The following is a 72,089-nucleotide window of genomic DNA, read 5'->3' on the forward strand; positions in this document are numbered from 1 at the left end:
CCCCTGGAACCACCTCAAGCACTCATGGGGGTCCCCATGTTGAGAACCAGTGCCTACAGGACACAGAGTGGACTTCTGACTTGCTTAGCCTAAAGAAGATAGCAGGCATGGTGACATCTTTTGGACCACAGCAACCAGATTGTTGCCCTTGGGGATATATTGTGTTTGGTTGCAGTTGCACGCAGAAACTGTACATTACATCACAAGGCCATGGCTGAGGTAGAATGTAGAATCACAATGCAATAATTTGTACCTGGTTGGTATATCCCTGGAGAAATTCGGCAGAGGAGACGGCTCAGGCCCATGTTTTCACTGTCAGATTCCACTACTTGGACAACAAAGAGTGCATTCTGAGATGAGAGATGGTCACACACAGCAACTCCAAGGTGCTATATTTGGACACCAGAGCCTCTCTGCACAAGGAGAGGATTGTTTGTTTTTTCTTTCTCTCCTGATTGAATATAATTGGTATACCGACCTGGAAATATATTTAGTTTTTTATTCTGTTTACTAAAGAGCTGGGGGGATGGGGAGACCCCTGTTTCAGTCTAGCAATGATTGCTATATACAGTATGATTGCTATATAGATAGTTATTTGAACAAAAACAATATCACAGCACCTTTAATGTACATGTAAATCCAATGATTATTAACTCCTTGAATGCTGAGAACGAGAGAACGAGATAAACTTACCTTTGCACAGGTAGCCATGCCCGAGAGAACAAGATTTGATTAATTGGCGTTAATCCAGCGTTTAAAACAAAAAATAATTGCTAACCACCGATAGCGTCCACATAAAAACGGCCAAAATCCCCTCATGTAAGCACGCACGCACACCGTCTTTATTGGCATTATGGCTCAAAACGAGATGAAATAGGCATGATCGGCGCGTAATAAATCATGAATCCATTAATTAGCCTCCCGCTAATGAAAAGTACAGTACAGTACAGTACAGTACAGTACAGTACAGTACAGTACAGTACAGTACAGTACAGTACAGTACAGTACAGTACAGTACATGATGTAAGCCTGCAGTTCCCTTGAACAGTCTGTCAATGCAAACAAGCTCTAGGTGTTTCCTAAATAACACGCACAGGTGGAAGAGGCATCACAGGCGGGCCAGAAACAGACTCCTCGTGCATTGCAAGCACACCTGTAACCTTGACACATGACACGCCACTATGCTGCATAGCTGATTTTCACTTCATAGAGAGCCACAAAACAGATGTACTGTTTTTATATTAATGAAGAATTACCCAGAGTTAAAAATCCAACACATGGACGGTAGAAACGGTACAAAATCTCTCCTTATGCTTCCTTCATGTAGCCTAGATGATTATGTTCATAGTTCCTTACGCAGATTTACCATAACTATGTGGATTTTATTTTTCCTTGCTTCACAAACCGACCTAGCTATGGTGAGCTCTGCTAGGTGAGTTTTGTAACCTTTATACGGCCCATGGGACATATAATATGATACAATTGGTTGTTTACTTCTATCAGTAGATAGAAGGTTTGATTTAGTTAGTTTCCAGACTGTGTTTCAAGGAAAGAAAGGTCAGTGACCTCAGTCATTGGCCTGCAGGCTGGAGGGATTCCCCGCTGCCTGAAACACTGATTCACAAACTGTGGGTCCGGACCAAAGCTTGTATCACTGGGGAATGAGATACAGTAGCAGTAGCCAATCTATTGTGTACAGAAGCATTAGAATGGCAAGACAATGACTACAGTACAGTAGTACAGTAAATGGACTTATAATGCCCTGTGTGCATAAGTATCTTTTTAGCTGTGTATAATTATTTAACCACTGATTTAGAATGCATTAATTGTTTATCTTAGTCCTTTTAATTATTTCAACTTTTTCTTTTTCCCTTGATGTAGTACGTTACAAATACAATGTATTAGTACATGAGCCCAAATGGAATACAATTAACACTCATTAACACTTAGGGTGACCAGATCCAAACTGTTCATTTGAGGGACAGAAGTATCGCTTGTGTGGGACAAGTGGGACGGGGGGACCCCGTCCCCCCATCCCACTTGTCCCACACAAGCGATACTGGACCGGGTTAGCAACTTACTACTTGAGTTGCTATTAAATGCCTTGATGTCATATTCGACCATATAGGCCTATTGGCTATCATTTATAAACTCCTCTGGTGTCTCACATTTTGTTTTAAAATCATGCTTTATTTTTATGCTATTTTAACAGGCTTAAAAACACATCTTGACATCTTGCAGGAAGAGACAATGAGAGAGCTTTACAATAGAAGGCCAACAATTAGGGAACTAACTTGTAGGGCATTTGAACACTGATGCAATTGCCTGTCAGTCACAATGTGGGACAGGGTGTCAATTTGTGGGACGCCTGAAAATTCTTGGAAATGAGGGACTGTCCCACGCAAAGATCTGATCACCCTATTAACACTACATGCATGCGCAGAGGTACTGTACCACTGTCTGTCTGAGCTGATAACAGCGGGAATGCAGCTGTATAGTTAGGAACTACACAACAAGACCTCTGAGGATTCACGCTACACAGCTCTGCTCAAGCGCATGCTGATATTTCATCAATTTCCCCATGTTTCTGTGACAAGGCACAAAATTGGATTTCAAAGTGAGCGTGCATGTCCTCAGAGCTCTAACCCAGAATGTAACAGTGGCGGAAAAAATGCCTGCGGTTGTTGTGCCGGTGGGACTCCAGCAGTCTGGAAGAGGCTTGCTGCGAGAGGTAAACCTGATTTGCGTGCGTGCGTGCGTGCGTGCGTGTGTGCGTGCGTGCGTGCCTGCGGTTGTTGTGCCGGTGGGACTCCAGCAGTCTGGAAGAGGCTTGCTGCGAGAGGTAAACCTGATTTAAAAAAATAAAAATAAAAAAAAGCAGCTGACTGCCGTGACCCACTTTTCTGCTCCTCATGTACATAGACGGTCACTCGTCTCCAAATGCCTGCGGTTGTTGTGCCGGTGGGACTCCAGCAGTCTGGAAGAGGCTTGCTGCGAGAGGTAAACCTGATTTAAAAAAATACAAATAAAAAAAAGCAGCTCACTGCCATGACCCACTTTTCTGCTCCTCACGTACATAGACGGTCACTCGTCTCCAAATGCCTGCGGTTGTTGTGCCGGTGGGACTCCAGCAGTCTGGAAGAGGCTTGCTGCGAGAGGTAAACCTGATTTAAAAAAAAATAAAAATAAAAAAGCAGCTGACTGCCATGACCCACTTTTCTGCTCCTCACGTACATAGACGGTCACTCGTCTCCGGAATTTGTGATACGCACGCAATGAGCTGAACAGACGTGGAACAGAAGCTGGGACTTTCTTTACAGCAGATGTTTTTGTCTGTGTGATGTCGTGCAATGTGGCCCAGTGTAATTAACCGGCATCCTCCACCCCGAATCCCCTCTCGGAGATACGCCGTGCCAACCACTGAGGTGGAGTTATGTAGTTATTCATAGAAAAACAGCTCATGTTCCCCTCCGTGTTCATTCACAGGCGACACACAGTACACAGAGTAAACAAAGAAAGTGAAAAGCTAACCCTGTTGTTTTGAATCAGCTACATCCTGTACCATGCAATCCTCTGACGCTGGCCTTTTGTTGTGCAGGGTTTGTGCTAACTGCTGGGTGTGGCAGTATTACTGTACTGTAATTCGACAGAGCTGTCAGGTTGAAATGCAGCAGCTTCCACATTTTACGAAAGTCCACACAAAGAGGATAGTAGAACAGCTCAAGAGACATGGTTTGAAACCAGAGGTCTGAATGAGAGTAATGAATCTGGATTGTATGTAAACTACAGGTTGGAAACATTAAAGTGTGCATCACAGCAAACTGTTTTTACCCTTTATAATGCAATAACAGTTCAATTTCTTTCAGCAGACAACAGGGGTCTGAGGTTGAACAGGCTAAAATCATATTCATAGCTTTGAACAAAATCGGGTCATTTCACAATCCCCAAAAGATAGAATCCACTCTCAGCATGACATTGATATATATGGCCCTGCAGGCTGCAAACAGCCTGGCAGAACAGAACACCATTGATATGTGAGAGCATGGTTTGCAAAGTTTGGCATTATAAAAGAACATTGGCCATTTGTGGCTTTACTTGGCTGGCACATCTCCACATAATATGTGTATGGGAAATATCTGCTGAGTGCAGTGTCCGATGTCGAGTCCGTCGGACCCACACTTGTCCAGAACCGCCACAAAAGGCATCTGCCCAGGCCTGTTCTGACATCACAATACTCCATATTTGGCCATGCCTGACACAGAACTCCATAAAGGGACACAGACAGATAAGTGGAACAGGTACTCTGACACGGGTACAACGGTAATGCATAGTCAGGTGGGGCATGGATCTCCAACTTCCATCTTTACTAACTCAGTGCTACAGCCGGGGACCGGTCTAGTAAATAATAAAATCACACCCGTGTGAAGTGAGGGGCACTCTTATCATCGTACATCATCATGACGTAAAATAGACACTGCCTATTTGCTCAGACACTATAGGACGTAAAATTCTCCATTCATTGTCAATGGGAATTTAATGTTTGTGGGCGGGAACCCCTCTTGGTGTTTTATATTTTAGCTATTGAAAAATAGCAGATCTACAAGCTCATAGCGCGGCACTGAGTGCTGCGCTACGAGCTTGTAGATCTGCTATTTTTGAAAAATCGTTAATGTGCCTCAAATCTTTGAATATACTTTCAGAGCGAACGTTTTTAACTCAAATCTTTGCTTCTGGGGGGATCCCTGGAACAACATATTTTCAGATGGGTGTCGGCAGCCTATAACATATCATTTTTGGGGTCCTTTACATGAAATATTGATATGAAAACATAATGATTTCCTGATTTAGAAGACTTTTTTTTTATTTCGAAGTCGGGCCTAAATGGGTTAAGACAAAGTTTGTGGACGTTAACTAAAAGCTGGATGCTAGCTAGCGCCCCTCAAAAACTATATAGACCACTCTCAGTATTCACTCTTCTGGTTTCAGGTTTTGTGAGTCTCCGAACAAGTCTCCCAACAGATTTGACTCTGCATATAAATACTGTACCTCTACAACTACCTTCTTGAATCCAAACTTCAAATGGCTCTCCAGAGATTGCAACAACAGCAGCAGCAGCAGCGTACCCTTGAGGCTATTTTCACTCAAGTATTCACAAATAAAGACCAATTTTCCTTTCTCTGTTGGCTCACAACGTTGCATGTCTGTCTTCTGGCTTCAACGCAGTGTTGTTTTCTTGTAATGAAACAAAGTGTGGTCAGAGCAGCAAGTAGATATAAGGGGGAGGCATGACATAGCTGGCAGGCAGAGTTCAGCAGCCAACATGGAGAAGCTGCGGTGTCACTGGGGGGTAGTTACTGTAGGTAGGAGGCGGGCAGGTTTACAGCAGGTCAGGACGGGAGCTGGATGCCCAGGGCACTTACAACTGGTACCCTGCCCTGCTCATCAGCAACTGCTGTACAGTACATTTGATTTTGCCCCAGGTTGCACACGATGGGTCCATAGTATTTTTGCCTAAATGTTGTTGTTCAGTGATATTCTATAACCTTGAGGTATGAAACCTATCGTAGACGTAAGGTTGGCTCCATGCATTGTTTCCATTTTATTTTTCCCTCAGTTACTGATACACCTACATAATGGCCACTGCCAAATAATTAGATTGCACATTTGTAGACGGTCTAATAATGTTGTGATCCGATCTTTAGGTGTTCAGTGGTGAAGCTAAATACAGGCTGGCTGCTTGTGTGCATGTCTTAATGTAGTGATGGTCTTCTAAATAGAAACGTTGTGTTGGCCCAATTCTAGAATGAAGAGGCTATTACGTCAAAGATGTGTGGTTATCTTAAAAGACATAAACCCATGGCCAATTGGAATCTTATATTCTCTGTGGCCGTGGTCTAATAAATTAACATTCAGTATAACAAAATATTGGGTTATACATTTCACCACTTTAGGAGGAGAACTGTGAGCGGTGAAGAACATTTCCTAATATTCTATTGCTGCTAAGCATCATTTAATGGCGGGATACCACATATTAGCATAATATTCAAGTTGGTTGTTTTGCCTATGATTTGGGCAAGAAATGTTTTCTTGCGAAATACAAGGCTGATCCTTTGAGCCAGACAAAGGCAAGTATAAACATTGTATAAAGTTCTCTGTGTCCAGATATATTCAATGGCAAAAACAAATGCTTGGTTAAGTCAGGCACTCAGTCTGATATTCATTTCATCCTTTACCAATGGCTTTTTCATGTGCTGTAAACGTTTTTGTCTATTTTACTGCTTCTGTTACTTGGAATTATCTCAACATCAGTATTTGCCTGAGGTCCAGCAAAGGCTTCTGGAAATGTGACTGTGATGTCAAGGCATAGAAACTTGATGGGGATTAGTATAGTAAATGAAGGGTTTCAAATATCATAGAGCAATAAATGAAAGGAATGTGGCCACAGTTGTTACTTAAGAATTCCAATAGATCCATCTTTGGTCCAGTTATGTTAATCATATTTTGTGGTATAAAAAAGCCATTTGCTCTACCATGAGGGAATACTATTAGGATAGATTAAAGACCATTGCATAAACACACCTGATAAATGGTGTACATCATATAAAACCAAAACACAGTGTCAGCTAAAATCTGATTAGCATTTTTGGATTAAAAAAAAAATGCTGTGGCTCTGCAAGAGACTGTGTGTGTGTGTGTGTGCGTGTGCGTGCGTGCGTGTGCGTGCGTGTGCGCGTGCGTGGCCAATCTCGCAAACCGCTGCACTTATCATTCAGTGTCAAATGTCTTGTGCACACTGCCAGTACATACAATAAGTACTACTCTATGTCTTTCACATATGTTACTTTTTGAAATACTAGACTGTTGCCCGGCTGTAGAGAACAGAGTCTGTAACGATGGAAGTTGGAGATTCATGCTGCCCACCCGGCTATGCAATACCCGTTGTACCCGTGTCAGAGTACCCGTTCCACCCATCTGTGTGTGTCCCTTTTATGCCCATATATGGATATTTCTGTATCTGTCTCTCTGCGTCCCTTTATTGCTATATATGGAGTTCTGTGTCAGGCATGCCCAAATATGGAGTGTTGTGATGTCAGAACAGGCCAGCTCCATATATGGAGCCTGGCCTTTTGTGGCGGTTCTTGACAACCGTGGGTCCGACTGACTAGACACCGGGCACTGCACTCCCTGTGGGTGTGTGGAACGAGTGTGTCGAATTTGAAGTCGGTGGGGCGAACGGTTCTCATTAGGTGCATTACAGCCGTACACGCGTACAGACAGACAGAGACATTTAAATAACTTAATTTTCTTCATGGAAGTCAGTGGGGCTATTGGCCTGAAACCTTAGCCAACATTGTCATACGTCATAGATATGTCATAGAGTAGACGACGGACGTCAAAGGTGACTGACATCTGACCTGCCACAGATCAAAAACTAAAACGAGAGCCAGTTATACCATGGCATTGGTACATATCTTCATTACGTCACTCTCAAAATCAATACCACGGCATACGCATCGAAGCGCCGGACAAACCACATTATACTTGCGCGCTCTGCTTGCGCAAGTAATAAACTGGGGAGTGCATTGATTCGTGACAGGAGCACTAGCACCATCTCGATTGCATTTGTGAAAGGGCCCACACTCTCCTTCGTGCATCGGAACCCCACAATCTTTCTCTATGCCACTGGTGTTACCGGCTTATACAGTATTATTATAATTTTTTTGGCCAGCACTCAGATGGCGTTATTAGCTTTTCCATGTTTTGAAGTCAAGTCTGATGCACAGTAAAATCCTGAGTGGTTATTTAAGGTCAAAATAGAGAGCTTAACGGTATTCAAGTATACAAATAGAAGTATCTAAATGTAACAGAACTAAGCGGAACTACAATTTCCAGTTGGGCATGGTATTCTTAATTCTGTTGGGAAATGTGTCTTGGTATCGATGCACACTGAGAGATGGGTCTAAACAAAGAAAGAAAACAGAACAGGAATAAGTAGTGGGGTACATACTGTACTCCTCCCACACCACAGACTTTTAGATTTTTGGTGCACCAAACCTCCAACCTCAAATATCTATGTTGTCGGTTGCCATGCTGCTGTCCATTTACATTTAGCTGTCTCCACTGGCAACCAGCAGAAAAATGTGGCAAAGGAAGAGTTTCATACATTGCCAACAGGCATAAAGAGAATCTAGTAGTAATTATCTACACTATATGCTATAAATATCCCACTGGCCTCTGTGGATCTATATGTGTAAAGCGTAGCCTGCAGTGTTTAGTGATTGACTCTGACTGCATTGGAACATGGCACTGACTGAAGCAAAAACCACTCCGGATGGCTGGGGGTAGTAAGTGAATTAAAATGCTCACCACAAGTTGGCTGGCCGTGTGTATGCGCTTGCTTGCGCGGCTGCGTGCGTATGTGCATGCGCGCGTACTTATACGTGCGTATGTGCGTGCATATGTACTTATACGTGTGTGTGTGTGTGTGTGTGTGTGTGTGTGTGTGTGTGTGTGTGTGTGTGTGTGTGTGTGTGTGTGTGTGTGTGTGTGTGTGTGTGTGTGTGTGTGTGTGTGTGTGTGTGTGTGTGTGTGTGTGTGTGTGTGTGTGCGCGTGCGTGCGTAGTTTCTGGCAAGTGTAAATACTCCTACAGAGAGGTTTATGTCATCTATTTGTTCTCAGATTCACAGTGATACAACTTTGCATCAGTCATACCAGGGATGTCCCACATTTCACCATGAAAATGCTCCACCCACCATCATCACCAGTGATGGAGTGAGCCAACTACTCATCCGATTCATCCCCACAGCGACCAGGCAGAGGACTGCGTGTCCCAACAACCACGACCTCAAGACAATCAAAACAGTAAGACCGTTCCTCAAGAGCCACAATTAGATTTGTAGTGTTTCGCTCCAGACTTGGTCTTGGGCAATAGTCTCTCTCTCTCTCTCTCTCTCTCTCTCTACTCCTCCAGTCCAGACAACACCCTGCTATGAGTTCATTAAGGGCCTAGCCACACTACACCCATTCATCTCAATCACCAGGGTATGCAGGAAACCATAGCCCCGTTTCCACTGTGGACCGCCAGCCATACCCGAGGAGGCAGACCCACACAATGAACCCAGCACGGATGGCTTGCATTGTTTCATTGCTTTCCTTCTGAACATGCTCAGATTTTTGTCCGAGCCCTTTTTGAGCAGTGCCTCTGCTCCATTACACAGCTATGTGAGTCCCTACGTATGTATGCGTGTCCCTGTGTCTGTCCGAGCACGGAAAGCTGCAACACAATAACTCTGTAATTTCTCCGTTTCGGACATGGGAAGGCTCGCCGAAACAGGGCAGGCCCCCTGGGTGTGTTTCCTGGGGGTCTGGATGTTCCGGGGGCCCCCGGGGACCCCCACGCGGTAACTCTGTAATGTCTCGACCGTTTCGGACGTGGGAAGGCTCGCCGGAACGGGGCTGGAACGGGGCCGCCCCCCTGGGCGCGTTCCTGGGGGTCTGGATGTTCCGGGGACCCCCACACGGTAGCTCTGTCATTTGTGTGTCATTTCTCAAAGACTTTTTCCAAATATAATCAAAGTACAGTACATAGCACAGTACAGTACAATACAGTACAGAGCACAGTACAGTAACTATAACAATATATGTATAGTTGCACCGCTCAGTTCACACAGGTGTGATTTTTTGCAGTTGTTTTGTCCTGTGCCTTTTGGTAAAATTAAGGAAGCATATACAGGTATAAAAACATGGGGGGGAAAAAGCTGTGCATGGGATTAGATGGAACATGAGAGGGCTTTATAAATAAATGGAGAAAATGGGAAGGTTAACGTGCACAGTGTAGTCAAAACAAGCTAAATGTAGGTCACTTGGCATTAGGCTGTTTAATGTGTTTATCTCACAAGAACATAGTGAGTACAGGACTGGAGTTGAGAGACAGGGAGAGATGGACCTTACAGTTTTCTTCCCTTGTGTTTCTGCTGCATGTGCACGCACGTGTGTGCAACTATGCATGCATGTCTGTGTGAGAATGTGTGTGTGGCTGTATGTGTGCTCATATCTGTCTGTGTAGTAGGGCCACTGGTTGTCAAAGCCCAGCAGGGGTCTTTGGGGGGAGGGGGTTCCAGGGGGTCCCTAGCAAAATGTGGAAGAGTTTAACCACTTAAAGCCCTATTTTTAGCCGATCTACAAGCTTGTGAGCTTTCAGCTCAGCTATTTGCATTCCTGGCACAAAGTATTTTCAAACTGGGGTCCAATTCAGGAATTTGGACATTTGGGTCCAATTCTCGACATGAAAATGTTTGCGAACCCACTGTAGTAGGCCTACAGTATGTTCAAAGACCAGAGGCACTTTCTGTCTATTCTGTCTGCACCAGCTAGGGGGGGGGGGTGCCTCATTTATAGCCGCCAGTTCGTAGAATTCCCACCCGCGTTGACTCTGCCCACAGAGCACAAAGGATGGATGGATCCTCTCCATAAATAACCAACAGAGCTTAGCCAAAAACCGCTATGTTTTTCTCTCTTCGCTTTGTTTCCAAGCTCTGAACGGCCCCTCTCCAAACGTAGCTGTCCAAACGCTCTGGCTCTGTCACCCATGCAGATGATTCTCTGGTATATATTTAAATAAGGGCTGCCAAAAACAAAAGAACGGAACTCTGTGAAGAAGAGACGAGCTGCTCTGTGGGACTAATGTGGTGTCAAAACATGTTGACATCTACTGTATGCCATTGTGTATTTAAGAAAAAAAGAAAAGAAATGAGTCTCATTATCTCACACAGCCCCTGATCAAATAATTTTAAGACCAAAACACACACGTACGCATGCGCACACGCACGCACGCACGCACGCACGCACGCACGCACGCACGCACGCACGCACGCACGCACGCACACAGTGGTGGAAACTAACAAGTACTCAAGTACTGTACTTAAGTACAATTTGGGGTATTTTCACTTATTTCCAATTTCCAATACTTTTACTTCTACTCCACTACATCTCAGAGGCAATTTTTTTACTTTTTACTCAACTACAAGTATTGTAAAGTTTAGTTACTGATTACTTTGCAGATTATAATTATTGTTACTGCTATTTTCTATTTTTTATACATAATGTGATAACTTGGGTGTGACGGGAGTGACATTCTGCATAATGAGTACTTAAACTTGTCCACCTGACCAGGGTATAGAAAAAAAGAGAATGATCCGGGCACACAATGTTAAAAAAAGGAACGCCTTTATTAAATTAAAAATACCAGGGTATTTCTAGTTTCTACATTGTGATATTGATACTTTTACGTTAAAAAAAGTAAAAATATGTAGCACTTTTTCCACCACTGCACTCACTCACACTCACACACGCATACGCACGCACGCTCACACACACACACACACACACACACACACACACACACACACACACACACACACACACACACACACACACACACACACACACACACACACACACACACACCACCCCCTCATCGTCTCCAGATCAGCTTAAAGTGTCTCATTTCACCCACAGTGTTGCTCTGACAATGACACTGGCTCAATGCACATGGGGATTAGTGGCCTCATTAGACTGTGTACTCTCTCGCTCTCACTCTTTCTCTCTTACATGCACGCACGCACGCACGCATGCACACAGTACACACGCACGCATGCACACACGCACGCACGCATGCACACACGCATGCACACACACACACACACACAAACAAGCACACACAAACAAGCATGCACACACACCTTCCAATCAGACACAGGGATGGAGGGGGTGAGGACACAGTCTGTCACCTCGCCAACCAAAGAGCTTATCAGAGTAGGGGCCAGGCAGGCTGTCAACTGCATAGGGACCTTCCATCAGCAGACGTGTCACATCAGACATAGCTGTTTTCCCGAATATTTGACGATGGGATTCACAGATTGCATCAGACATCACCTGTGAATTACAACCGTGCTCGATATCCTCAATCGCAAGAAGGATTCTTTGATGAAATGACTCGTGATAGGATTTGAGTGATATCTATCTAGTGTTAAACAGACTCAATGCTATTCATTATGAAGATTGAATGGTATATACTGACTCTGTGTTTGATGGAATGAATGATTGGGGCGAGACGTAGGCCTTCTGTATTACAATTTACAATTTAGGCTTTTAGCAGATGCTCTTAATCCAGAGCCATTTACAATAAGCAAGAACTACACAAGGTAATACATCAAATGCATAGATCTCTAGGTAAGTAAACTAAGAACCTATCATCCGTACGATCTACGTACACTGAAACTATCAATACTATATAGAATGCTATAGAATGCCCAATCAATAATGACCTGGCATCTGTCTACATAACATTCTACCTTTGCATAAGCCTGCAAGGTCGTTGAGGCTAGGGCATGTATAATGTTAAATACATTCTGAGGGTGTACGATTATGGGTCGATTTGTATACTCTCAGAGGTAAAAATGTATAAATGAACAATAAAATAATTATCTGTTCTCGCTCCGTATATAAAGCTCGACCTTATGCGGGTCTCTATGTCGCCTGAATTTTAAAACTCTATACTTGACGCTGAAGTATTATCCTGCAGAATCTGGTGACAGAATGATGAACAGTTGGCTCTGCACCACAAAGCAAGACCAATCCAGAAGTGAGTAACCCACAAGGGAAGGTGTGCAGTTGCAATGTACAATGAATGAACAAGGGGGAGGGAGGGAGTGGGGGGTAAATACAGGGTGAACATTGAATGCTACCTTTAAAACAGAATGGCCCTGGTATCCAGTTAGCATAATTTACATTCAGCGTGAATGTTTACGTGTGCTGTGCAGCACAATCAAACTCTAATGTAGACTTTTATTGCCTTGTTTTGGGAGGCCATGTATCATTTATACCACCGCCAAGTTGAAGGCCAAATAAAGGAAAGCCTTTAGCCCAGGACAAGGCACCATTCAATGCATTGAATTACAGCCGTGATAATCCAACCCTAAATGAAAATCCTTCGCATTAGTGAGTTTGGCCTTAGTTTGTCAAACTAAGGCCACAGAGCCCCACAGACATCCCTATTTTTCTCTGATCTGACACTAATTTGGTAAATGATGCAGAAGGCAATCCATTTCATTGATCGAGGATATTTTCCTTGAGAGAACGGTGACAAAGAAAATTAAGCATACCACATTAGGCTCAATGAGTGGAGTTTTCAATGGCGGTACTTCGAAATGCAATGAATTGAAAATTCTAATGGAAATTTAGGATCATTATTCCAAAAGCAATAAAGAAAATATACCATTAATGAATGCACAAAGTGTCTCCGACTCCGTTTACCTCAACATCCTGATTTATCCAGAATTCCTTGACTACCAACACTGATCCTCTGCTATGCAATGAGATAAGAAAAGAAAAATGGCTGCGACTAGGAGCCTGCAGTTTATAGAGCAACGGTGAGAGTAAGAAATACCCCGATTTTAAAAAGCGAAGAAAAAGTAAACAACTCTGAGGCTGAGAGAGGATCAGACTGGTCCCAGTTGTGTAATTACAAACCACATGTTGTCTGTTCTGCTCTGTCTCAGCACATAGACTAGACGTGTACATATGCTGTATACCGCACGTCTGGCCTCTCTATATTCTACAAAAACTCTCTCTGACGCCATCGTTGCTTAAGGCACGTCTATTCACAGCTTGACACAACTCATAGGCATCCTAGATTGCCACCGAAACATAGTGACCCCGATTGTGTGCTGGACTCATAACTTCTCACTTGTCTGACCTTGTCTGTGTGTGTGCGTGCGTGCGTGCGTGCGTGCGTGCGTGCGTGCGTGCGTGCGTGCGTGCGTGCGTGCGTGCGTGCGTGCGTGCGTGCGTGCGTGCGTGCGTTTCATTCTTCCACTGCCAAGCCACAAGGCCACGGAAGGTCACTGGGCACAAAGACAGAAACATTGCAGAGGAATAGGGGGCTAGCCTGTCTAAAAAGCCCCAGCCATGGAGGAAGGCAGCGATGGGGTGGGTTGGTGTGTGTGGAGGGGGTGGGGGTTAGGGTGGGGGGGGGGGGGGGGTCGGTGAGCCATAAATCTGCCTGAGTGTTTGCTAGAGTGTGAGGGACACTCATTCACAGGGGCCAGGAGTCGCTGAGGGGCCATGTCTAGCCTCATGGCCTTGCACAGAGGAGCTGTTGTGATGCTCCTCTCTGTCAGGACTGGTCAGTCCTATGAGAGTATAAATATGGGCCCTCATGGGTCCATTGCACAGTTAAGCTAACACTAATGTTTGCTGTGTGTATGGCTTGGGACCCCCTGTGTGTATTGCTTGGGATCCCCAATTCGAGCCTGGATTCACAGACCCCTGTGAGTGTCTCCTTATGGAAGACGTATGGCCTGTCTGCACTCTTGTTAAGAAACGGTTCAGATCTGTAGGGGCGCTTTTATGTAACCCGAATATCACACACACCTGGCAGAGATGAAACATGAAAGGCAGGCTACTCATTTTTCACTCGGACCATTACCAGTTATTTTCGTGCTGAAATGTGTGGGCTAATAGCGAGAGGGAGAGTCCCCCATCTGCAGACTGTCTAAACATTCTGCCACCTTATCCTTTGTTGTGCAGTGAATAGCAAGAGTGGCCGATCTACAAGCTCACAACGCGGCACATTGCGATTGTGAGCTTGTGATGATCAGCTATTTAAAAAAAATCACACCCGTGTGAACTGAGTGGTGCAACTGTTCACACACTACGTCACACACTAACCATAGCAACCATGCTCATCTGTACGTGGCCCCACGTACAGGTACACACATACACAGACACATACAGACAAAGCTGGTTGTTGGAGTGGTTTTGCACCACTCAAAAATGACAGGTATTTTGAAAATCTTTCAACGTGTTTTTCCACCACCTATGGCTATGGCATGCCGTGGGTGCGTGGGTGGCAGCGGTGGCCGAACGGATTGCGGAGTGGTCTTGATACCGGAAGGTCGCCAGTTCGAATCAGCGGTCTGACACGTTAAAAATGACCACCGCTGAAGTGCCCTTGAGCAAGGCATTGAACCACTACCATGAAATGTTCTATGAGCAGGGCCTGGCTGGAAACAAGTTCTTGAGCTTAGCCCATGCAGATACCCTGGGTAAATATAGTAACTTTGCGTTGCTTTGCCGAAAATAGGGACACCAGGTTGAAAGTTGGTACTACAGTTGATGTGAGACCACAGACATGGCCATGCTGACCGTTGTCATGGTGACATGGCATTCAGAAGGCTGTGAGCCTAAATGGCCAACACAAATCTTTCATTCACCGCTATTGTTTGACTTCTCCACAGACATTTCAAATAGAGGATTTGGGCCGTTACTGAAACCACTATAGACTACTTTGTAATGCAGGACCTTCAAGAAAGAGGCGCGCAAAGATTTCTCACAGTGAGTCACCCAAGACCAGGATAGTTGTGTTACAGTAATGCAACAGTAGATATAGTATGCACCAATACTGGACAGATTTGCATGTTGTGTCATCCACAGAGATCACTGGCTCGATCCAGACAAATATTGTGTGTAGAGATAAACAGGCTGTTTTGGCCTGTTTTACATTGTTCTCGTCTCAGTGCCGATAACAAAAGCAGGAGGAAAATGAGGTGCGTTTGTCATAGGAAACAGGTGCACATGTAGACAAAAACACGTGCCATGCACGACAAGAATACTCGTGTAACCCAGTTAGTTGCGGACCAAAGAATGGGCTCCAGCTGGGCATGGTGTGCATTACACAAATGACTGTTTTGAGTGAGGCATTCATCTAAGGATATGACTGTTTCACTGGGGACAATGGGCAGTTAGGGTCTCTCTGATTGTGATAAATGAGCTTACACAAATTAGTGGAGCATATGGAAATGCATGGGAGCTGGGATAATTAGAGGTATTTTTCCCCGGTATTTGGAGTCGGCTTGTGAAGTTGTGATAGTGAAGGCAGCGACAAAACAACCACAACACAACTGTACACAACTGTAAGAGTTATGTTACACTGCAAAATCCATGTGTACACTCTCTGAGTTAAATGACAATACATGGAATATGCTGAGATCACCATGCCATGACTTTTTTGTAAAATGCAGATCTTCACCACGGCATCTTGTGCTTTGTCTGTACTAAATATAGCTACTATCAGCATATAAGCATTTTTGTGACTTCACTGTAAAGACCTTCCTGTCAGTTAGTTTCACAACTCATAGATGCTACAAAGGGGTGTAATTTCTCACCTTACAATTACATATACAGTACTGTATTGCACAACATCTTTACATCCGCATTGTCTGCACTCAAGAAGACAGGGTGAGTTTCCTTCTGTCTTTATAAAACACAGCTTCTAGCTATCTAAAGATATCATAGTAAGGTTCACAACTGTACTACAGGTTGACTTCATGCTTAAAATAGAGGATAATTCTGCCACTACTGAAACCACTAGACTACTTTGGAAGGTTAAGTGTTCAAAGAGTGTTGTTTTTGAAAGGCAGAATTTATTTTGGTAACTACCGGTATTAAACTATGTTACTGACAACAGTAACATAGTTTTGATGTCTGCACAATTTAATATAGCAGCTATTTAACATGAAGACTAATACTAACTAAACTAAACTTAAAGTAGCACGGTCGCAGCACAATTTACTTTACACCTAATTAGGCCTAATAAGGCGTAATTAGAAATAATGTGTTTGTTATTAGACAGAAGTTATACCCTAATTATGTACACAATTATCCCTACATTATGGTCTTATAAGAAATTGCATAAGACCTAACAAAGCCTAATAACATGTTCTTTATTATGCTTTATGTCCGTTTACTAGCAGGGACATTATATCTAATTTAACATCTTCTGTACTGTAAATTGAACACGACCCCAACTTCTATAGATAGATACGTCCATTTTCCCGTGAGGGAAATCCATTCATGTTCCATGATGTTACTACACTGTTAGGCTTCATTAGAAATAATGTTCTTTATTAAATGCTATTTCTACTTACTTGCGCATGTGGTATAATACAGGGTTTGATGATGAGGGCCCAAGTAGGGCCGGGCCTTAATTTTCGGCCTAGATTTCGACGGCTGCCAGGCGCGGCTGCACATATAACTTTGGGGCAGGCTTTTCCCATGTTTGGGGATGATGATGTCACGAGACCTGGGCACAATATATGGGGGCTTTCCCCATGTATGGGGATTTTGAGTGACAAAAATGTATGGGGACTTTGAGTGACAAAAAACGCAAGATTTCATAGTTAACATATGGGCTTAATATCAGGGATCTCCATATATGGGGCTTAATTGTACTATGATGATCCCTGATGATGTCATAGTGATGTCACAAGACCTGTGACGATTGTGAGTGACAGATTAAGGGTGCGTTCGGAAATGCGCACCGGGAGCGCACTCGCCTATTAGTTTGCATTGTACAGTGCGCTCAGTGCGCTATTTCCGAACGCCCTAAGTGACGATTGTGAGTGACGTGACCTTTGGTCGCAATTATCCCAAAACTTTATTAGTAAGGCAAGTGGAAAGTGTCTTGAAATTGAATCATATTGAAGTTTAATCTTTCTATGTGCCAGAGGAGAACAATCCCTGCATTTTAATTGATTATACTTCCATACCACAATCCTAATAAATGAAGTAAATGGGCCATCATGCTTGCTAAATGTGAGTGGGAGATTGCAAACATACGGAAGGAAGTCACCGTGTTTCTACTGGTAGACTATAGTGCTTCCTTTGTAGCCTTTCTAGTCTGAAAAATAAGAATGATTTTATTGTTTTTCATAAATTCAATCAAAACATGTAGTCCTAATCACTAAACCCATAACCTAGAATATATATATGTAAAGAACTAGGCATATAAAAAAGGAAATATTATATATTATTTTTTATATATTACAATCATTGTGGACGGTGTAAATATCTATAAAATCAACTACTGCATGTGGCAATGACATCATATTTAAAGTAGGGGGAGGGGACAACATATTGCTTTGACCAATAAGAACCGCTTCATGCAAATGAGCTAAAAGTCCGTCATAGTAAAGTGTAATGTCTGTCTGTAAGGGAGGGGGGAGTATTACATAGAAGAAGTGGATTTCAGCCGTGCCACAAGGAGGGAGGATTCACACAGTTCCTCCTCGTACCCGTTCTGTTACCGCTTCTCGATGGCTCTTTAACTGCAAACAAAACATTCCAGTTCCGTATTCAGATGTGCGCTCTTTGATTCCACAAGCGGATATTTTACAGTTTCGTCCCCCCCGTGGAATTCAGAGAAGAGGTCGGCCAGGCGCTCAAAATGAAATACAAAGTAAGTAATTTTGCATGCAGTGGCATAACGGAATAAGTTATTCGAGATAATTTTAACGGTTCTTCCCTTGTATTATTGTACTCATCTGGGTCAATCTAATCGCTATATGGTTAGTCCTTCTATGTAAAGTCTTGCATGTGTTATTTAGCCAAGCAATTTTTAGTTCTGTGGTGAACCGTGAATATAATATAGCCGATACAGGCAACCGACACACCGGGTCGGGTCCATGACAAAACTGGGAAGCCCCATTTATTTCAAGAATTAAGTTCAGATTAATCGTAACACCTTCAATTGATATATGTTGTTGAGATGGTGATGTACTCGGGTCGGGTGGGTGCTAGTTCATATAATGCGCAGTCGAACCCAGGTTGAATGAAATGGGTAAATTCAAGGGGGACAAATCTTCGGGGGGGCGGCGGGGGGGTATTCCGAAGAGAGGTCTTCACATATCTTTTCTGTCTTTATTTACCTTCTCTTCAAATCGCACAGTATTTGGGGCCCATAATTCCCCTAAGTGTCCCAGCTGCCAATGACTGATGTTATTGTAGGCTACATTTGTGAGGGAATGAACGCTGCTGCAACTCAAATTACTAGGTAGCAGTTATTCCCGTGCGCCATTACTTATGTCCTTCTCAATGACCCCCTTGCTGCTCCCTTTGAATGTGAGGCTCCTCCAGCTTTGTTTGGACAATATTGTTTTGTTTACATCCTTGTGTGGGCTGACGAACAAACGAGACATTCATTTAAGGTCAATTGACACCTCTGTACGTAAGCAGGGTGAATCACTGCTTCACAGTATGTCAATTCTGCATTGCTATTCTAATCTATACAGCCCTTTGAACCTTGTTGTCAAGATTATGTATATATGGTACAGTGAAAGGGAGGATAAAGAGTTGGGCTGACAGCCTGACACACAACATAGGTCATGACTCATGAGCCATGCCTGGTACATGATGCACAGTGACTGACAGGACAGGGCACCAGGACATCCCACTAGCCTACAGGGAATCTTTCTCACCACACTCTGCACATAGTCCAATTGCTAGTCTTATTTTAGATGCAACTGTTGCTCACTAAGGTCTGTCTTGTGACAGGTTAGCCGTTGAGTAGTAATAACTTGCTGGCTGTGAGGTTTATCAGAGAGAGGAAGCATTTGGATTGGCAAATGGCACCCATGGAAACTTGGCATCTTGTGAACATGTAGGCCTACCATTCAGTACAGTCATGCTCTGCACAGCACTACAGCTCAGAGATATAATGAGAAGATTCACTTCCGACTTTGGACGGATGCCTGAACCCACTGTTCATGAATGGAATTCTTTTGTCTGCTCAACAGTATGTGTGGAATATAGGACAGTTGGCAAGAGATGTCCAGGACAGGTACTCTACACAGCATGGTATTTCTAAACCACCCACTCATACTAAAACAAGCAGTGTTACCCTCTTATTGCCCTTTATAGTGCTGTTCTCTGCAAGTGTAATGTTTCTCTTTACTTCATTAGATGCATGTGTTTCATCCTGTGGCCTGATTTCAGAATATCATTATATGATGATATGATATGATATATTCCCCCAGTTTATTAATTTGTAACTCTGAGAGCGTTAAACATTCAGAGTTAAACATTCCACAGTGTTAGTGTCATTGGTTTGGTTCTGTGTCCAACAATGACCTGAGACCGGCCTCCCAGAGGACTCTGTGATTGTGTGGGTGTGTGCGCCATGTGCCTGCGTCATGTTGACTCATTGCCCTGTTCCGTGTACCATACACATACACAGCAGTGACTGAGATAATGGTGGTGGTGATGGTTTGCATTCAGTTGAGAAGACCAAATAGTTTAGCAACGCTTCTGGGAATAAATGTACAGTAAAAGCAATCTTAGTCTGAGAAGTGTACTAAAGATTGCGTACATTTGTACACACTTACAAATGGATAAATTCACTCTGAGGATTTCATTATATAGCATCACCAACCTGCTCCCCTTCAGAATTATTATATTTCATAACGGAAAGGGTAAATCATGTGTTATTTGTCTGCTAGACTACAATCTGTACAGCATAATACACACACATATAACACTATTATCCAACGGCAACTATGCATTCTTTGTGACATAAACTACTCCACCTCTGTCTCTCCAACTATCTCTTTCTCTGCCTGTTTGATGTTTGAGATATGGAAACCATAGCAAATAGCACAGTCACCAAATTATGCAACACAGAGAGAGAGAGACCAGTGTACTATGTGGTAACAGGGATAGATCTGCCCTGTTTGAAATGCACATTTCATGGCGTGTCAGTATATCCTATCCTCTTTTTTTTTTGGTACTCTTCGACACAGATTCCACCCTTGCTGATCTTAACCCAGTCTAATTCTTGTTAAATATTTACAAAAGGCTTTTTATGCCCCCTTATCAGATCTTGGCATTTGCTCATCGTCCTCCTAGCTGAGGTGAATTATCCACAGCTATATTAAGTGCTGAATTCCTTGCGGAGGGCGGTTATGTTTCCACACAGGCTTAACTAAGTGCAGTGGCTTGTTGGCGGCATCTCACATGTCCTGAGGTACCATGGCGGCACGTCAAAAGTAAAAACCCAGGGGTCAGCCAATCAGCCGGCTTGGGGGAGACACTGTCACCCTTTCCTGTGACATCACAGATGTTTCCCAACAGGCGTGCAGGTGTGAGGGGATTGCTTGTCACTCCATAGGTCATCTAATGCGTATAATCCCCAAATTGAGACCATACACAGACATATTGATTTACACCCGGAAGCAGAGAGGGAGGTCTGAGGCAATTGACCACTTTCAACCTGGTCTGGTGTCCCTGTTTTGGACATGTCATTACAAGCGAACAATTTTCACACACATTTCCGATATAGGCCAAGAGTATAAAATAGTGTTAAGAGCACTGGAGCAAAAGTAGGATATGAGTCTTAGTTTGGTTCCTCCCCCATCTTCATTCTGACAGTACAGAGTACACACACACACACACACACACACACACACACACACACACACTAGGAGTCCTCTTCCTTTTCAGTCATTCTTTTGTAGCTTACGTAACTGTGGCAGAAATAGCTTCAGGACCAGAGTGAAGAGTGATTAGGTGAACCAAAGTTATACAAAGTCCAAGCCTGTGTGTGTATGTTTTTTTTTCCTGGGCCCAGGTTCCAGGCAACAGTCCAAAAAGAGAGTTGAGTTGGAAGCGAGCGAGGCAGACATTGTTCTCTCTCCCAGTCTGTGACCATGGAGGGCAGAGGAGGAGGAGGCTCTCTCGGATACTGAAAGGGAAAGAATATGAAAGGGAATAGGAAGTTAGTGGGTGGGGGGGGGGGGGGTTGTTGGATGCATGGGGGGATGGGAGTTCGGTGGCTGTGGACCTGTGAGAATGAAAAAAGAAAATGTATTCCAGGGCACTGGTTCAAGAGGGGTCCAGGGACACCTAGAGGTCCTTGAAGGGGTTCCAATGGGTCCCCAGCAAAATGAGGATTTTTAGACTAATTTTCAAAACCTTTAACAAATCATCTCTTATGTAAAAAATACAAAAAAATAATAATCAAATGGTGGTCCACGGCCATATCACTTTGGGGGTCCTTGACAAAAATGTATGAGAACCACTCTGCAACTATGCCAAGGGTTGTGCTGAAGTGGCACATAATTGTTTCAAGGTGCGCCTTGTTAATGAGGGTTTGTTTGGGGGGGGGGGTATACTCGTCTCTGTGAGACTGTTTGTGTGTTGTTATGTATGTGTGCACATGCTCGTGTATGTGTACCTTTTGATATGGGGTTCCACTTCCATTGTGTGGAAAGACCACTTCTCCAGATACATTTGTATTCTCCATGAGAAGAACAGGGTTCATTCATGACCAAACTTCAGCCACCAGCTAAACAGTCCCCCCCCCCCCCCCCCCACCCCTGTATTATTTGGCCTCTCTCTCACGGTTGGCCTTATAGCCCACACATGTTTTTTTACTAACTTATTGAAGCACAATTATTTGGATTTAATATTAGACTCGCATTTAATTTATCACGTCCTGCGTTATTCTTTCCTTGCCTTTATTGGTGAAAATAAGAAGACAACATTTTTAGGTCTGCATTATGTGTCTAGATTTGTCTAATTTGGCTTCTCAGTGGTGTGTGTGAGATGAAGCTTCTACCATTTATCCCAAGATTTTCCAGGATTTCCTCTGCCCCCTTGGCCAACCCTAACCCACCCCAGCAATGCGTTTTCCAAATCAAGCATGAAGAGCTTACCCCCATTCTGAATGGATATGGGTACCCCAACCCCCTGCTGTGTCCTCGCACCATGGGCCAAGTCTTACCATTTGAAAATGGCGAGCAAGGCGAAAAAACTATCCTGCCCAACATCAGGAACAATGCTTGTAGTCATTTCCATGTTTAACCTTTGGCGGAAATAATTTTTGACACTCCCCCTTCTCCTGAAGAATGTCAAGTATTTTGCAGTGATCTAGTCTAGTAGACCCCTGTCAACTCCTTTCAGTTATATGGATGGAAAGCCTGCCCTCATGTCAAATAAGAGGAAAATTAACAGCTGGGACCATGGGGGTCTGACACAAACTGGAAGAGTGACCGTACAAATGTAGGCTTCAAAATTACAACTTTGATTATGTGTCTGTAGTGCTTTGATGTGACTTGCGTTTATCACATCCTTCGTTCTGTCCTGTGGTTTGTTTGACTCAGTGAAGTGGCATGTCGGTTTTGATTAAAACATATTTCACTGGCTATGGTGTTGTGACAAATTGTCTCAATTGGGCCTTAGGTTCGATCCTAGCAAGACCTATGTGTCCACAATCCTGGCAGATGACAAAACAATGAGCCCCAAACCAAGTCCTAATTATAGGGTAATTTTGTAATATGAGTGTGCACTGCGTTCTACATTCCCAAAATTCATTGAGTAAACAAATTAGTCACCCTTTCCCCAAAGGCACATATGTTGGGGGGAAGGTGGTGGGATTAGTTGTCTGGCAGTGTTTTTTGTGTCATGTGTGGAGCGTGAAATCGGGGGGACAGTGTGGCAAATGTGCATCTCATTGGTGATGCCTATATGTAAAACCATGAAATGTGGGCCTGTGGAGATACCATAAACATATCTCTCATCACAAGTTCACAACCAATAACCCCTTGAGGGATTATCCAGCACATCCATGGGTCTCAATGGTGCTCTCCAGTACCACTACCCTCACTTGGCATGATCTACACACCCAGTCTTTCAGAAATCCCCCTCCCTCCATCTTCACTCGTTGAGCTCTTTTTGGGGGGCCCCAGAGTATGTGCATACCATCCGTAACGTAGGGTTTACCATTGCATTGTCCTGGCACGACCGGTGTGAGAGACCGTTGCGTAACATGCAAGCCTAAAGCCTGATTTATAGTTGGTTGTGGACTGTAAATAGCCAATCTACAAGCTGCGAGCTTTGTAGCTATTATTTTCTGCATACGACACCGCCGTATGAGGCCCTCCCTATCACAGAATATGATACACACTTGAAAGAGTGTAAGTTCATCTGTAGGCTACATAGAATTGTGCTTCCAAGACCAGAGCAAGGCAGGTCAGGAAGATATTGTGAGAAGGAAGGCAAGGTGGGTCCCAGACTCCCAGTGACCCACTCTAAATTCCTCAAGGTGGTGCAGAGCACAGGAATTGCTGCAGGCTAAGGAGGGCTGGGTGGACATCAAGTTACCTTTTGAATGTGACGGTAAATTAATACCACCTCGAACGAATGGAGAGGGAACTGAGGGCAGTTAAGGGAAGACGAGCGGCTTTATTAAGCAGTTACAGTAACTCATAGTCCCCGTGATTTAGTAGTCAATGGCTGTCTTGTCGTCTTGTGAAGCTACCAGTATGTCCTGCCCATACCGTATTTCATGTGGACTTTTACTGCTGTTGATAAAGGTTGCCTGACTGTTGTATTGCGGTTTCAATGTGCAGTTTGACAAAAGGAATGTGCTGGGTATTTGGATGCGAGTGGAAATGCACCGATGGTAGCATGCTGTGTCTGACTCTGTGGAAAGGTCGGATTTCTAAAAATCTAAATCGTTATCGTTTCCAGGGAAATCGGCATGCTACTCTGACACATGATTTTGGTGAATTCAGTTAATGATGAGAGAGCCTGTTTGATGCTGTCAGACTTGACATCAAATTGGGAAGGTAAGTTATGGGTTGTGCATGCTGTGGGTTGTCACAGCATGCACTGTGGTTAGGCCCAACATGGTATTGCATATTTCCTGTTGAAGATGGTTGCCTTGGGGGGAGCAAGTATGATTAGATGGGGGTTTTTTGGGGGGTTGCGGTGGGGAGATGTGATCCGTCATAGGGGTGTTATTACTCAATGCACTAAGTAGAGCCATTTGTTCTGTTCTAAATGTGGTTGATGATATTACGCTCTATCCAGACATTTTATCATGCTGCAGTGCAAACGTGGTGGAATGAAATTCAAGAACTCTGTACATATTTCAGTGCAATGACTTCTGTTTTCTACAAAATGGATCTTATGACGACATAAGCCAGTCATTGGTCTGAACTGAGTGTTGTTTACTGTTTAGTGATTACAATTCTTCTCTGTTTCATAAGCTGTGAATCAGCTGTCCATAAATGACTGAATCATAGAAAACATAACGGAGGTCCCATGCTCTGAATAAAGATACAGAAGGATGGTGGAAGGAGGATTCTTTCTCTTTATTCAGAGTGCAGGGCTTTGCTATATTGATATCGGTTCGCTACCATTGCTTTCATGTTACTGTAATTCCTTTGACTTTAGTGCGTACACGAGGCATCAGTCAATATGCGACTATGCCGTTGTGCGGTAAGTGATGAAGTTGAATTATGCTAGTTGAAAGTGGAAACACTGAAGTTGTGATATGTTTCTTGGCATTGAGACTATTTCAGAAATAGAGGAGATGAGGTTTTTACCTAACCTGATGTGTAATTATGTTATTACATGGCCACTGGCAGAGGTTATAGAGGCTGTAATCAGTCGGTCAGCCTGCTAGAAAACTGCTCAAATGAAGAAATTGCCATGTAGCTCCGAACTTCTTCCCATGAGCCATTTCTACCCAGAACCCCTTCCTTCACACGGCCCATTTATTTGAACTGGCTCTCACCCGCAGCAGCCTTACACTCAGAGGAACGGCCCGTGAAAGTCATCAGGTCCTCATTATCGTCATTACTATAATTATTTTCTATATTTACCTATGTGAAATGAGGCCAAATGAGTGTGCTGGTTCACCCATTTCATTCACCACCCCAGGGCATGTGTTACAGTGGTATGGCCCTAATTCTTATACCAGCGCTCACTGCTGATGTACTCCATGGAGTTTTATAGGAACAGTATGATGTTCTCACAGTTGGATCCAACCACTTTTTGGGGGTACAGGGGATGGCTGTGTGTGCGGAGGGTGGCTGGTTTGGACCGAACACGTCCACGCCTCTGTCTATGTGCGTCTTGCGTGACCCCTCCCGTTGCCTTGGGGACCCAGAATTCATGCAATGTGGTGTGGTAGTGATTCTGGCTGAGGTGGAGGGGGAATTTAGACCGTTGTATTTGTGAGCTCATTTACCCAAAGCCACCTTCATTAGGCTGATGTGTACTCTAGAATCGGAGCCAAAACCACCCAGAGTGCTCTTACCGAAAACAGAGGCGGGGCCCTTTCAGTGGCAGTGTTACGTAAGGGCTTCTTATTTCTGGAGTGGTCAGCACAGGGTACGCACACCTTCCGCACAAATGAGCAAAGCAGACTGCTATTAGTGCTTAGACGAGACACCAGTGGAAAATGCCCTGTTGATGTAGAAGTGTGTGAGTCATCAACCCCCCCCCAAAAAAAAGAAAGAAAGAGGGGAGAGTGGGGCTACACAGCTGTGTCTGGAACTTTACACGTGCTGCTCCAGGTGTGAACCTAAATAGCTCCGCTTTGTACCGCTTTTCCGCCAATATAATTGCTTTCCAATGGCATTTATCATTTAGGTATTTATCAGTTTCCAGGTGTTAAGACTAGAGAGACTGAGACACATCAACAGGCATTAGGGGGCTCTATGATTATGGCCAAAATTGATGATCCAGTTTAGGTTATTTTACTTAAACTGCTTAACGGTATAACGAGCATGTCACTTACTTTAACGTTGTAGTCATGAGTATCATGATTATTGATAGTGACAATCTTTGGAGGAAAAACATGTTTTTTTAATCATTTTCTTAATGCTGCTGTTGTTCATTGTGTTTATCTGTGCCATGTGTTTGGTCAAATGGTATGTTAAAGGCTCTGTGATTTTATTGTTCCTCAGCCAGATGGATGGAGAGATGGGTTGTACACTGTTTTGGTTATATTAAATGTTGTGTTCTGCCAGGAGATGAGTGCAATGTGTAGCAACTGACCAAATAAGGTGTTTGAATTAAGAGTTTCACAATTTTTGAATTATTCTCGGGGCGGTTGTGTGTGTGTGTGTGTGTGTGTGTGTGTGTGTGTGTGTGTGTGTGTGTGTGTGTGGTGTCATAAACACATGGTGTGTATCCTGTGTCGCCCAGTTCTTTTCAGACCCTTGGTCAAAGTTGAAACACTTTTTTTATGCTAAAGAGTTATCAGCTATGGATCAGTTATGCAAACAAATGTTTAATGAATGCCTTGAACATGCCAGTTCACCGTCGGACCACACACACCTTGACCGCAGTATGTGTTTTTTAATTTTAATGGAGGAATAGACCGTAGACCAGGGCTACTCAACTTTGGATGGCCCAAGGGCCACTCAGCAAAATGCCAGAAGTCCAAGGGCCGCAAGCCCAGGGGTGAAAGTGGCTTTCCTTTCTTACAGGATCTCCCAGAAATTTCATTCTGCGGCGACACCAGGACGCGCCGCGAAGCGGCGCGGCCAAAAAAATTTTGGGGTTTCTAACCCCACAGTACCCCTGAAATGCATAGAAAACTGCTTTTTTTTGGCACAGCCAATAAAAAAATTGGGGGTTCAAACCCCACAGTACCCCTGAAATGCATAGAAAACTGCTTTTTTTTTTTGATGATAGCATCCTTATTTTTAAAATCGGCAAACAGTGACTCACTCGCGTCCAGCCAACATGTTTTAATGAGCTCTCCTTCAGTGAAAGGTCTTTTGCTTCTCGCCACATTCCACGCCACTTTGTATGACGCCTCTGTAATTCTGTCACTCTCTTTACAGCTGACTCTCAGCGTGTTTTGTTGCCCACGTAAGGCTGCAATAAGTGAGCGTATTTTATCCTTTCTTATGTTGGTACCTGGTGGGTATTCGTCACCGAAATCCCCGTGAAGTGTGGTATGGTGACGCTTAATATTGTCACGTTTTGCGACTGCAATTGGCCTCTGACAAAGGAGACACACTGGCTTGTTGTTTATTTCCACGAATGCAAACTCTTCTTCCCACTTCTCCTGAAACACTCTGTGCTCATCTGCTAGTTTTCGTTTCGCCATGTTGCTGCAGCCTGTTTACATGCAGCCTGTTTTGTTTGCGCGCCCTGTGACTTGTTGTGCACTCACTTCCTCGTATGACGGCGCTGCGTGCCGAACGCGAGCCGATCTACAAATTATCAACGCGTTGTGGATACACTACTTGTGGACTTGTAGATCGACATGAATGAAGACAACTCGCCCACTTTTTGTCAGGTAGAGTAGAACAGCTCAATAGCTTACACATGATCGCCCTCTTGTGGTTAGAAACGCTAGAAATATTTTTTCTACATGCAAAAATCTTTGTATTGGCATTATCATGACGGGCCGCACAGATCTGTTGGTCGGGCCGCATGCGGCCCGCGGGCCGCGGGTTGAGTAGCGCTGCCGTAGACTGACAGGAAGTGGGGAGACAGATGGGGGTGACATGCAGTAAACTTTACTGCATGTCAATCCCGACAGCCTTTACTGAGTAAAGGCTGTCGGGATCGGGAGCCGAACCCGCAAAAAGGGAATTTAAGTTACCAGAAGTGTGTTTAACAGTGCGTAAAAGATAACTTCCGGGAAGACGACACTCATCTGTGTAGGTGAAGCATAAGCATAGGGCCCACCCCTCTGCCCACTTACAAATGACAAACACATGTGTTTACAGGTGGATCAGTGACAAGCATCGGAGTCACCCCGTTCGGACTAACCAATGTTTATGCCTGAGATATGACATCTGTTTTAATAGTCAGTTTCACCTGCTCCAATTACAGATGTGCAATGTCCAGGAGCAAACAAAAACAAGCAAAAAAGGGTGCTGGATCTTTTCCCGCCCATGCCTCACATGAAAGGGATTTCCGTGTTTCTGGTCTCCATTATGGCTAACGACCTGTTGGTATTCCCAGCAATGACACACTTAAAAAGACTCTCCAACCAAGGAGCCTCTTCTTTGCCCCAGACAGTCCTGGAAGTCTCTGAACAGTCAAATAATAGACTTTTGTAAATAATAACTTAATTTATAGAGCACCTTTCATGACATACAAATTGAGAATCCTAATATTTAGTTTTTCTGCTTGTAATTTGGTCAATATACTATATGAAAGTCATTGTTTACTTTGGCCACATCAAAATATATGGTGATGTAACTCTAAAAATACCTAGAGTTAAATTGAAACTTTACTTCTGTCTATATTTACAAGACTAGCCCCCTACCCACATAGCCAAACTTTAGACAGAAGGATGTTGATGGTGTGAAAGTGTGTCCACCATTTTGTCTTGTCCAGGAACAAACCACAACACATGAAATGTGTTCATGTCACCCACATGTTTCTTCAAGCTTCACTCAGAATTGATGTCAGACTTCTGGAAATGTCCAGCTACTCCCTTAAAGTAGTAGTTCACTCATCAACCATGCCAATGATTATTTGGTCGGATGTGTCATCACTGCATGTGGTTAATTAACAATTGTAGGCAATGATTGGCTACGAGTTTGTGATATTTCACAAACGAATGAACATGTCCTCGACTCCTTAAGTGAAAATTATCTTGCCACACAGACAGACTATTTCAGAGTAGGCGAGTAATTGTATTCGATGAGCTCCAAGTCAAACAAATCCCTTTTTGAAGCGTTTCTGTTCAACGTGTTTTGATATTAAAATGTAATATGTATGTTGTTCTAGATAGAAGAAGGCTGAAGGAGTATTAATAATAATTGCACAGCTGTGTTGATTTTTGAACAGAGAAATACTGTACTCACTCTGGCAGCAGTTCACACCAGATATTAAAAAAGGTATTCAAAATGATTCTGAATTGATAAATGGAGTGACATTTAGATTCAAGATTTGATCAAATCCTTTTTGAACCCCCAACCCTACTTGTTCCTTTATATTTCCTTTGTCTTTAGAATGCCTTTTTGTTTTGTTTCAGTACAATGAATGACATGTTCTATCTCAGATCTATCATTTTGTTATTTTGTTATTGTATGCTCAGAGAGGCTTGGACCATGTGGTTTTGGGGGATTCAGACACGTGGGCGTTTTTAAGGTGTCTCACTATCATATCATCTTTTATTTTCACAAAACTTCACTGGGCTTATAGCTGACTCAAATAGAGGTGTTTTCTTTTTGTGTGTGCCAGTATGTCATAAGACAGCGGGTTTTGTTGTTTTGGCAGTTGATTATAGTTTCTATAATTAGTGGAGACATGGGAGTAGGCAAAGAACTACGATACAGTATGTCTTTATTTTTTGTTTTGTTTATAGGAGTGGTCTTGAACTACTTTCTTTGAGTGTGTAGCATTTGGAAGTTAATCTTGTCAAGAGTCATGTGATGCAACATGAAACCAAAAAAGAAGTGGCAAAGCATTACAGTTTGAAGCTACTTTAAGTCTGGATAATCAACTTGACTGTGTTTCACTCTTATTTCTCAAGGTTAATTTTACAGTTTTACAGTTAACTGTTGACGGGGCATGAGAATTCATCTTTGCAGTAATCCTCATTTCGTTTCATTTTAGATAATTTCCCAACGAGGTCAACTTATTGTATAAAAGAAGGGTTTCAGGATCCACTCCCATGGGTCAGGTTCATGAACTTCAAGTGTGTTACAGGCCTATAGATGAGCTAGCTGGTACCGACCGAGGTGATTGTGGAGGGTAACTGTGCATTGGGTGTTGCTGTATAATGGTCATGACGGCATGCTGAGACAATGAACAGGGAGAACAGACTCCCAGCAAGAGATAACAATGTTACCGGTGGAGAATGGTTCACATGGGAATGAATTTTCTGAATCAGACTGTGGAGGAAAAGGGAAGGCTGACTGTTCGTGGAGGGTTCAGCTCAACAGCAGCCCCAAAGTAGTCTTCCTGATTCCCACAGTACAGGAGAGAGTCTGCCGATAACATGCGGACTGGAGAGAGATGTGATTGTATTTGGCCATACCCTGTCCTGGGGAGATATTTGTAAAATTGCTCCAAATATCTGTTGTGTGTCTTGGGTATCCAATGTTATCATCTTTGTTTATTTGATATGTGCGACTTTGTCCGGGTACAGGCTTTAGATTACACATACTACAGACTGTTATTAGACCGACAACCTATCTCAAACCCTAACCGCAAGCATGGGAGCAGCGCATGTCCGACCGTTGTTTGTTTGTTTGATGTGTGTAATCTGCGTGTGCATCCCACTTTATCCCAGTGAAGTTCACTGTTTATGAATACAAAAATGTGTCAGATGTGCATAGCTCCTCCAGTTTGATGACTTGTCATGATGATAAAAAAATCCCATTCCACTATTTCAGTGGCAGTGTATTTTATTTTTTGTACTGTATTTACAATGGCCAACAGATGAGTGCTTTTAGCAAGGTAATTGTTGGTAAGTGGCTCTCAGACACAATGGTGACTTCCCTTTGGGCTTTGCTATCTCCAGATCTGTGGCTTTGAGTCATTACACCAAACCATTTACTAGCCTGTTAGGTAACTGTGCCCTGCAGCACCGCATGGCCTGAGAAAATCCTATCATGTTCAAATCACTTTGAAAGACATCTGGTGGGTTGCTGAAGGGGTAATGCAATTTTGAATGCTAATTACAAGTGCACCAAGTAGTTTCTCATTGTATTCACCAGAGCGGCATAATTGGCCGTATTCACATGGCGGCCATTTTTCTCTTACTTCATAGACGGGACGGGGGGGTTGGGGTCGGAAACGGAGTTGGGTTTCCCCATAATATGCCTTAGGTGAGGGTGCTAGTTTTTGATTTGTCATAAACGTTCTTGTATGACTACATGCTCATGCTTATGTTTGTCCGTCTGTTCTCCCTCTGCTCAGAACCTGATGGCCAAGGCACTGTACGACAATGTGCCCGAGTCCCCCGAGGAGCTGGCTTTCCGGAAGGGGGACATCCTGACCGTCATCGAGCAGAACACGGGCGGACTGGAGGGCTGGTGGCTCTGTTCTCTGCACGGGCGCCAGGGAATTGCCCCCGGAAACCGCTTGAAGCTGCTCATCGGGCCGATGTTCGAGGCCCAGTCCCCGGCCGCCTCCTCCGCTGCCGCCGCTGCTGCTCCGTCCCCAGGTCAGAGTGCTGCCTACCAGCAGAAGGCAGGCTCAGCTCAGAGTCTGTACCAGGTGCCCCCATCCTTCCAGAGCCCGCAGCAGCAAGATCAGCAGAGCATTTACCAGGTGCCCCCTAGCCAGGATGTGTACCAAGTACCCCAGAGGAGCAACTTCGCTGCTGATCACGCACCCAGCAAGGTGAGAGATACATTGTACACAGATAGACTAGAGAATAGACAACAACTCAAAGTGATATAGAGTCCAGTGAAGTCAGTGGTTCCCAATCAGTGGGCCCATTTGTTTAATTTGTGTTCATTTCATAAATTAATGCCAAAAATCTAAGAAATTCCATGAATTAAAAAACAAATGTCTAAGTATTGAAAATAGCCGATTTACAAGCACAACACGACGCATCGCATCTGAGCTTGTAGATCTGCTATTCTCCTTACATTTCATTTCTCTTTGACTTTTGGGTCTTGATCTAAAAGGTTTGGGAACCACTGGACTTTAGAGTAGACAGTAAAACACGCAAATTACATTTGTACACTTTCTGAGTTACAAATGGCATAATTAACACTGAGGATTTGTTTGTGTACTGTAGGACAGCTTACAGATGTACTGTATCGATGTTGTCACATTTTGCAGCTTTATTGTTTTCAGTAGTATACTACACTGTTCACCTTACCGCCACCACTGTAGGCAGTGTATGTGACTGGGCTATTTTGTATTCACAGCCTATTTTTTTTACCCACACTGTTGAGGAAGCTTGAAGTACAAGTATTTCACTGCCTGCGATGAGCTGTATTGTATGTGTATTTGACAAGTCTACTCAACACTCTTGAACCTTGAAGATGGAAATGGACAGAGCGGTATGGTAGCGAAGAAGAGAGAGGGAGAAAGACGGTATGGTGAGAGAAATTAAATGCTATAGAGCAGGGGGAGAAAAGGGGAAATGTATCCTGTCCCGGAGGAAATAAATGTATTTCTGACGTAGGTGAAAATGTAGATTATTCGTTTGAAACCCGACCACCAGGCACCAGCACCGACTGCATGGTATATAGACAGATTGTTTTGATGAGGGAGAATTGAAAATTATGCGTGGATGCATGCATGCATTTGTGCATGCATGTGTAGACTAGACGTGATGGGACTTAAACAAAGCATTCTTCTAGTGAATGATGCCATTGCATCAGTCTTGTTGTGAAGATAGAATCACACGGCCAGAGGGATTGTGGGTCTGCAATGTTGAACTGTGGACAGGGTGTGCCTGTGCTGTGGCACTCACCACAGAACAGGGTAGTGTTTTATGCACGGCTCCCATTTGGAGCTGCTGGCAAGCTCTGTGTTGCAGAGCCAGTTTGAGCCACGGTGAACATGGGGAAAACTCATGGAAAAGCAAACAACACAATGCTGTTTTTTTAGCATTTTGGTGGAGTCCAAATGCCTGAATGTAGGTTGCCCTGTACTCAAATGCTATACACGGGTCGCTGGCAAGCCCATTGCAAACCCATGGCTTGGTCAATTACAGTATATGGCTATTTACAGTAGCAGCTTGTCCATCATGTACTATATTTGTAGCTGGAGCTGGACATTATGTCAATGAAGGCATACATCTAAGTCTGTCTGTCACTGAGAATATGGCCTGCAATAGCAGAGAAAAATAAGCACACCATTTTCCAGAGACTTTCCCATCACTTTTCATCGACCGGCAGAGAAATCATTTGGACATATGGTTACTTGGCAGTTGGCACCGGTGGGTTCAAACCTTGGACGCATGAGAAAAATGAATCCAATGCTCTTATTCATTCACCCGATTAACTAGCTGTACTGTAGCACCTCACACCAGACCATATCTGCAAGACACAGGGATGGTAATTATATCCTGGAAAAGCTTTTTATATCCTGGGCCTGGGGTGTTTTTTTTTTCTTCTTACAGAATGGCATTAGTTGTCATAGAAATGAGCTAAGGTGACTGGTTGGTGGGTAAATAGGGAGCAGGCGCCAGGAGCTTAAGGGACTGTGATTCACAGTACAAGAACGGTTGTGATAAGCTAGACAAACCCATGAGCTGGGGGGGAACAGGAGACCTGTCATTCACTTGTACCCCCAAATGCACATGCATGTCGCACGCACACATGCACGCACACACAGGAGAAGGGTTCAACCAACACCTCTCCTTTGCACAAGTTGCACATACATAGGGCTTAACAACGCAGTGGTATTGAAAGCGCTCCGGGTGATAACATGGAAAATTAAATACTGTTCTTATGTAAATTCTTCTTGTGCTTGCAGTCTGTAATCATGTTGTTTGAGAGATTATATTAAATCTAGGATAGTTAGCCAACCCTCCAATCTGTGGTTGTCAAAAGTGGTGCAGATTCCAGTTTCTGGCTATTGGGGGGAACAAGTAAAGTGTGTTTGTGTGTGCGCGCGTGCATGACGGGGCACATGCAATTCGCACATATGTATGTGTCTGTGCATGTTATGACAGCCCACGTTTTATACACATTTATGTGTTTGCGTGCGTGCGTGCGTGCATGCATGCATACATTGCATACATCATGGAGAATGTTCTGATTTGTGACTCAGTAGTTCTCCAATGCACCACATGGATGGATGGTGTGCTTGATGACAGGCTCTGCACATTGACGCATGTTAAATGGTCTGTTCAGGTGTCCTGTGGAGTGGTAATAGCTGGTGCAGCTTAGGGAAAGGAATGGCGTTTCCTCCTTGTCCACATTCATTGCATGCTGCAGACGCATGCTTGTCTCCTAAATAATTATGGAGACTTAAATCTAATTATCCTCTCATATTAGTTATGCCTGATTTATAGTTGTTTGCACATTGTGTTGCATGCTAGAAATGGCCAGTCTACAAACTCACAAGTGCCGCGATGTGACTCGTTTTGAGCTATTTCTGACGTGCAACACTGGCACGCATCCCCTCTCACTGATTTTTACGCTTTATGTCCTCCACTGTGCATTCTTGCATGTACACATCCTCCACTTTGTGCAGTCAGGTTGGCATTCCAACTCTGCCGTGCAAATCCCGGCGACTTGGTTATTTTCTATTCATGTGGCATAGCTATAGGGCTTTGGTTCAGTGAAGGCAAACTGAGGTTAGGCTCTTTCCGCTCCTCCGGCTGTTTGGTTTGATGCAGCAGCCTGAGCCTTGTCCTTGTGTGACCCTTTAGATGAGCGAGCTAAAAGAGAGCCTCACAGCTGGCCCCATTCAGGGCCCCCGAAGCAAGGTCAAAGAGTGCGGCACCCAATGCCTCATGGGGCTCCAGACTCCACAAAGAGTCTCCTGTCATGGAGGCCAGGAGACGCCTTGTACCACCATGATCACCCTGTTGTTAGAAGTCCATTTGTCATCTGAGTGCCCTTGATTTTTTTTCCCCCCCTCACAGCCCCAAAAGGTACATCAGTTTGTCTCACACTCCTCCGCATAGCGGTGCCTCTGGATTTCCCCACCCTCTGAGTCAGGCGATGAGGTCATGGTGCTTAAAGATGGGGCGGGGTCAGGGTTCAAAGGCCTCTGTCAAGCCTCTTATCTACTCCTACCAGACAGCCTTTTTATTTCTCACTTCCTGGCTCCTTCTATGGGCACTTCCTCCATGCGTTTCATACATCCAAGCATTCCTCCTCATTGGCCTGCCCACCGTAAAGATATGTAGGGCAATCACAGAGGGACAAATAAACTCCCACAAGAAACGGCCAGGCGTTTTATTGACTACACTGAGGGTGCGGCGTCTACCTTGATAAGCTTCTGCCTCTGGGAAGTTACCAGGTTAAACTTATGTAATTAATGGCTTGTTTGTTTGGTTCAGGAACCACATTTATTTTCACCCTAATCATGTGCAGAACGATCTCAGCACCAGATAAATTAATTATCCCTTCCTGGAGCAAGCCGACTTCTTCAGACACTTGTCTGCTCTCCATTGTCACAGTTGTGATGAATCACCGGTCTGTGAGATTTGACCACGGGGCCAAGGTCATAAATCCATTGTACTATCAAAAGCATTCTGCTCTGCCATTTGCACACTGGGAGAAACTCCCCGCCTGCCTGCGTGGTTCAGAGCTGCAGCTATGAAGGAATACCAGAGAGGTTGAGGGAGGAGAGAGGGCAGGAAATGCTTTGCTGAAAGGTAACAATTTCCCCTATTAAGATCAATGCGGGCAGGGGTCTCCTAGACATTTTTCATCTCCTGTCTCCAATTTTTGTTACTTTTCAGTTCACAATTCAGATTATCATTTCTCTATAATAAATTGTTTTTAGGGGGGGGAAAGGGGGTGGGTGGGGGGGGGGGGGGGGAAGAAGAAGATAAAAAGAAAAAGAAAAACGATTATTACTATATCAATGATCACATTAAAACAGTCTGGTCCTGGGATTAAAGCGAGAATGAATGATGGATCCTTATTACTGCTAGAATCCGTATGTCCTTCCTCTGTGCCTAAGCCAAAATAGCTGATCTACAAGCTCGCAACACGTAATGCACTGAGTGAGCATGTAGATCTGCTATTTTTGGCATGTGACTTATGTTGGAGCTTAAATTAGCCCCCCCCCCACACACACTCTCTGTTTGGGTTTGGCCACTTGCTTGCATCATGGAGACCGAGGCCTCATAGGATTCGAAACTTAATTACCTGCATTAATTAGTTTGGCACGTTAATAGGCCAGCGCCGCTCCAAGCGGTGGAAAATAATCAATGCGGCTCTGAGGAGCACCCCAGTGAAATGGTTCAGGCATGAGAGAAAATAGCCTGGAACACTGCAAGCTACATCACTCCTACCATGATTCAGCAGTGCAGGTGTTCCTGAAAGAAAAGGTTATTATTGAACAGAACGGAGCACTGAAGAGTGACTGTCTAAGTGTCTATGTGATAGATTGTTTGGATAGTATAGTTTCAGTATAACCGGTACATCCCCCAGCACATACACACAAAAAATTATAAAAGTGACAATAATAATAAACTAAATCGACACAGAGTATAACACAATAAACGACAAAACAAAAACAAACATTCCACTTTAACTGTAGCCTGGGTGTGTCTTGACTGGACCTCCCTGCTGCACTGCTTTAAGTGACCCATGGCCACTTGATGCTAAAACAACAGCTCTGTGCTGACGGAGGCAAATGGCAGAACGGCGATGGAGGAAGGTAACGAGAAACGGGTGATTTGTACTTTGTCAGCACCTGCAGGATGGATGGATATGGAAACGGTGGCGATGGCAGTGCAAGAAGATAGACGAGGTGAATGGATAGATGAATGCAGTCTGCATTCAATAGGGCTCAGTTGACACCTTGCCAGCAATGTCGTTGTTGCTGTGTTCTTTTTGCAACCTGAACTTTGGTGCGATGGGCTTGTTGACTTGTATGTCAGTGGGTCATTCGATGAGACGGAAGCACACTTCATAGTTCCAATGAAAAGGTGTGAAGTGATCATATCCTGTTGATTCTTGCTTAAACACACACACACACACACACACACGTCGCTCTCATCACCATTACCTTTCAGGTCATTGAAAAACTGTGTTCCAATGAATCCAATGTGGTTCTTTTATTTTGTCACAAACTCAACTTAAACACACATGTAATTCTTGTCATTGGTTAAATATAAGAGACTTTCAACCTGCCGTCCCTATTTTGGGCATGTCATTATAGGCGAAAAACATGAACAAAAAACATGAAATATGCAGATACAAGGTTTCTGCCAGAATATATACTTGCATAACATAGGATATAAAGCCTGTGAGGTCACTATTTGTCTTTAAACGATATGCACTCTATACACTGAAAACTCCCTTCTGCCCAAACCTGAGCCCACCGGGATGCTAAGCAAACATTGTTTTGCTGAAAGAGCTATGAATCATTCAACCTGGTATAGTAACAGGAGTCTTAACAATGCTCCTTTCGGACTCCTCATGGCCAAACGTGGGATCTGATCCTTGGTTAGTCACTCCCATCATCCCCTTCTGACTCCTGCGTGATGGAATGCTAAGAGCCTGTCTGTCACCTGAGTGGGAACAAGTGTTTGCTCAGTCCCTCGGCCCTTTATGATGACATCACCGCTTTTTCTCTTTGATCGACCTTCCCCGAGCGTCTGTAAAAGAACCGACCCCAGCGGGCCCGGTAAATATTTACCCAGCGGCAATTATAGGAGCGCCAAGTGGCCCTGACGCACGGCTCTGCTGGGTAAACAGAGGGCAGAGATGTGAAATAAATGAGCAGTGCGTGTCTGGCAGTGGCCTAGAGAGGAGCCACTGATGGCAAGAGGATGACATGTACATGTGGTGTTTCCTTTAAAGAAATCACACCTGTGTGAAGTGAGGGGCGCTCTTATCATTATACACCATCATACATCATCTCATGAACAACTGTGTGTGATTCATACGTTGGCCGATTTGCTCGTCTACATATGACGTAAATCTTCCCTTCATTGTCAATAGCATTTAATGTTTGTGTTGCCACAAATTTACGTCATATTTGAGGCACATATGACCTAATTTCTCCTTTCATTGTCAATTGCAAATATGAGATGTGTGGGGACCAAAGCTGTATATAGATCTCCTTTTGTGCACGCATGAGTGTGTTCCCAGATCTTTTTAATCTGCACAGTAAAAATCCTTAATTAAACACTCAAGATTTTTCATTTTAAGTCCAATGCACAGCCACGGCAGTAGTGCTAGGGTGACCTTTTTCTATCTCTGGGCCTTTTCTTTGTTGCTTTGAAAAAAGGCTTCTTCCATGGCTGGTGTGTCTGGTTACGTGTTCTGTGATCTGTGCGTGCGTGCGTGCGTGCGTGCGTGCGTGCGTGCGTGCGTGCGTGCGTGCGTGCGTGCGTGCGTGCGTGCGTGCCAAACACACGTGAGAAGAGGAGAAAGGAACTACAGTAAACTGGCTGCTTTATTTCAAGCTCCTGGCTTGACGCATTTAAAGCCTATAGTGAATGTATCAACGCTGACCCCAGCGGGCTCAGAGGGATGATGTATGTACAGACAGGAATGCCAACAATGAACACCTCAACTCACCGAGGTGATGTTCCCATTAGCCTTATGAGAACCATATGGACTACCGGCGGTCCGACTCTCCACAATAATAACTCCACTCAGATGAATGGCATTCCTCTCCATGCTAGGACACTCATATCCTCATTTTCCATTCCTCTCACTTACCTCTCTTAACTCTCTCCATAAATCTTTTGCCACCCCCCCCCCCCCCCCCCACCCCCCCTTACCAGCCCACGCCACCCCTCTCTCCCCTGTCTCTACAAAGGCATTAATCTCATTCGGAGCTGGTCAGCCTCGTGCCAGGGTTGCACCTCCTATCATTTGACTCCGAGGAGGTATTAGGATATTAGGTCAGCTATACAGGGACTCAGAAGGGTTAGTGAAACTTAAGTCTCCTGCCTCCCTGCAGTCTCAGTCTCTCTTTCTCCCGCTCTCTCTTTCACCCCCCCCCCCCCCCCCCCCCCCCCCCCCTCCCTCTCTCTCTCTGCCAGGAAGCTCTGCATAATATGTTTCCCATTTTCAAGCCCTGCTTATGAACCCTGCTACTTCCACTGTGGTGTTAGTGGAGTTTGGGGCAGAAGTGGAAGACTGGGGTTGTTGGGGGAGGGGGGGTCACTGGTGTGCTCAGTGAAGAGCATTCCGGACATTCCTCTGTCTGTCTGACGCTGTAAGGAGGTCTACATGGTCCTATGTGTGTTTTTATTCCTTTGGGGAAAGGGGGGTGGGGGGGGGGGGGAGTTGGAAATACTGAGATCATAAGATTAGGTGGGAATGATAAACACTGACGGGACAGAGAGAGGGAAAATGTGACGAGAATAAACAATTCACAGCCGAAGCTGTTGTTCCAACTTAAAAATAAAAATGTACGACGTAGCTGAAGGCTAAGCCATCTAGAGCAGGGTCTGTTCCCTCAAAAAAAAGTAGAACAATACACTATGTATATTATTGTATTACATATGTATAAAGGCAAATGTTGTAAATAATGAATTATTATAAAACAATATGAATTCATGGGCTCTGGTTCGAATGCAATTTAAGCAAGTTAGAAATGTAAGATTGTGACTTGTGATTTGGTTTCCTGTGTCAGCATCACAGTTCATCACAGCTCTGGAGGTACCATATCCATGTAGTTCCTTGTATTTAGTTTAGCATTTCAGCATCAACAAGTTCTCTTATGTCATTCCCTGTATTGGCCTGCTCCTGGCCTCTGATTATCACACGGTTTGGAGGGTATTCCACAAAAAGGCTGAAACATGGCACTGTGACTGCAGGGACAATGTGCAACTGCCTCTGTTGTCAGAACTGATTTAACTGATTTAACTCCGATGTAATTACATACCGTTGCCTGGTCGCTTGAGGACAACGAATGGGAAGCAGCTACACACTGCTGGGTATGCCAGGCAAGAGGCACACAGGTTTTTTCTTTTCTTTTCTTTTTTTTTTAGACTTGAGGAAAATGGTTAGACTTGGTGATGTTGAGCGTTAGACTTGTGAATGTCTTCAGAACTGTCGTGCAGCAGCTGCCATCTTAAACGGCAGTCCTCATCATTATTAAGTCTCTGCTGTCTCTGTGTGTCTCTCTCTCTTGCGCCCTGCTGTGGATGGACAGGTGGTGACCCCAACCAGAGTGGGCCAGTCCTACACCTACAGCCCAGGCCAGCACGACCAACAGGACCTCTATGATGTCCCTCCTATTAGATCGCAGGGGGTAGGTGTTTCATGATTCAGCCTGTCCCACCGACATTTCACTGATCTGTAAACTTGCATACAACACTTTGTCATACAATGTCACTCATCGTATAGTCATCATATAGGGTATTGGTGCCAATTGGGTGCCAATTTTGTACAATTACAGAGAACCATAAACATATTGGGCCCTATTAAGCAAGTGGAATCTAATTACATATAATTTTACAGTTTTTAAGACGTGGGGGCGGGTGCAATGTCATATTACAATTATGGGCCAGGTAAGAAGCGCTTTCGACACCCCGTGGTGTGAGCAAAACGGCCTTGAATTAGTCATGGGAGTGTTTAAGGGAGTTTTGAGGCTTACCCAATGAACATGTCCGTACTATTCTCTTTACGACACCAGCTGATGATGCGCCCTTTTCGGCAAGTGGTATTACATTTCTGCAGACTGGCACCATAGACATGACATGACTTTGTCACATTTGGGTTAATTATTCATATTGCACTGCATGCTGTCACCTTTATGCCTCAAAAGAACAGATCCACAAGCTATCACAGCCATGATGTGCATAGCTTGTAGGCCTATGTCTCTATTTTGTTAAGTAACTTGCCGTGTTCATTGGAAAGTCATTACAGCGGCGCAGCCATATGCTAAGGGAGGGAGATATACGCACATCATCACTTCATTTGTTTCTGTTCTAAGCATGAAAAACAGCTGTAAAAATCTTTATTCTAGTTCATTTGATTCATAAATGAATAACTAAGCCTTTGAAATGGCACCTACCTATACCTTTCAGATCGGAATGGAACTGCGAGTAGATACGCAGCATTGGCTGGCAAATTGGCAATCCATGCGTAATGTTCCCAGAATCGTCTAACCCCCGAACATACAAGTTCGTTTGATATTGTTTAATTCGATAAAAAATAGAACCATATACCATACAGCGAATGAAAGCAAGATTCCTAAGGAATGTGGGGATTTTTACATTTTAAAAAACGGCTGAGAAATGAGAGAACCATGAGTTCTCAAATATTATAAGAATAATATGAAAGACAAACGGGCTGTGAAGAGCTCAGCTCACCATCCCGACAAGGAGGAAATATAGCCTATAGTGCATGCACGTATATGCACTGACTGTTGCACACACGCTCTTTATTTGTTTCTATTGAAAAACACCAGTAAAATAACGTTTATTTTATTTTATTTCATTCGAGTCACGACGAAGGAATGAGTTGAAATGCCCTACGTGCGCCATGCGTATTGCTGCGGCCCCAATGTTATGGTCTTCGCTCGTAGCATTTTATTGAAGAAGAATTGAGTCGGGTGTGATACAGCGTATGAAAGCAAACTTCCCAGTGATTATGGAGATGTTTTAATTTTTAAAAAAGGTTTAGAAATGAGCGATATATGACCCTTAATAATCTCAACGAGAAAGCCAGAAAGCTCGCTGTTGCCATGTCTCATAGAAACAAGTAAATAGGTCTATAAACATACTCCCAAAAGAATCGCATATAACAGGGGTCTACAACCTATTTTAAATGAAGTGCCATGTTTTTATTTTCTAGATAGTGAGTCTGCCATATCAAGATTCCTTTTAATGACACCACATTAAAATTTCCAGCATATTTTGATTGTCCACAAATATAAAGTTCTTCCTTCTTTTTACATATTTTCTTGCACATTGTTATAATGATCATTATAAATATATATCCCCCTGCAGTCAGAGTTCATTGTTTTAATGAATGAATGTGATGCATTGTGAGCTGGTAGATCTGCTATTTTCAAAAAAAAAGTGACAATAAGAATATTTTTGAAAAATGTTATTGAAACATTTAAAAACACAAATCTGTCATGGGGGTCACTGGCTTAGTTGGGCAAATGCATTCATCTGGGGGTCCTTGACATGGGAATGTCGCTGTGTGAGGATCACTGGTTTAAACAACATTAGGAGAAAAGCCCAAATAAGCACTTTAGAAACAAGAAAAGCAACCACAACTACCAATATTTACAAGCAACTTTGCAGAAAAAGAAGCCGCTTATAAAATAAACAGCAAACAGACATGGCAACACTCCAGCAGCACTCCAGAGCCGCTCAAGTGTCAAATCAAACAGTGCTTTTTGCTTTTAAGACGTGGTCAGACCCAGGCGGAATCGGTATGCGCTGAGTGTTTTTAGGTCAAGGGGCTTAATAGCAAATTAGCGCAAAGCGAAAATAATTAACATATGGACACTCCCCCAATGCTAAATTATGCAGGAACGTGGTATTCCATATGAGTGAGCGCTCACCACGGCTTCCATAATACGAAAAGGCGCAGAGCGAGGGCGAAATCTGTATTACCGCATGGGTTTTTCGTCTTGCTTAATAGGGCTCATTGTGTCTTACTTGTTCAGTATACATCCATGTTTCCAGTGTTTTTTATTCTCTCTCCTCTCTCTCTCTCTCTCTCTCTCTCTCTCTCTCTCTCTCTCTCTCTTTTTTTCATTTTCCAGGTGTATGATATTCCACCTGGTAAAATGATGGGATCACCTTACCCTGGTCAACATGGGAGTTCCCGGAGTCAAGGAGTCTATGACATACCCCCGTCCCAAATGGACCCCAGGACACAAGGGGTTTATGACATACCCCCCTCTACAGAAGTAAGAGAACTGTTCCACAAAACGACTAAGGCTGCCACCCAATACCCAAAAAAAATCCCAGTGGTAGGCACATATGTCCGGACAAAAGTTAGCATGTGTTTATTGATACAGTTCTTCTTAACTCATTGGCCACGTTTACATGAGGTCTTTCAACCCCTCTTAATTCCGAATAGAAGTTAAATCCTATTGAATGTTGTCATGTAAACACCTACAAAAACTTAAATCCGAATGAAAATGCTCGATGCGATTTAAAAACCATTCCAATGTCACTGGCCGGATTATTCCGATGTTCAATGCGATTGAAAGAAAATTGGACTCATGTATACACTGCTTCGGATGTAAATTCATTCTGGTCTTTCTGAGCATGCTCATTTCCAAGGCGCTCCAACTCCAAGGCGCTCATATCCAAGGCGTGCCGAGGAGTTTGCACATAGAGCGCGTTATTTCGTGCATTTTGCAGATCCGAAATCCACAAAAAAAAACGTGGAGCAGCAGCAGTGATGATGATCCCCCTGATCTGTGAGTGTTCAAAGATACAACCGTCCCGAGTTGATGATCACTGATAATTTTCAAACATGTTTGATATAGGTTATATAGCCAGCCTATATGTATCTGGATTGCTTAATGCTATACTGTAGGCTACCGTAGGCTACCGAGGGGGGACTCACAGAAAGACGGAGGAGAGAGAGGACGAAATACCGCTGTTCAGTAATCTCTCACACACACACACACACACACACACACACACACACACACAGTCCCAAGAATACGCTATTATCGCTATAATGTCCTTTTGTACTTTTACAGGCTATAACTTGCCTATTCCAAGTTGCAACCAAAACGTCATGAAACATAACGGCTTTGCAGTTTAATTGCATTGATGAGCAGCTGCAATCAATCTAGTATTAAACATCCAATTTATTCTCTGGTAGCCTACTTTGCCCGGAATATATTATGCCATAATGATGCGGCGATGGTGTATCGTGCAGATATATATGCTATGCATAATATGCTATGCATAATATGCTTTATGCGATGTACAAGACCACAGATGGGACACGTTGTCAGCCTGTAGATCAGCGCTTACTTACACAATGTACGTGCATTGTGCAAAGACGAATCACAAATAAACCCAATAGCCTTGTGAGGCGCACAGCGAAAAGTTGATAAATGCGATGCCCCCCCGTTTACTGCTCCGTGTGTGTGGTTGCAACCGTGTGTGTGTGTGTTCAACAGTCTCTCTCTCTCTCTCTCTCTCTCTCTCTCTCTCTCTCTCTCTCTCTCTCTCTCTCTCGCCCTGGCCGTGCTGTAGATAATAAAAACGAGATGATCACCTTCCCAGCGGAGAAGGGGAGCCGCAGATTGTAAACAATCATTCGGATTTCCCATGTAAACTCGCAGGAAAAAAAATTACTTCCGAAGTATTTTATTCGGAATGATCAGCCTGCATGTAACTGCGGCCATTGACTGCCAGATTTGTTTCTTGCTGCGTTTAGCCTCTGCCAGGCTTTTTCGTTATATCTTACCTTTTCAAGACATCTTGTGTTTATCATTTTTTATTATTTATTTTTAAATTTCTCCCCCGGTCAATCAGCGACAGTGTGCTGTGGGCAAAAACATAATTATTCCATTTGGAGCTTGGGTTCTGCGACTCCAGTGTTTTTACACAAGATGGTATGAACCCCCACCCCACACACACAGTGAGTGCCTCTGGGAAAAACTCGTCCAAAGTCATCCATTGAATGAGTTAATTGGCTGTAATAAACGAATAATATGTCCAATGATCATATTTAGGACATTCTTGTGGCTACTCTAAATGAAAGCCTTGCCTGCCAGTAGTGTTCAACCAGAACTCAAGAGAGCCGAGTACGGTTCCCTGCCTCTGAACCGAGAGCAATCCAACAAAGGAAAGTCAAGGACGTAAATGGTCGCTCTCCAACCAAACCTCTAGGATCTAGGATTTCACCAGACTTCCAGACACAGCCAGGCTTCGGGCCATCAGTTTGTTTGTAATAACCTGAAATATGCTGGGACCTGTTATTTGCGTAGTTCCTAATTACAGTCTGGGCATGCCTGTCATGCTGTAAAGAGTGGATTTCAAGACTGATGGAAATCACTTGCAGTCCACCATTTTATTTATCCCACTGGACTTCTGTGCTCTGTGCCATGTACGTCATAACACATATTCAGCATAGTCAAGACCTCACAGTTAGTACATGGTGCTTGTGTGCCATATGCTGACTAACACTGAATTTAAAGGAAGGAATCGGGGGCTTTTGAGGTTTGCAAATATGGTATCTACTTGACACCAGGCAGGCCTTTCACTTCCTCTGTTTTCAAGTGCAACTGACAGTAGCACTTGGCTTTCAAACTGTGGACTGTTGCCCATAAGTGGGTCACAGCAGGGGGCCAGGTGTTTATTTTGGATGGCAAAAATAACTCACTTTTTACTGCAGAGACTTTGTCAGTAAAATATGTGTGGTCTTCACATAACCTTTTTTTAATTATTATTATTTGATGAAGACTATATTTGTGACTGTTTTCATGCAAATGGAAAAAGCGGCACTCCAAAATAAAAGATGCAAGACTGGCTCAGATGCAATTTCTCATGTTTATTTGCGAACGCTGATGCGTTTCGGCAGAGCCTTCTTCAGAGCAGACAGTCTGCTCTGAAGAAGGCTCTGCCGCTTTTTCCATTTAGTTGGTTTATGAGTTATTTTCAAAGCTGAGCACCCACTGCCTCAACCAAGGGCAGTTTCCAGAGGAAGCTCACCTGTTTTTCTTTCTTTATATGTTTTCATGCACTGCATAATATATGTTTTCATGTACTGCATAAACCTAACGTTTCTCGTTCAACAGGTGTACTCGGTGCCGCCCTGTCGAAGCAACCCCGCTCTCCAGGAGGGAAACTACGACTTCCCCCAGCCTCACAAACCAGAGGGCATCTATGACGTCCCCCCGCCTACCCTCGCCAAGACCACCCAGAGCCCCGAGTCAAACTATGACTTCCCCCCAAGCTCAGAACTCTCTGCCCATCATCATCACCACCACCCTGCCGCTAATGACAATGAAGGCATTTACGATGTGCCACCTCCCACCCTTCTCTCAGCCGCGGGATCGCAAAGAGATCTATACGATATCCCCCGGGGCATGCAGCACACGCAACACAGATCGTCCCCTGTGGACAGAGATCGAGGCAAGGGAATGTACGAGATCCCTTCGCAGGACGCCCGGGCGATAGCAGACGCGACGGACGGCGTCAACCGTCTGTCTATCTCCAGCACGGGAAGCACCCGCAGTAGCATGTCGACCTCCTCCTCTTCTACGGGCTCCAGCGCAGAGGGACGGCTGGCCCTGGACCTAGATTCGGCTGTCCAGAGGCTGCACCGGTTGCAGCAGGCGATGGAGGCCTCGGTGGGAGCCCTCCAGACCATGGTCGCGTCCCCCCACTGGAGGACATTTCCCTTCATGGAGCGACATGCCAACGATGTGCGCACAGTGCTGGACAGGGTCCGCGCTGCCCTGGGGGACTTCCTCGTGTTTGGCAGAGGGGCCGCGGCAAATGCCACGGCTCTGTCGGACCCCAGCCTGCACAGTAAGCTCAGAAGGCAGCTGGGGCGGCTCGAGGACTCCCAGCTGATCCTGCTTCAGACGTACCAGGCCCTGGAGAACTGTGGCTGGGCCCTCAACGCCCTGGCCTCCTGTGGGTCCACCAAACACCACGCTAAGAGTGACGATCTGGACCGCTTTGTTATGGTTTCCAGAACCGTGCCCGACGACTCCAAGCAGCTGGCCTCCACTGTGGGCAGTAATGCCGAACTGCTATTCAGAAGGGTACCTATGGATGGGTCCTTCTCCAGGGGAGGCACACCTGACGGTAGCATGATCCACACGCTCACATCCCCTTCCTCAGACAATGACAACTATGGGAGCCAGACCAAGCCCTTCCCTGTGTCTTCCAGCCAAGACAAAGACAATATGAATAACAGTGAAAAGTGTGTTAAAAGCTGGATGGAGGACTACGACTATGTGCATTTGCAGGTATGGAAGAATTACTATTCAATATCGGTCTGAGCCACCTCTGCAAAATCCTTTCCAATCCTAAAATGTCCCTTGATAGCCTGAATTAAACCATTTCATTCATATGCCTGTTCCTGTTCTATAAATACTGGCCTGGTGTTTATCTTTGACTCTGTAAAAATAGTAACCATGGTCCTACAATGGCTTGGCGGAGTAGAGGGGATTATATAATAGGTTGAGCAAGGGTTTGTTTGAGCTTGCTCGCATGGATGCGATACAATGTTGTTTGAGTGCCATTTTAACCTATTTTTATGCCTTCACAGGGCAAAGAAGATTTTGAGCGTCAGCAGAAGGAACTTTTGGAGAAAGAGAACATTATCAAGCAAAGCAAAGTTCAGCTGGGCCAGGAACAAGTAAGGGTTTCTCTTTCCTTTCTCTGATTTAGACTTCTAGGCTATAATATAGATCATAGATTATGGGCTCCATTTTCGTCACCGCTAAAACCCTTATCCCTAAACTTCTTTGCCTTTTTTTTTTTTTTTTTTTTACTATTTTGAAAAACATTTTTGAATAGTTCAACTAGCCGATCTACATGAGCTTGTAGACTGGCCATTTTAACTATTAAGAAAATGTTTTGCAAAATAGTAAAAAAGGCAAAGAAGTTTAGGTATAAGGGGTTTAGCGGTGACGAAAATGGAGCCCTATGTGTCCTAGGATTTGTGCTCTGTATATCATTTTCCATTAGCCAAAGTAAGAAATATGAATGTATACAATTCACAAAATAAATCTGGGTAATGGACTCGGAAGAAACTAAACTCAGAGAATACAGGCTTTGAGGAATCAACTACCTAGCCTTCTCTTCCACAAGCACATAGGGCAGATGGCATCTCATGGCAATACACATAGTGGAATATGGGAATCAGGAGATTAACCTTTTCACATATTTCCTTTTGATGGGCAGAAATGGCATTTGTTTATCCCTTCCACTTATACCATACAGTACTTCATAGACCGGAGTCCCCTACAGAGTCTATACCCCCCCCCCCCCTTTTTTTTCCCCCTTTACACAAAATCTCTTCAGTGAAAATGGCAGATCTACAAGCTCACAATTATGTTTCAAAGCGATGTGTTGTGAGCTTGTAGATGTACTCTTGTGGCCAAATGTCTCCTATTTCACTGAATGTTTGCCTATTATGACGTGCCCAAAATAAGGATTCTGTGGTTCAAGTTTGTTAATCTCAGTCACTGAGACTGACTGGTTGCCCTCCAAGTTATACTTAACTATACATTATGCAGCAGGGTTAAATGGTAAATGGTAAATGGTGCATTTATATAGCGCCTTTATCCAAGGCTAAAGGTTAAAATGAAGTATGTGAACAGAAGTTTAATTCTTTGTCTCTTCACAGATCAACCAGTTCAAACAGCTGGAGCAGGAGGTGACCAAACCAGTGGAGAATGACATCTCACAGTGGATCTCCCACAACAATTCGGCTGAACCCTCTTCCACGCCCTCTGACTCTTCTTCCTCACCGCCGCCCTCCCTGGGAGTCAGTGGGACCCACTTGTGTGCGCGGGACCGTCAGCTGCTGAGCTTCTACTCCGAGCAGTGCGAGCAGCACTTTGTCACGCTCCTCAACGCCGTGGACGCATTCTTCAGCTGCGTTGGCGCTGGGCAGCCTCCTCGCATCTTTGTGGCTCACAGCAAGTTTGTCATTCTCAGTGCGCATAAACTGGTCTTCATCGGTGACACTCTGTCCAGGCAAGCGACTGCTCCCGAGGTAGCCAACCGGGTGATGAACTCCAGCAATGTTCTCTGTGATTTATTAAAGACTGTGGTCGGCGCAACCAAGACGGCCGCCTTGAACTACCCCAACACAGCTGCCGTCCAAGACATGGTGGACCGAGTCACCGATCTCTCACACCATTCACAGCAGTTCAAAGAACAACTACTGCAAATGGCCGGTTTGTGATCTCTGTTCTAGTGACTCACCCATTGGGGCTCGGTTATTTCACCAGGACTCCAGTGTGAACATTTAACTATATATTGCTCTTCATTAATTGTGAGTGTTTTCGATGTTGTAAATAGTTTTGTTCTTTCTGTTCTGTAAATATATGCTCTATTTTTGTGTAGATTGTTTTCTATGATTATGGTCTGAATATATATATATAGATACAGCATTGGCGTCTCTATAGAGTGACTTGGACATATTTTCATAACATTCCTGTTGCATATTAATAAGCACCTTATGAGATGTCCTGTTTTTCATTTTCACCCATAGAATGTTGTTGATGTCCCTACTGCTGGATATGACAGTAGATCAATGTGTAAATCATTTGATGTCAGTCCCAACTACTTGTTTTAGGGGGGGGAGTTCCCACCAAGGACAAAGTAAAGTATTGTTCTTAATGATATGACTGTGTCGTTTGATCTCTCTTATGTGACTGTTACAGTGCACAAGACAGCATTCTCAATCTGAATCTACTATAGAAAATGTGCAACAGGTAACATCAGTGTATCTTTTTTGCTAAAGGTGATTCATGTGTATTACATGCACATTAAATGCAGTGTGTTTTTGCACCAAAGTTGATGCCATTTTGGATGGATGGTACATCCGTACATCCGTACAGGACCACTTCACCACTTTTAAACTTCTTAATCTTCATATATATATATACAAATGTTTTCTACTTGGTCTGTGTCTCAGGAGGGCTGTGGGCAGTTCAGAAACCCGTCCACCAGTGACAATATCGTTGGGCAAGATTTTGCCATATTTCTTTATTTTTTTTAAATTATTGTGATGGCTTCCATTTTTGCATTGCAACTTTTCAGGAATAGAAAGCCTGCAGTTTCTATTAGCTTGGATTCTCCATCAATGATGTCACTGGTGGACGGGTTTCTGAACTGCCTACAGCCCTCCCATGAGAGACAGACCGAGTTGAAAAACAAAATGGTGCTATTTTATCATGACCATTAGTGAGGATAATTATATGAACATAGGGTAGGTTGGAAAGCAATCTGAGAATCCCATCGGCAAATAACGGAAAAACTGCGACCCCCGTTTAGTGGTGAAGTGGTCCTTTTAAGTAAAATTTAACTTGGACCAGAACTAAGACCGAAATCTCTGGAAATTAAGATGAATTACAGAATGAACAGTGGTTACTTTTGCAACTGACCAGACCTGATGTAACTGCCTATTGTGCTATCAAGCTGTGGTGTGTGTGTGCCAACACACAGAAAGCTGCTTTAGATGTCAGAGGAATGGGTACAGTATGTCCTTGGAATTGTCAAGTAGACCCCTGGATGGATGGATGGATGGATGGATACTAGGCACACAAAGTACATTTATCGATATCATTTCAAAATTTTCAATTTCAGGTCAGGTCAGGTCATGCCTGACGATTGTTAGGTGAACCTCATCAGAGAGGGGCAGATTAAAGACGAGGCTAATAGGATTTTTCTGACAGAATGGGGTTTGTGGAAAGGTGCCAAAGTACAACCCTTCACTGGGCCACTGGAACATCTGATATGAAAACAGATCACTTTGTTGTCTCCACCAGGCCGAAGGCATGGGGAGAGAGTATGTTTTGCACTCCGTCCGTGTGTCCGTCCTTCCGTCCTTCCGTCCGTTATCAGCTAATCTCCGGCACCGTTGGCCCGATCCATGCCAAACTGTGCACACACACTCCCTGGATGCCAACGACGAACCTCTGCCCCAAATATTCCTCAACAGCCTGTTATAGTGCCACCATGAGGCCGATTTAGGCAAAACGCATTTCTGTAGATAACTCGTACACATTTTATCCATACATCACACAATTCGGTATACACTATCTCCATAGTCATGTGATCAACACAGATCTGCACAATTTCCCATCTTCCATCCTGATTGGCTAAGATTGGCTTCCAAAGCTCACATGATTGGTCCGTTTCGAACAAAATGCCACAAATCACAAACAGTGTCCAATTTCCATGAAATTATACACACACATTTCCACTAGGCCGAGGACGACATGCCACTATTTTTGTTCCCAAATCAGCCTCACGGTGGCGCTATAACAGGCCAATTCCTGTTTTTACCTATAACTGCATCTATCTGTATACTATACAACTTATGTATGCGCACTCCCTAGAGGCCATGGAAAAACATTTTCCCTGCATCCTTCCACATCTGCCGGTTATAGCGCCACCATGAGGCCCATTTCTGCAAAACACATTATTAGTCACACAGATTTCATCCAAATCTCACACAAATCGATACACATGATCTCTGTAGTCATGTAATCAAGACGAGCCTGTTGGATTTCTCAGATTCTACACTGATTAGCTAAGATTGCCTTCCAAAGTTTTCAGGAGTAGCCCGTTTTGGACAAATAGCTGCACATGTCCTGCTCATCCAGAATTCTATCCTCAGAGATGCTATGAGTGATCTGGCTCTGCATTTCCTCAACAAAATGAAGAAAATTGTTGCAAGAAACAAACAAACAAAAAAACATGTTTATATTACTCCTAAACATTTTGCCAAACATCACACACACTCCTATCCTCCTGGTGGAGACCTATGCCCAGAAGGGCACTTTTTCTAGTTACACATGTTCTCCAGCTCTTGATATGACAACCGCTTCTTAAAAGTTACCCTATTGGCATAAAACAACATTCTGTAGTGTTGTGTAGCAAATTGATAAACCATTTAACCAGTCATTAGTCCTACAACCTATCTCAAACCCTCACCCTAACCCTAACCTCCCACGGGGCAGCACACCTAAACCTAACCTTAACCCTCTCCCAACCCTTAACGCACCCCTCACCAACCTTAATCCGGTCGTTTTAACGCACCCCTCACCAACCTTAATCCGGTCGTCTTAACGCACCCTTCACCAACCTTATGTTTAACCAATGACTAGTCTAAACTAAGTATGCACCCCGACTTGGCAACTTTTATGACAGAAAACAAAGACAGTTGAGGGTTTTCTTTTTTACTAACACAGTAATTTACTGTGTAGAGGAGTTAAAGGAAACAGTTTTTTCCTCACCTTTTGTCTCACGACTCCCTCCTCTCTATAATCTGAATAAAATATAGTCTTTCCCTGTGGAGCAGCCATTCTATAGATAGACAGTACAAAAGACTGATGCCCCATTCCATGGAGAGACATCCACCCCTTCAGCTCCAAATCAAAAAATCTCATTAAAATCCTCTAAAGAACACATGGACTGGCACTTACAAGCAATCTTAACTGCTTTTATTATCCATTGCATTCCACAACTGGTGCTTTCCTGGGAGATGAGAGAGGAAAGGAATCTGCCATGGAATGACTTTTAAAAGGGGTCTCATTTAACCCTGGCTTGTGGGATAGATGGATGCCATAAATCATGAGAAAGATGTCATTCTCAGATTCTGGCTGACAATCTTAGGTTTCCTTCTTGTGGCTCCAGAACAAGTGAGAGAAATGTCTCTGGGCTGGAGTTGATGCTTGAGACCTCGGGAGGGCATGATGAATCAATGAGCTATTTTAGGCTTGGCAACCACAGCCCCTATTGCACCTCTTTTTCAGTCTAGGGTAGATAGTCCTTGACTGGGGGGCAGAAAAGCAGTGGAAACTTATATTTTTCTGTCACAATAAAGGGCAGCTCACCAAACGGGGTCACCATAACCCCATCATAACACTAGTATCCCTACTTTGGGCATGTCATGTCGAACATTTGCGAAAAAAGTTTTGTGAGCTTGTAGATTGGTTATTTTTGGCATACGATGGTGTCACGCTTAAATGGTTATGGTGCTGCAAAGACGTTAAGTTTGAGGCTTGAATTACTTTTTATTTTTTATCTCGCATCCCGCCGGAGCAGTTTTCTCTGAGATGCTGTCTAGTCACAATGGGAAACAATGAGCTGTGGGATGGAAATGTACAGTGATATACAACCGGAGCTATCCAGTGGCTATCAAAAAGTCTGTTGAGCGAATTGAAACAGAAAGGTCATTGCAAAGGCAATGCTGTGCTATGCCTCAAGTGGATGAAAGAAGGAGAACTTGGTTCTCACTGTATATATATATAGTTAGAAGAGCAGTGGAGAGTCAATGTCATTTCCTTGGGTTACCACAATCATTTCCTGCAAAGTATTTGCAGGCTCTAAAATTACAGCTTTCTTGCTCAGGACCTCCTCTCTTAAAAGTGCCCAGCTACAGACAGTAGCTCTTAAAATGTACTAGCGATCTGAGAGAGATGTGACATTATTATTAACATGTCTGAAGCTAAGAGGGTAGTTGGGCTTCAAACTCAATTTACTCTAAGGGTGTTTCTCATTTTCATTATCTGTATATAACATAGAGGTATGCTAGATAGGTTGAGGCCAGACGTATAAAGCACAGTGCGTTTTCTAAATTATTTTGAACACATGAACACTAGCCCCATTCTGGGCGTGTCGTGATAGGCAAACATTCAGTGAAAATAGTACATCTACAAGCTGCCATTGCGTTGCGAGGCAGGGTTATTTTCATGAATCTAAAGTAGCTACAACCCTGTTGCTGGAGATAATGTGGGCATTTTATGCTTCTACAAAACAACAGCAATTTCTGATTTGGCTTTTCTGTTATTTTCCCCTCACAATTGTTGCCATTTCGCTTGTATGCATTAATGTGTTGGTGAGACCCTGAAGAAGACTATACGATCAAAACATTCGTCCAATAAATATTATTTGTAATTTCATGTAGAACTTGAGTGAACAATTCTTCCTCTTTTTCCCCATAGATGTTAGCTGTTACATGTTAGTTATTTAACTTAAACGCCCAATGCATTCTCAATGGCAATAGCACAAACTTTGGCATGCTACTAGTCCGACATACTTAAACCTAGAAACCCCATTCAAACCTACTTAGGTTCATCTTACGGTGGACATGTTTGCCTGAAAAGGAATCTTTGAAATGTTTCATAGTTGTGAACTCCATTCACACTTTTTATAATTCAGCTTACTGAGGAGACACATGATGGAACTTTTTACTTTGAAATGTTTTGTAGTTTCTGAGTGGTTTTCGTCTTTTTTTCAAATCCTCAAAAATGATGAAAAACGGCATGCTATAGTATGCCGTCTGAGGCCATGGGCTGAACTTGAACCCACGACCTGTGGATCACATAGAGAGCAGCTTATCACAGAGTGCCACCATGCTCTCTGAGAATCTCCTCAGCTTTCCATCTCTTTCCAGTTCTCTTCTGGATGTTATTCTCCAAAACATGCTGCAGAGTGAAAGTAGGAGGAACTCAGCTGGATTTGAACTCACAACCTCTGGCTCACATGGACGTCATCTTAACAAGGGTGCCACTGAGCTCTCAGTGATTTGTAGGTTGTAAGTTGTTCTTCAAATGGGGCCTTGGGATCATGTACAGAGCATTTGAATGGTGCTGTGCATCAAAGGTGTCTTTAGTGCTTTTAAGTGTTATCTTGGATGTTAATCAGATAATACAGAGGAGAAACCATGACAGGACACAGACAGCCTCCCCATTGGTGGATGTGATCCTGACAGCCAGCCCAGGTGTGTTCTGGTCCTGTTGATTGAGCTGAGAAGGACCTATAGACCTATAAACCTTCAAGGTTTTTTGAGGATTTGAAAAAAAGACGAAAATCACTCCGAGACCATGGGCTATAGCCCATCGTCTCGGAGTCATTTTCGTCTTTTTTCCAAATCCTCAAAAATGATGGAAAACGGCATGCTATAGTATGCCGTCCGATATGGGCTATAGCCCATCGTCATAAATGATGAAAAACGAGGATTTGAAAAAAAGACGAAAATGACTCCGAGACCATGGGCTATAGCCCATCGTCTCGAAGTCATTTTCGTCTTTTTTTCAAATCCGAGGATTTGAAAAAAAGACGAAGGACCTATAGACCTATAAACCTTCAAGGTTTTTTGAGGATTTGAAAAAAAGACGAAAATCACTCCGAGACCATGGGCTATAGCCCATGGTCTCGGAGTCATTTTCGTCTTTTTTTCAAATCCTCGTTTTTCATCATTTATGACCATGGGCTATAGCCCATATAGGACGGCATACTATAGCATGCCGTTTTCCATCATTTTTGAGGATTTGAAAAAAAGACGAAAATCACTCCGAGACGATGGGCTATAGCCCATGGTCTCGAACGGCATACTATAGCATGCCGTTTTGCATCATTTTTGAGGATTTGAAAAAAAAGACGAAAATGACTCCGAGACCATGGGCTATAGCCCGTGGTCTCGGAGTCATTTTAGTATTTTTTTCAAATCCTCGTTTTTCATCATTTATGACCATGGGCTATAGCCCATATAGGACGGCATACTATAGCATGCCGTTTTCCATCATTTTTGAGGATTTGAAAAAAAGACGAAAATCACTCCGAGACGATGGGCTATAGCCCATGGTCTCGAACGGCATACTATAGCATGCCGTTTTGCATCATTTTTGAGGATTTGAAAAAAAAGACGAAAATGACTCCGAGACCATGGGCTATAGCCCGTGGTCTCGGAGTCATTTTAGTCTTTTTTTCAAATCCTCGTTTTTCATCATTTATGACCATGGGCTATAGCCCATATCGGACGGCATACTATAGCATGCCGTTTTCCATCATTTTTGAGGATTTGAAAAAAAGACAAAAATCACTCCGAGACCATGGGCTATAGCCCATCGTCTCTGAGTCATTTTCGTCTTTTTTTCAAATCCTCGTTTTTCATCATTTATGACCATGGGCTATAGCCCATATAGGACGGCATACTATAGCATGCCGTTTTCCATCATTTTTGAGGATTCGAAAAAAAGACGAAAATCACTCCGAGACCATGGGCTATAGCCCATCGTCTCGGAGTCATTTTCGTCTTTTTTTCAAATCCTTGTTTTTCAGCATTTATGACCATGGGCTATAGCCCATATCGGACGGCATACTATAGCATGCCGTCTGAGGCCATGGGCTGAACTTGAACCCACGACCTGTGGCCCACATAGACAGCAGCTTATCACAGAGTGCCACCATGCTCTCTGAGAATCTCCTCAGCTTTCCAGTTCTCTTCTGGATGTTATTCTCCAAAACATGCTGCAGAGTGAAAGTAGGAGGAACTCAGCTGGATTTGAACTCACAACCTCTGGCCCACATGGACGACGGACGTCATCTTAACAAGGGTGCCACTGAGCTCTCAGTGATTTGTAGGTTGTAAGTTGTTCTTCTTGGTGTCACTTTTCAAATGGGGCCTTGGGATCATGTACAGGGCATTTGAATGGTGCTGTGCATCAAATGTGTCTTTAGTGCTTTTAAGTGTTATCTTGGATGTTAATCAGATAATACAGAGGAGAAACCATGACAGGACACAGACAGCCTCCCCATTGGTGGATGTGATCCTGGCAGCCAGCCCAGGTGTGTTCTGGTCCTGTTGATTGAGCTGAGAAGGACCTATAGACCTATAAACCTTCAAGGTTTTTTGAGGATTTGAAAAAAAGACGAAAATCACTCCGAGACCATGGGCTATAGCCCATCGTCTCGGAGTCATTTTCGTCTTTTTTCCAAATCCTCGTTTTTCATCATTTATGACCATGGGCTATAGCCCATATCGGACGGCATACTATAGCATGCCGTTTTCCATCATTTTTGAGGATTTGAAAAAAAGACGAAAATCACTCCGAGACCATGGGCTATAGCCCATCGTCTCGGAGTCATTTTCGTCTTTTTTTCAAATCCTCGTTTTTCATCATTTATGACCATGGGCTATAGCCCATATCGGACGGCATACTATAGCATGCCGTTTTCCATCATTTTTGAGGATTTGAAAAAAAGACGAAAATCACTCCGAGACGATGGGCTATAGCCCATGGTCTCGAACGGCATACTATAGCATGCCGTTTTGCATCATTTTTGAGGATTTGAAAAAAAGACGAAAATCACTCCGAGACCATGGGCTATAGCCCATCGTCTCGGAGTCATTTTCGTCTTTTTTTCAAATCCTCGTTTTTCATCATTTATGACCATGGGCTATAGCCCATATCGGACGGCATACTATAGCATGCCGTTTTCCATCATTTTTGAGGATTTGAAAAAAAGACGAAAATCACTCCGAGACGATGGGCTATAGCCCATCGTCTCGGAGTCATTTTCGTCTTTTTTTCAAATCCTCGTTTTTCATCATTTATGACCATGGGCTATAGCCCATATCGGACGGCATACTATAGCATGCCGTTTTCCATCATTTTTGAGGATTTGAAAAAAAGACGAAAATCACTCCGAGACCATGGGCCATCGTCTCGGAGTCATTTTCGTCTTTTTTTTAAATCCTCGTTTTTCATCATTTATGACCATGGGCTATAGCCCATATCGGACGGCATACTATAGCATGCCGTCTGAGGCCATGGGCTGAACTTGAACCCATGACCTGTGGCCCACATAGACAGCAGCTTATCACAGAGTGCCACCATGCTCTCTGAGAATCTCCTCAGCTTTCCAGTTCTCTTCTGGATGTTATTCTCCAAAACATGCTGCAGAGTGAAAGTAGGAGGAACTCAGCTGGATTTGAACTCACAACCTCTGGCTCACATGGACATCATCTTAACAAGGGTGCAACTGAGCTCTCAGTGATTTGTAGGTTGTAAGTTGTTCTTCTTGGTGTCACTTTTCAAATGGGGCCTTGGGATCATGTACAGAGCATTTGAATGGAGCTGTGCATCAAAGGTGTCTTTAGTGCTTTTAAGTGTTATCTTGGATGTTAATCAGATAATACAGAGGAGAAACCATGACAGGACACAGACAGCCTCCCCATTGGTGGATGTGATCCTGGCAGCCAGCCCAGGTGTGTTCTGGTCCTGTTGATTGAGCTGAGAAGGACCTATAGACCTATAAACCTTCAAGGTTTTTTGAGGATTTGAAAAAAAGACGAAAATCACTCCAAGCCCATGGTCTCGGAGTCATTTTCGTCTTTTTTTCAAATCAAAACGAGGATTTGAAAAAAAGACGAAAATTACTCAGAGACCATGGGCTATAGCCCATCGTCTCGGAGTCATTTTCGTCTTTTTTTCAAATCCTCGTTTTTCATCATTCATGACCATGGGCTATAGCCCATATCGGACGGCATACTATAGCATGCCGTTTTCCATCATTTTTGAGGATTTGAAAAAAAGACGAAAATCACTCCGAGACCATGGGCTATAGCCCATCGTCTCGGAGTCATTTTCGTATTTTTTTCAAAATCTCGTTTTTCATCATTTATGACCATGGGCTATAGCCCATATCGGACGGCATACTATAGCATGCCGTTTTCCATCATTTTTGAGGATTTGAAAAAAAGACGAAAATCACTCCGAGACCATGGGCTATAGCCCATCGTCTCGGAGTCATTTTCGTCTTTTTTTCAAATCCTCGTTTTTCATCATTTATGACCATGGGCTATAGCCCATATCGGACGGCATACTATAGCATGCCGTTTTCCATCATTTTTGAGGATTTGAAAAAAAGACGAAAATCACTCCGAGACGATGGGCTATAGCCCATGGTCTCGAACGGCATACTATAGCATGCCGTTTTGCATCATTTTTGAGGATTTGAAAAAAAGACGAAAATCACTCCGAGACCATGGGCTATAGCCCATCGTCTAGGAGTCATTTTCGTCTTTTTTTCAAATCCTCGTTTTTCATCATTTATGACCATGGGCTATAGCCCATATCGGACGGCATACTATAGCATGCCGTTTTCCATCATTTTTGAGGATTTGAAAAAAAGACGAAAATCACTCCGAGACCATGGGCTATAGTAGCCTGGTTAATAAACCAGACCGAATCAGCCGTTGGCAAAAAAAAGTTGCCTACCAGCGGATTTCGGTCTGGCGAGGCTCAGTAGCACGCCTCTTTCCTACAATCGAGAACAGGTCGGACCAATCGGGACACGGTATGCAATATGGGCGGGCTTTGGTACAGTGACGTTCAATGCTTGAGACCTTTGACTGACAGTAGCTCTGACCAATTGCGTCAAAGAGAAAATGTTTGAACCCGCCCCCCGGGAAATGAAATCCAAGTGGAGCCAGCCCAGACTGATATACCGCGACAGTGTTGTGTGATATTAGTCTGGCTTATTAGCCAGGCTAGGGCTATAGCCCATCGTCTCGGAGTCATTTTCGTCTTTTTTTCAAATCCTCGTTTTTCATCATTTATGACCATGGGCTATAGCCCATATCGGACGGCATACTATAGCATGCCGTTTTCCATCATTTTTGAGGATTCGAAAAAAAGACGAAAATCACTCCGAGACCATGGGCTATAGCCCATCGTCTCGAACGGCATACTATAGCATGCCGTTTTGCATCATTTTTGAGGATTAAAAAATGACCATGGGCTATAGCCCATATCGGACGGCATACTATAGCATGCCGTTTTCCATCATTTTTGAGGATTTGAAAAAAAGACGAAAATCACTCCGAGACCATGGGCTATAGCCCATCGTCTCGGAGTCATTTTCGTCTTTTTTTCAAATCCTCGTTTTTCATCATTTATGACCATGGGCTATAGCCCATATAGGACGGCATACTATAGCATCCCGTTTTCCATCATTTTTGAGGATTTGAAAAAAAGACGAAAATCACTCCGAGACGATGGGCTATAGCCCATGGTCTCGAACGGCATACTATAGCATGCCGTTTTGCATCATTTTTGAGGATTTGAAAAAAAGTTGAAAATCACTCCGAGACCATGGGCTATAGCCCATCGTCTCGGAGTCATTTTCGTCTTTTTTTCAAATCCTCATTTTTCATCATTTATGACCATGGGCTATAGCCCATATAGGACGGCATACTATAGCATGCCGTTTTGCATCATTTTTGAGGATTTGAAAAAAAGTTGAAAATCACTCCGAGACCATGGGCTATAGCCCATCGTCTCGGAGTCATTTTCGTCTTTTTTTCAAATCCTCATTTTTCATCATTTATGACCATGGGCTATAGCCCATATAGGACGGCATACTATAGCATGCCGTTTTCCATCATTTTTGAGGATTCGAAAAAAAGACGAAAATCACTCCGAGACCATGGGCTATAGCCCATCGTCTCGGAGTCATTTTCGTCTTTTTTTCAAATCCTCGTTTTTCATCATTTATGACCATGGGCTATAGCCCATATCGGACGGTATACTATAGCATGCCGTTTTCCATCATTTTTGAGGATTTGAAAAAAAGACGAAAATCACTCCGAGACCATGGGCTATAGCCCATCGTCTCGGAGTCATTTTCGTCTTTTTTTCAAATCCTCGTTTTTCATCATTTATGACCATGGGCTATAGCCCATATAGGACGGCATACTATAGCATGCCGTTTTCCATCATTTTTGAGGATTTGAAAAAAAGACGAAAATCACTCCGAGACGATGGGCTATAGCCCATGGTCTCGAACGGCATACTATAGCATGCCGTTTTGCATCATTTTTGAGGATTTGAAAAAAAGACGAAAATCACTCCGAGACCATGGGCTATAGCCCATCGTCTCGGAGTCATTTTCGTCTTTTTTTCAAATCCTCATTTTTCATCATTTATGACCATGGGCTATAGCCCATATAGGACGGCATACTATAGCATGCCGTTTTCCATCATTTTTGAGGATTCGAAAAAAAGACGAAAATCACTCCGAGACGATGGGCTATAGCCCATCGTCTCGGAGTCATTTTCGTCTTTTTTTCAAATCCTCGTTTTTCATCATTTATGACCATGGGCTATAGCCCATATCGGACGGTATACTATAGCATGCCGTTTTCCATCATTTTTGAGGATTTGAAAAAAAGACGAAAATCACTCCGAGACCATGGGCTATAGCCCATCGTCTCGGAGTCATTTTCGTCTTTTTTTCAAATCCTCGTTTTTCATCATTTATGACCATGGGCTATAGCCCATATCGGACGGCATACTATAGCATGCCGTTTTCCATCATTTTTGAGGATTTGAAAAAAAGACGAAAATCACTCCGAGACGATGGGCTATAGCCCATGGTCTCGAACGGCATACTATAGCATGCCGTTTTGCATCATTTTTGAGGATTTGAAAAAAAGACGAAAATCACTCCGAGACCATGGGCTATAGCCCATCGTCTCGGAGTCATTTTCGTCTTTTTTTCAAATCCTCGTTTTTCATCATTTATGACCATGGGCTATAGCCCATATCGGACGGCATACTATAGCATGCCGTTTTCCATCATTTTTGAGGATTCGAAAAAAAGACAAAAATCACTCCGAGACCATGGGCTATAGCCCATCGTCTCGGAGTCATTTTCGTCTTTTTTTCAAATCCTCGTTTTTCATCATTTATGACCATGGGCTATAGCCCATATCGGACGGCATACTATAGCATGCCGTCTAAGGCCATGGGCTGAACTTGAACCCACGACCTGTGGCCCACATAGACAGCAGCTTATCACAGAGTGCCACCATGCTCTCTGAGAATCTCCTCAGCTTTCCAGTTCTCTTCTGGATGTTATTCTCCAAAACATGCTGCAGAGTGAAAGTAGGAGGAACTCAGCTGGATTTGAACTCACAACCTCTGGCCCACATGGACTTCATCTTAACAAGGGTGCCACTGAGCTCTCAGTGATTTGTAGGTTGTAAGTTGTTCTTCTTGGTGTCACTTTTCAAATGGGGCCTTGGGATCATGTACAGGGCATTTGAATGGTGCTGTGCATCAAATGTGTCTTTAGTGCTTTTAAGTGTTATCTTGGATGTTAATCAGATAATACAGAGGAGAAACCATGACAGGACACAGACAGCCTCCCCATTGGTGGATGTGATCCTGGCAGCCAGCCCAGGTGTGTTCTGGTCCTGTTGATTGAGCTGAGAAGGTCCTATAGACCTATAAACCTTCAAGATTTTTTGAGGATTTGAAAAAAAGACGAAAATCACTCCGAGACCATGGGCTATAGCCCATGGTCTCGGAGTCATTTTCGTCTTTTTTTCAAATCCTCGTTTTTCATCATTTATGACCATGGGCTATAGCCCATATAGGACGGCATACTATAGCATGCCGTTTTTCCATAATTTTTGAGGATTTGAAAAAAAGACGAAAATCACTCCGAGACCATGGGCTATAGCCCATCGTCTCGGAGTCATTTTCGTCTTTTTTTCAAATCCTCGTTTTTCATCATTTATGACCATGGGCTATAGCCCATATCGGACGGCATACTATAGCATGCCGTTTTCCATCATTTTTGAGGATTTGAAAAAAAGACGAAAATCACTCCGAGACCATGGGCTATAGCCCATCGTCTCGGAGTCATTTTCGTCTTTTTTTCAAATCCTCGTTTTTCATCATTTATGACCATGGGCTATAGCCCATATAGGACGGCATACTATAGCATGCCGTTTTCCATCATTTTTGAGGATTCGAAAAAAAGACGAAAATCACTCCGAGACTATGGGCTATAGCCCATCGTCTCAGAGTCATTTTCGTCTTTTTTTCAAATCCTCGTTTTTCATCATTTATGACCATGGGCTATAGCCCATATAGGACGGCATACTATAGCATGCCGTTTTCCATCATTTTTGAGGATTCGAAAAAAAGACGAAAATCACTCCGAGACCATGGGCTATAGCCCATCGTCTCGGAGTCATTTTCGTCTTTTTTTCAAATCCTCGTTTTTCATCATTTATGACCATGGGCTATAGCCCATATCGGACGGCATACTATAGCATGCCGTCTGAGGCCATGGGCTGAACTTGAACCCACGACCTGTGGCCCACATAGACAGCAGCTTATCACAGAGTGCCACCATGCTCTCTGAGAATCTCCTCAGCTTTCCAGTTCTCTTCTGGATGTTATTCTCCAAAACATGCTGCAGAGTGAAAGTAGGAGGAAATCAGCTGGATTTGAACTCACAACCTCTGGCCCACATGGACGTCATCTTAACAAGGGTGCCACTGAGCTCTCAGTGATTTGTAGGTTGTAAGTTGTTCTTCTTGGTGTCACTTTTCAAATGGGGCCTTGGGATCATGTACAGGGCATTTGAATGGTGCTGTGCATCAAAGGTGTCTTTAGTGCTTTTAAGTGTTATCTTGGATGTTAATCAGATAATACAGAGGAGAAACCATGACAGGACACAGACAGCCTCCCCATTGGTGGATGTGATCCTGGCAGCCAGCCCAGGTGTGTTCTGGTCCTGTTGATTGAGCTGAGAAGGACCTATAGACCTATAAACCTTCAAGATGTTTTGAGGATTTGAAAAAAAGACGAAAATCACTCCGAGACCATGGGCTATAGCCCATGGTCTCGGAGTCATTTTCGTCTTTTTTTCAAATCCTCGTTTTTCATCATTTATGACCATGGGCTATAGCCCATATCGGACGGCATACTATAGCATGCCGTTTTCCATCATTTTTGAGGATTTGAAAAAAAGACGAAAATCACTCCGAGACCATGGGCTATAGCCCATCGTCTCGGAGTCATTTTCGTCTTTTTTTCAAATCCTCGTTTTTCATCATTTATGACCATGGGCTATAGCCCATATCGGACGGCATACTATAGCATGCCGTTTTCCATCATTTTTGAGGATTTGAAAAAAAGACGAAAATCACTCCGAGACCATGGGCTATAGCCCATCGTCTCGGAGTAATTTTCGTCTTTTTTTCAAATCCTCGTTTTTCATCATTTATGACCATGGGCTATAGCCCATATCGGACGGCATACTATAGCATGCCGTTTTCCATCATTTTTGAGGATTTGAAAAAAAGACGAAAATCACTCCGAGACCATGGGCTATAGCCCATCGTCTGAGTCATTTTCGTCTTTTTTTCAAATCCTCGTTTTTCATCATTTATGACCATGGGCTATAGCCCATATAGGACGGCATACTATAGCATGCCGTTTTCCATCATTTTTGAGGATTTGAAAAAAAGACGAAAATCACTCCGAGACCATGGGCTATAGCCCATCGTCTCGGAGTCATTTTCGTCTTTTTTTCAAATCCTCGTTTTTCATCATTTATGACCATGGGCTATAGCCCATATCGGACGGCATACTATAGCATGCCGTTTTGCATCATTTTTGAGGATTTGAAAAAAAGACGAAAATCACTCCGAGACCATGGGCTATAGCCCATCGTCTCGGAGTCATTTTCGTCTTTTTTTCAAATCCTCGTTTTTCATCATTTATGACCATGGGCTATAGCCCATATAGGACGGCATACTATAGCATGCCGTTTTCCATCATTTTTGAGGATTCGAAAAAAAGACGAAAATCACTCCGAGACCATGGGCTATAGCCCATCGTCTCGGAGTCATTTTCGTCTTTTTTTCAAATCCTCGTTTTTCATCATTTATGACCATGGGCTATAGCCCATATCGGACGGCATACTATAGCATGCCGTTTTCCATAATTTTTGAGGATTTGAAAAAAAGACGAAAATCACTCCGAGACCATGGGCTATAGCCCATCGTCTCGGAGTCATTTTCGTCTTTTTTTCAAATCCTCGTTTTTCATAATTTGACCATGGGCTATAGCCCATATCGGAACGGCATACTATAGCATGCCGTTTTCCATCATTTTTGAGGATTTGAAAAAAAGACGAAAATCACTCCGAGACCATGGGCTATAGCCCATCGTCTCGGAGTCATTTTCGTCTTTTTTTCAAATCCTCGTTTTTCATCATTTATGACCATGGGCTATAGCCCATATCGGACGGCATACTATAGCATGCCGTTTTCTATCATTTTTGAGGATTCGAAAAAAAGACGAAAATCACTCCGAGACCATGGGCTATAGCCCATCGTCTCAGGGTCATTTTCGTCTTTTTTTCAAATCCTCGTTTTTCATCATTTATGACCATGGGCTATAGCCCATATCGGACGGCATACTATAGCATGCCGTTTTCCATCATTTTTGAGGATTAAAAAAAAAAGACGAAAATCACTCCGAGACCATGGGCTATAGCCCATCGTCTCGGAGTCATTTTCGTCTTTTTTTCAAATCCTCGTTTTTCATCATTTATGACCATGGGCTATAGCCCATATCGGACGGCATACTATAGCATGCCGTCTGAGGCCATGGGCTGAACTTGAACCCACGACCTGTGGCCCACATAGACAGCAGCTTATCACAGAGTGCCACCATGCTCTCTGAGAATCTCCTCAGCTTTCCAGTTCTCTTCTGGATGTTATTCTCCAAAACATGCTGCAGAGTGAAAGTAGGAGGAACTCAGCTGGATTTGAACTCACAACCTCTGGCCCACATGGACTTCATCTTAACAAGGGTGCCACTGAGCTCTCAGTGATTTGTAGGTTGTAAGTTGTTCTTCTTGGTGTCACTTTTCAAATGGGGCCTTGGGATCATGTACAGGGCATTTGAATGGTGCTGTGCATCAAATGTGTCTTTAGTGCTTTTAAGTGTTATCTTGGATGTTAATCAGATAATACAGAGGAGAAACCATGACAGGACACAGACAGCCTCCCCATTGGTGGATGTGATCCTGGCAGCCAGCCCAGGTGTGTTCTGGTCCTGTTGATTGAGCTGAGAAGGACCTATAGACCTATAAACCTTCAAGATGTTTTGAGGATTTGAAAAAAAGACGAAAATCACTCCGAGACCATGGGCTATAGCCCATGGTCTCGGAGTCATTTTCGTCTTTTTTTCAAATCCTCGTTTTTCATCATTTATGACCATGGGCTATAGCCCATATCGGACGGCATACTATAGCATGCCGTTTTCCATCATTTTTGAGGATTTGAAAAAAACACGAAAATCACTCCGAGACCATGGGCTATAGCCCATGGTCTCGGAGTGATTTTCGTCTTTTTTTCAAATCCTCGTTTTTCATCATTTATGACCATGGGCTATAGCCCATATCGGACGGCATACTATAGCATGCCGTTTTCCATCATTTTTGAGGATTTGAAAAAAAGACGAAAATCACTCCGAGACCATGGGCTATAGCCCATCGTCTGAGTCATTTTCGTCTTTTTTTCAAATCCTCGTTTTTCATCATTTATGACCATGGGCTATAGCCCATATAGGACGGCATACTATAGCATGCCGTTTTCCATCATTTTTGAGGATTTGAAAAAAAGACGAAAATCACTCCGAGACCATGGGCTATAGCCCATCGTCTCGGAGTCATTTTCGTCTTTTTTTCAAATCCTCGTTTTTCATCATTTATGACCATGGGCTATAGCCCATATCGGACGGCATACTATAGCATGCCGTTTTGCATCATTTTTGAGGATTTGAAAAAAAGACGAAAATCACTCCGAGACCATGGGCTATAGCCCATCGTCTCGGAGTCATTTTCGTCTTTTTTTCAAATCCTCGTTTTTCATCATTTATGACCATGGGCTATAGCCCATATAGGACGGCATACTATAGCATGCCGTTTTCCATCATTTTTGAGGATTCGAAAAAAAGACGAAAATCACTCCGAGACCATGGGCTATAGCCCATCGTCTCGGAGTCATTTTCGTCTTTTTTTCAAATCCTCGTTTTTCATCATTTATGACCATGGGCTATAGCCCATATCGGACGGCATACTATAGCATGCCGTTTTCCATCATTTTTGAGGATTTGAAAAAAAGACGAAAATCACTCCGAGACCATGGGCTATAGCCCATCGTCTCGGAGTCATTTTCGTCTTTTTTTCAAATCCTCGTTTTTCATAATTTGACCATGGGCTATAGCCCATATCGGAACGGCATACTATAGCATGCCGTTTTCCATCATTTTTGAGGATTTGAAAAAAAGACGAAAATCACTCCGAGACCATGGGCTATAGCCCATCGTCTCGGAGTCATTTTCGTCTTTTTTTCAAATCCTCGTTTTTCATCATTTATGACCATGGGCTATAGCCCATATCGGACGGCATACTATAGCATGCCGTTTTCTATCATTTTTGAGGATTCGAAAAAAAGACGAAAATCACTCCGAGACCATGGGCTATAGCCCATCGTCTCAGGGTCATTTTCGTCTTTTTTTCAAATCCTCGTTTTTCATCATTTATGACCATGGGCTATAGCCCATATCGGGCGGCATACTATAGCATGCCGTTTTCCATCATTTTTGAGGATTAAAAAAAAAAGACGAAAATCACTCCGAGACCATGGGCTATAGCCCATCGTCTCGGAGTCATTTTCGTCTTTTTTTCAAATCCTCGTTTTTCATCATTTATGACCATGGGCTATAGCCCATATCGGACGGCATACTATAGCATGCCGTCTGAGGCCATGGGCTGAACTTGAACCCACGACCTGTGGCCCACATAGACAGCAGCTTATCACAGAGTGCCACCATGCTCTCTGAGAATCTCCTCAGCTTTCCAGTTCTCTTCTGGATGTTATTCTCCAAAACATGCTGCAGAGTGAAAGTAGGAGGAACTTAGCTGGATTTGAACTCACAACCTCTGGCTCACATGGACGTCATCTTAACAAAGGTGCCACTGAGCTCTCAGTGATTTGTAGGTTGTAAGTTGTTCTTCTTGGTGTTACTTTTCAAATGGGGCCTTGGGATCATGTACAGAGCATTTGAATGGTGCTGTGCATCAAAGGTGTCTTTAGTGCTTTTAAGTGTTATCTTGGATGTTAATCAGATAATACAGAGGAGAAACCATGACAGGACACAGACAGCCTCCCCATTGGTGGATGTGATCCTGGCAGCCAGCCCAGGTGTGTTCTGGTCCTGTTGATTGAGCTGAGAAGGACCTATAGACCTATAAACCTTCAAGGCTTTTTGAGGATTTGAAAAAAAGACGAAAATCACTCCGAGACGGTCTCGGAGTCATTTTCGTCTTTTTTTCAAATCCTCGTTTTTCATCATTTATGACCATGGGCTATAGCCCATATCGGACGGCATACTATAGCATGCCGTTTTCTATCATTTTTGAGGATTCGAAAAAAAGACGAAAATCACTCCGAGACCATGGGCTATAGCCCATCGTCTCAGGGTCATTTTCGTCTTTTTTTCAAATCCTCGTTTTTCATCATTTATGACCATGGGCTATAGCCCATATCGGACGGCATACTATAGCATGCCGTTTTCCATCATTTTTGAGGATTAAAAAAAAAAGACGAAAATCACTCCGAGACCATGGGCTATAGCCCATCGTCTCGGAGTCATTTTCGTCTTTTTTTCAAATCCTCGTTTTTCATCATTTATGACCATGGGCTATAGCCCATATCGGACGGCATACTATAGCATGCCGTCTGATGCCATGGGCTGAACTTGAACCCACGACCTGTGGCCCACATAGACAGCAGCTTATCACAGAGTGCCACCATGCTCTCTGAGAATCTCCTCAGCTTTCCAGTTCTCTTCTGGATGTTATTCTCCAAAACATGCTGCAGAGTGAAAGTAGGAGGAACTTAGCTGGATTTGAACTCACAACCTCTGGCTCACATGGACGTCATCTTAACAAAGGTGCCACTGAGCTCTCAGTGATTTGTAGGTTGTAAGTTGTTCTTCTTGGTGTTACTTTTCAAATGGGGCCTTGGGATCATGTACAGAGCATTTGAATGGTGCTGTGCATCAAAGGTGTCTTTAGTGCTTTTAAGTGTTATCTTGGATGTTAATCAGATAATACAGAGGAGAAACCATGACAGGACACAGACAGCCTCCCCATTGGTGGATGTGATCCTGGCAGCCAGCCCAGGTGTGTTCTGGTCCTGTTGATTGAGCTGAGAAGGACCTATAGACCTATAAACCTTCAAGGCTTTTTGAGGATTTGAAAAAAAGACGAAAATCACTCCGAGACGGTCTCGGAGTCATTTTCGTCTTTTTTTCAAATCCTCGTTTTTCATCATTTATGACCATGGGCTATAGCCCATATCGGACGGCATACTATAGCATGCCGTTTTCCATCATTTTTGAGGATTTGAAAAAAAGACGAAAATCACTCCAAGACCATGGGCTATAGCCCATCGTCTCGGAGTAATTTTCGTCTTTTTTTCAAATCCTCGTTTTTCATCATTTATGACCATGGGCTATAGCCCATATAGGACGGCATACTATAGCATGCCGTTTTCCATCATTTTTGAGGATTTGAAAAAAAGACGAAAATCACTCCGAGACGATGGGCTATAGCCCATGGTCTCGAACGGCATACTATAGCATGCCGTTTTGCATCATTTTTGAGGATTTGAAAAAAAGACGAAAATCACTCCGAGACCATGGGCTATAGCCCATCGTCTCTGAGTCATTTTCGTCTTTATTTCAAATCCTAATTTTTCATCATTTATGACCATGGGCTATAGCCCATATAGGACGGCATACCATAGCATGCCGTTTTCCATCATTTTTGAGGATTCGAAAAAAAGACGAAAATCACTCCGAGACCATGGGCTATAGCCCATCGTCTCGGAGTCATTTTCGTCTTTTTTTCAAATCCTCATTTTTCATCATTTATGACCATGGGCTATAGCCCATATAGGACGGCATACTATAGCATGCCGTTTTCCATCATTTTTGAGGATTCGAAAAAAAGACGAAAATCACTCCGAGACCATGGGCTATAGCCCATCGTCTCGGAGTCATTTTCGTCTTTTTTTCAAATCCTCGTTTTTCATCATTTATGACCATGGGCTATAGCCCATATCGGACGGCATACTATAGCATGCCGTCTGAGGCCATGGGCTGAACTTGAACCCACGACCTGTGGCCCACATAGACAGCAGCTTATCACAGAGTGCCACCATGCTCTCTGAGAATCTCCTCAGCTTTCCAGTTCTCTTCTGGATGTTATTCTCCAAAACATGCTGCAGAGTGAAAGTAGGAGGAACTCAGCTGGATTTGAACTCACAACCTCTGGCCCACATGGACTTCATCTTAACAAGGGTGCCACTGAGCTCTCAGTGATTTGTAGGTTGTAAGTTGTTCTTCTTGGTGTCACTTTTCAAATGGGGCCTTGGGATCATGTACAGGGCATTTGAATGGTGCTGTGCATCAAATGTGTCTTTAGTGCTTTTAAGTGTTATCTTGGATGTTAATCAGATAATACAGAGGAGAAACCATGACAGGACACAGACAGCCTCCCCATTGGTGGATGTGATCCTGGCAGCCAGCCCAGGTGTGTTCTGGTCCTGTTGATTGAGCTGAGAAGGACCTATAGACCTATAAACCTTCAAGATGTTTTGAGGATTTGAAAAAAAGACGAAAATCACTCCGAGACCATGGGCTATAGCCCATGGTCTCGGAGTCATTTTCGTCTTTTTTTCAAATCCTCGTTTTTCATCATTTATGACCATGGGCTATAGCCCATATCGGACGGCATACTATAGCATGCCGTTTTCCATCATTTTTGAGGATTTGAAAAAAAGACGAAAATCACTCCGAGACCATGGGCTATAGCCCATCGTCTCGGAGTCATTTTCGTCTTTTTTTCAAATCCTCGTTTTTCATCATTTATGACCATGGGCTATAGCCCATATCGGACGGCATACTATAGCATGCCGTTTTCCATCATTTTTGAGGATTTGAAAAAAACACGAAAATCACTCCGAGACCATGGGCTATAGCCCATGGTCTCGGAGTGATTTTCGTCTTTTTTTCAAATCCTCGTTTTTCATCATTTATGACCATGGGCTATAGCCCATATCGGACGGCATACTATAGCATGCCGTTTTCCATCATTTTTGAGGATTTGAAAAAAAGACGAAAATCACTCCGAGACCATGGGCTATAGCCCATCGTCTGAGTCATTTTCGTCTTTTTTTCAAATCCTCGTTTTTCATCATTTATGACCATGGGCTATAGCCCATATAGGACGGCATACTATAGCATGCCGTTTTCCATCATTTTTGAGGATTTGAAAAAAAGACGAAAATCACTCCGAGACCATGGGCTATAGCCCATCGTCTCGGAGTCATTTTCGTCTTTTTTTCAAATCCTCGTTTTTCATCATTTATGACCATGGGCTATAGCCCATATCGGACGGCATACTATAGCATGCCGTTTTGCATCATTTTTGAGGATTTGAAAAAAAGACGAAAATCACTCCGAGACCATGGGCTATAGCCCATCGTCTCGGAGTCATTTTCGTCTTTTTTTCAAATCCTCGTTTTTCATCATTTATGACCATGGGCTATAGCCCATATAGGACGGCATACTATAGCATGCCGTTTTCCATCATTTTTGAGGATTCGAAAAAAAGACGAAAATCACTCCGAGACCATGGGCTATAGCCCATCGTCTCGGAGTCATTTTCGTCTTTTTTTCAAATCCTCGTTTTTCATCATTTATGACCATGGGCTATAGCCCATATCGGACGGCATACTATAGCATGCCGTTTTCCATCATTTTTGAGGATTTGAAAAAAAGACGAAAATCACTCCGAGACCATGGGCTATAGCCCATCGTCTCGGAGTCATTTTCGTCTTTTTTTCAAATCCTCGTTTTTCATAATTTGACCATGGGCTATAGCCCATATCGGAACGGCATACTATAGCATGCCGTTTTCCATCATTTTTGAGGATTTGAAAAAAAGACGAAAATCACTCCGAGACCATGGGCTATAGCCCATCGTCTCGGAGTCATTTTCGTCTTTTTTTCAAATCCTCGTTTTTCATCATTTATGACCATGGGCTATAGCCCATATCGGACGGCATACTATAGCATGCCGTTTTCTATCATTTTTGAGGATTCGAAAAAAAGACGAAAATCACTCCGAGACCATGGGCTATAGCCCATCGTCTCAGGGTCATTTTCGTCTTTTTTTCAAATCCTCGTTTTTCATCATTTATGACCATGGGCTATAGCCCATATCGGGCGGCATACTATAGCATGCCGTTTTCCATCATTTTTGAGGATTAAAAAAAAAAGACGAAAATCACTCCGAGACCATGGGCTATAGCCCATCGTCTCGGAGTCATTTTCGTCTTTTTTTCAAATCCTCGTTTTTCATCATTTATGACCATGGGCTATAGCCCATATCGGACGGCATACTATAGCATGCCGTCTGAGGCCATGGGCTGAACTTGAACCCACGACCTGTGGCCCACATAGACAGCAGCTTATCACAGAGTGCCACCATGCTCTCTGAGAATCT

General features: G+C 43.6%; 1 protein-coding gene across 1 annotated transcript; it reads left to right on the forward strand.

The window, feature by feature from the left end:
* Positions 1–18,041: 18,041 nt before the first annotated feature.
* Positions 18,042–49,525, forward strand: nedd9 (neural precursor cell expressed, developmentally down-regulated 9). Its single transcript, XM_079522496.1, has 7 exons — positions 18,042–18,299; positions 31,529–31,954; positions 40,376–40,474; positions 42,947–43,093; positions 45,953–47,134; positions 47,437–47,526; positions 48,520–49,525. Exons 1-7 carry the CDS (start codon positions 18,288–18,290, stop codon positions 49,081–49,083), a joined length of 2,520 nt encoding a protein of 839 aa, XP_079378622.1. The 5' UTR covers positions 18,042–18,287; the 3' UTR covers positions 49,084–49,525.
* The last annotated feature ends 22,564 nt before the right edge of the window (positions 49,526–72,089 follow it).

The sequence above is a fragment of the Electrona antarctica genome (genome assembly GCF_951216825.1).
Source record: "Electrona antarctica genome assembly, chromosome: 15".
Taxonomy (NCBI): Eukaryota; Metazoa; Chordata; class Actinopteri; order Myctophiformes; family Myctophidae; genus Electrona; species Electrona antarctica.

Coding starts and splice junctions, on each gene's coding strand:
- nedd9 (XM_079522496.1), top strand. Junction 31,955..40,375: donor CTGATCACGCACCCAGCAAG/GTGAGAGATACA, acceptor GTGGATGGACAG/GTGGTGACCCCAACCAGAGT. Junction 47,527..48,519: donor TTCAGCTGGGCCAGGAACAA/GTAAGGGTTTCT, acceptor GTCTCTTCACAG/ATCAACCAGTTCAAACAGCT.